The sequence below is a fragment of the Coffea arabica genome, chromosome 6c (genome assembly GCF_036785885.1).
Source record: "Coffea arabica cultivar ET-39 chromosome 6c, Coffea Arabica ET-39 HiFi, whole genome shotgun sequence".
NCBI classification, from domain to species: domain Eukaryota; kingdom Viridiplantae; phylum Streptophyta; class Magnoliopsida; order Gentianales; family Rubiaceae; genus Coffea; species Coffea arabica.
In genome coordinates, this window is record NC_092320.1 from 19,347,608 (window position 1) to 19,418,999 (window position 71,392).

Consider the following 71,392-nt stretch of genomic DNA (forward strand, 5'->3'; position numbering starts at 1 on the left):
CAAAAATGTCAGCTAACACAGTTGGTACTATAGAGGCTTGTCGATCCTTAATTCCAAAAAACAAGTCAGACAGGAGTTTAGTGATTTTGAAACCAATTTTCTTATCTTTTCTAGGAAACAAATAAATCCCCGCCATCACAAGTCCGTACACCAGCGGCCTCTTACATTCCCATGTTACCTTAGATGTAAATGAAAAATCCTTCGAATACTTATCAAACCCGTCTTTCATTGCGAATCTGTCAAACAAAAATTTTACATCTATGCTCTGATCTGATCCTCGCACTACAGACTCTTTTAGTCCAGTAAAATGACAGAATTCAACCTTGCCAGAAGCAATCGGAAATATCACTGCTGTACCCTTTACTGACAAATTCAGAAGACCGGCTACCTCTTCAATGGTCGGAGTCAACTCCTTGCTTCCTATCCGAAATGTTGAACCATCGGGATCCCACAATTGAATTAAAGCTTTTACCAAATATCCATCTGACTCAATGTCTTTGAAATCCCCAATTGGTCCAAGGTAGGAGGCGACCTGATTGATCTCACTAAATGAAAGAAGCCCTGGCCATCTTCGAACCTCCATTGGAACTGTTAACAGCTGACTGATTTGTTGAGGCCTGTCCATCTAAAGCATGTAATGTAGATTAAATACCTTACCTACAGGCCTCACTTCTCCAGTTTTACAAGGATTTAAACATGAATATCCCACAGAGGGTTAGTTACCCAGGGACAACAAGGTTATTATATTCCTAAAATGGGATTCCCTAAACGGCATTCCCTCTAGGGTTAATGCATGATGCCAATTTATCAAAGCGACTAAATATGCATTATACAAATGAAACATGACCTAAAAGAATCCCCTTTTGTATGCCGGGGTGAGCCTAAAATGAAATGTATTCATGCTGTAAATGCGAAACATTGAATTTAAACGTGTCATATCACATAGGGTAGGCTCTTAGAGAGTACCATGCCAGGACTCTTATTTTCTAGGGCTTATGAATGCAATGGAAACAAAAACCAAGAAAAGTTAGTTCAATCAGACAAATACACAACACATTGTAGCAAAACAATACAAAGAGAGAAAGCAATAAAAGGAAAAAAGGGGTTTGATCCCTCCCCTCGTGAATAGTGTCACTAATAGGGTAAGACAGATTCTACCTTAGGTAAACTATCATGGATGCATGAGGTATCGACTCACTAATGCATCTAGACTCGATAGGTTTTAGGTCCCCGAGCCTTCAGACTTGGAAACCAAAGGTCATCAACCCCGAGGTTCTTTGTCGGTGGCTCGAGCGATTCCCCAGACATTGCTACGCGCACGTCGTGCCACGGCCACATGTCCAAGTGAATCTATCAAAAATCCTCAATCTTCGACTAAAAGCTAAAGGTCATCAACCCAAAGCTTAAAATGGAAGATTGAGTGACCCCTCGGATCATGCTACGCACACGTCGTGTCGCGATCACACGTCCAAGTGGGTCGCCTAATCCTAACAGGGAAGAGTGGCGTGACAAGCCACTAAAAGAAAAATAAATGAGGGACAAAAGATAAAACGTATGCACGTATGCTAGTGCTTGGTTTGGAGGGGAAGGATCGAGAACCAATGCGAGGCTCTAGGGTAATATTCCCCACCCCCCAAATGCAAAGCGCGAAACAAAAGTAAATAAATAAATCATTCATCACATACACGTAAGACGAGGAACAATTACGAGTGTGAAATTCAAAACATCCTAAAAAAGAAAAATGCAACCTAAAACATCCAAATATGATAAATATAAGGGTTAAAGAGAGAAAAGACGACTAAACCAAGTGCTTGGACTCTCTAACGTCCCCAGTGGAGTCGCCAAGTTGTCGCGCCCCGTTTTTCGCGACGGAAAAGAAAAATAAAGTGTGAGATTTATAAAAGATATGATTTTATTTTTAAACAAGTTAAAAGGGACCTAGAATGGGACTTAAAAAGAATGCGACAATTTGGGTCCAAAATTTAGTCTAAAAGGGTTTTTAAGAAAAAAACAGGAGTCGCCACTTGGTATGGAGTTTTGGTGTACCAAGTCACCCAAAAAAATAAAGTAAAACAAAATAAAACCCTTTTTGACAACTCCAGGTCTTTGAAAACAAGAGAAAATGGATTCGGGAGTCACGGTTGAAGAAAGGGAAGGCAAAGATTCGATTAACTCAAATCTAAGGCACCCTTTCAACCTAGTCTAAGCTAGTTGCGAGGTTTAGTCAAAATTTTCCTAATCTAACCCTTAATTTATCACATTTGGATGTTTTCTATATAAATGCAAATCTAAAAAATATCGCAAGGGACAACATGTTCATTCAAGGGTTTAATTGAACCAATCGCATTAATTGCGAAGGTCAAAATAAATCCTCGAAGGTGTCACAAGGATGCAAATGATGAAAAAGAAAAGAAAATAAAAGAAAAGAAATTAAATTATATACACATATATAAGTGATCAAAGAAAAAGGGAATGCAACATAAAGGGTACGGGAGGCAAAAAAAAATTCGTGACATAATTTTCTTATACATGGATTAATAGGGTATTTAAACTAGAAAGTTATAATCACCCATTTCCCATGTTTGAAAAATAATTATCCTAACATGAACAAGCAAATGAACTAGCTTAAATGGGATGCAATTCTAAATGACATGATTAGCACCTATAGCGGGTAGGGGATAATAAAATAGGGAATATCATGCAAATGAGAAAAGATCCTAAAAATGAAAATATGCATGAAAATGTGGTGAATAGCATACAATGATGAATCTAGCGCAAGATGACCTAAAGGGTCTAGCGTTGGACTAGCCCATTTCTAAAAATCCTTGCTAGCGTTGGACTAGCAAGTAAGCGGAGGGAGAAACCACAACTAGCGTTGGACTAGTGTGGTGACGTCATGCATTAACAATTCATAGCGAAACAAATAAAACATAAATTAAAACAAATAAACACATAAGAGCACGTAGCACATAACACGTAAACATAATATCTAGATGCCAAAATCCTAAGAAAAGCGGACAAAACACATAACACATAAGCCACATAAACACGCAACCTATCTATTACATCGGGGGCGCCTAACTACAATCTAGAAGGGAAAAATATAATAAAACAAATCTAATTATCCTATCTATTACATTTTTGAGGTATTTAAATGCCTCTTGAATCATTATAAAAATTAACTAAAACATATATAAGAAAATTTGAATGAATATCTAAATCAAGTAAATAAAGCATATAAAAATATATAAACACATAGGAACAAATAGGAGCACATAAGAGCACGTAATTGACATTGAAATAATAAAATAGGGGTACCTCCCGTTTGAAGTGGTGACTAAATGGAGTCAAATTGTCCTATTTATACTCACAATGAACAAAAGAATCATGGCACCACTTTAATTGAAAATAATAATAATGTTAAAATACTAAATTCACATTAACATGTCAAACGCAAAGAAATTTAAGAACATCTAAAAATTGCAAGTTGAATATGTTCAAAAATAACATAATTAGTTATTAAAGAAAAGAAACAATCATAATAAAGAGAGTCAAAATTCATCAGGGACTGAATTGCAAAAATTGAAAAAAAAACTTTTGGGGACAAAAATTATATTTTTCAAAGTTTAGGGGGTCAAAATTAAATGAAAGATAAAATTCAGGGACCAAAGTGAAATTAATTTAAGGACCAAAGTGAAAGAATTTTAAAATGTTCTGGGCCACAATAAAACTACTCCAAAGATCAAGGGCCAAAGTGCAAATCGTAACCAGATCTGGGCAAGATAAAGGGCATCGGGCCACTCTTTTTATTTTATTTGGGCCAAACCTACCTAAGCCCAACTGAAAACCCAAGCTAAAACACACAGGCCAGCCCGTCTTTTTATCCCTCAAGCCCAGCCAAAAATTCATGGGCTCCAACCTCCGAGCCCAACTGAAACCCAAAAGAAAAATAAACCAAAGCCCATCCTCAAAACCTAACAAAAATAACCATAAGCCCACCTAAAAAAATAAAACACTAGCCCAAACCCCTTTTTTCTTTCTCTTTTCTTTCTTTCCTTTCTTTTCTTTCTTCCCCGATCGTTTCTTTCTCTGCTTCTTCGGCCAGCTGAAGCTTCTTCAGCTGGCGGCCATGGCGGTCGCCAGTGGCGCCGCCGCCACCGGACCGCCGTCGCCGGTGGTCGCCGGCGACCTCTCCGGTCACCGAATTTCCCCAAAATACACTCCCTCACTCGATTTTTCGCGTAGATTCCATTTTCGGAGTTAGTTTTTACAAAAGATGATCTGAAAGTGTCCAAAATGTAAAATAAACAGCCCAGTTTTTATATTTTTAAAACCTCAAATCTTCACCAAAAATCACAAAAATCATGCCAAAACACTCCTTATAGCTTCTGTATGATAACTAAAATCTTAGTTAACAAGAACACAACAACAAAAAACTACATTTAAGGCAAAACAGTCCCTAAAATTCTTTTTTTTTTTTTACTTTGGCATTTTATCAAACATTAATAATGCATACACCAACCGTACTTCCTTTCTCCCTAATCTGGTTATACCATTTCCCTAACAACATAATGATAGCAAATCCAACAAGAGAGAGAAACAAACTAATGTCTAGACATGCTTATGGTACGGGACATAAAGAATTTGGGTAACCAAAGAAAATTTCAGCACCAACTTTGAATTTAAACAAGGAATAGCAAGGAAAAGAAAAAGAAAAAGCGAGAGCCTTACCTTGCCTGGCAGTGGAGGAATTACACAGCGGTAGTGGCAATGGCGATTTTTGATGATCGTATGGTCTTCCACTTGTTCCCTTAACTCCTCCTTTCTATTTTCTTTTTCTTTTCTCCTTGTATCCGAGAGAGAGCAATGGGAATTGTTGTTGGTGTGGGGAGTGTATGTGAAATTTTTGGAAGGGGAGAGTCGAGAGTGGGTTGGGGAGTAGTTTTTTTTTGTTTGTGGCTTCTCTTCTGTGATAGGGAGAGCCGAGTGAAGAGTTTTTTTTTTTCTTCTTGTTCTACCTCTGAGAGAGGCCAGAGAGTCGATATTTGGAGAGAAAAAGATGAGCTTGTGTGTGTGTTTGGTCAAAATGATTATATTTTACCAAATGACAAGAAAGTTGAGTGTAGGAATGGGTTAAGTGTATTTTGTGGGGAAAATGATGAAAATGTGTAAGTTTAGTAATAATTTGATTTTGACTTCATTTTTTTATTTTTTTTATTTTTATTTTATTTTTATTTTTTTTATTTATTTATTTTTTTTAGTTTTATTTTTGTTGTTGTTTTGTCTTCTTTTTTTTTAAACAAACCTGCAAAATTGAGAAAAATGCACATTAAAATGCTAAAAAATAAATAATTCATTAAATAGAAAATTTTGAGAAAATATTAAAAATCGACAGAAATTTGGTGTCTACACTTAGCCACTTGAAGGTGAAGCTCTCCAATTCCTGCTATGCTCTTGCACAATATGATTACAAGTAAAAACTCCAAATACTTCTCCAAGAACTCCTATCTAGAGAGAAACTAGATACCAGAAAGAAAACTAGCTACGTATGGTAATCCCTCTTCTCCCCAGTCTTTCTGCATAAAAATGTGGTAGAAATTTCATTCCTCTCACTTCATAATTTCTTCCACTCAGATTTTGTAAAAAGAGGTCAAAGATATGATGTCTCCTTTTGTCCACATTCATTTGGTCTTCTCTTTTGTTGCAGAAGCATGTGCCACCGATTTCTGTCCCTCAAAATAGCTGGAAAGTTGTGAAAAAGGTAAAGAAAAACGGCTATGGCACTTGCTGAGGAGAGAGACAGATCCGAGCCTCGGATCCGAGGAGTGAAAATTGGATCCGAGCTCGGATATTAGGATCCGAGGGCTTCCATGATGGATCCGAGGTCGGATCATCCTGACCTCGGATACACTCCGCCAGAAGTACAGACTAGGGGTCGGATCCCTCTTGTACACACAGATCCGTGCTCGGATCTGTGTTGAACAATTTTCCAGTTTTTCACTTCTTCCCTTTTTCTACATTTTTGCTCCCAATTTCTTGTGTACTTTGTCTTCTGAATGACCCTGACATTTCTTTCAACTTGTGCATGAATTTCATACATCAATTACCTTCACAATTTCACAAAATTAACGCATTAATCCACTAATTTATCAATTTCTGAACTCTTAAACAATATTTAAGCAATTATCAACAAAAGAGTTCAAATATGGCTTTAATCTTCTCAAAACATACCAAAAATTCATGCCAAATTCGTACAAAATGTACGTTAAATATTCACTTATCAAATTCCCCCACACTTGAATCATAACTATGCCTTAATTTCAATAAATTCAAATCAATTCTCTCATTCTATCCTAATTTCACAAATAAGTAAATCACATTAGTCAATTTTATGGCCTTCCTCATCCCAAAACTTATCAATTTAGAGGGATTTATTCACATTTCATCTTATTTAAATAGTGAAAACGTCTTTTTACGCGAAAATCAACACTTTTAGGTGAAAATTCCCGGTTACTCAACATTTCACTTATTTAAATTGCTAAGCATACTCTTAATTCCAATACCTTTTTACGCGAATGTCGACATTTGTAAATGCCAACCCCCGGTTACTCAGTATGTGAATCATTGGAGTAGAATAATAATATTATTCTTTTTTTTTAATAATTTCTTTTTCCCTCTAAGTATAATTAAAGGAAGAATTTGGCCTTGTTTTTGATTATATCAATCACTTACTTAGAAAATTAAGTAACAATGATAAATATCATTAATTTTGCAAAATTCTAAGCATAATTTTTCTTATTTAACCAAATATACTTTCTAAAATGTAAATATCCTAATTGCATAATAATTCGTTCCAAGCCAATTAAGAACTAAATTTTTCCAAAATACACATAGCATTTTATCCAATGGAAGAATTAGACACTTAAAATTTTAACATTTTGGCCATTTAATTGGAAGAATTGCAATGAAATATTGGAAAATGTTTTAGAAAAATTTCGACAGAGTTTCCCCATAAAAATGGATGAAACTCCCTGCCAAATATCATTAATTTTCACAAAAATTATCCTCATGACTATCTCCACATATAATTCCAACATTTTTAAGCCATAAACAACTAAAATCATGCATTTCAAAACACAATCACCCATAAGATATGCAATGCCTCCCCCACACTTAAAATCTACAATGTCCTCATTGTAGAGGAAGGTAAAAGAACTGAAACTTCCCTCATATAGGTGGTGATGCAATTTGAAGCCCTTACTCATCACGATCATCCAATTTCTGTTCAAAATGAGACAACAAAGGTACCAAACACCATAAGTAGCACAAGATGATTCAAATTAAAGAAAAATAAAAACTACAACATTTATCTTAACAAAAGAAGAGAAAAATAAAGAAATAAAAGGTCGAATCCGCTAAAAAAAACATCATGGCTGCTGGGAACGAGGATCTACTGCCTCCTCGGCTCCATGAGGACCCTGTGAGGTACCAATATGGCCCTCCTCCTGATGAGGTGTCGGAGTAGGGGACCGTCGGATATGGAAATGATCCTCGATCGCACGAAGACGGCGATCATGTCGGTCGAGGCGCTCAATCATCATCCGCTCCGTCTGGTCAATGCGCTCGACGACTCGCGTCTCCATACAGCAAATAGCATTGAGAAGCTCTTGCCACTTGGAGCGCGTTTGAGGAGGTGGTCGTGGAACCGGAGGAGGAAGAGTCTGCTGTGCCTCCGTCTCTTGAGTTTCCGCTTGAGGTTCAGTGTGAGGCGGAGGTTGAGTGGAAGTCGATGCTTCTCCTGTGTCCCGGACCAAAGCAGCTCCAAATTCCGTAGAAATACCCAAGGATTTGAGTATTGAAACATTTACCTCCTCGGCCGACCTAGTTATCACCGATCTCTCGGTTCCAAGAGGAACCTTGAGCTTCTCAAAAATGAGGGATAGCAGTCGAGGGAATCCAAAACAAGTCTCGCCGGCCCTCATGCGAGCTGTGGTCCGCATATAACTGATGATAATGCTGGGTAGAGGAATACCAGTCAACTGTCTACCCACTCCATGTATCATCTTATCCAGAAAATAGAGATCGCTATTTCGGATCTCCCGTTTACCACTCTTTTTCGGCACCACATTGAAGGCAAAAAGATAGAAGATCAGGTGGTAACGATGCTCAAAGGAGTCGGCATATACCGTGAGTTTTTTCGAACTTCCTCGCTCACGGTACTGACCCTTTAGACGTCCCACGGCTTCTCCCACTTGCCAAGGGTCTCGAGCTTTGAATTCCTTGGTCAGTTTGACATCTTCGCCTTCGTCTTTGAGTTGGACGAAGTGTCTCAATGTATCTCGATTGAGAGTCACTCTTTTACCTCGAACCCACGAGACGATGAGGTTGCCACTGTGGCTCTGCTTGTTCTCCACATTGGCATAGAACTCCCTGACCAGGTTGGGGTAGTAGTGCTTGGGCAACTGAAGGATGTTCTCCCATCCAAGCCTCTTGAATGCTGTCGAAATGTGGTAGTGCGCATCCACCTCTGGTGCCAAGTGTTTCTCAATTATGATCTCCTTGTCCAGTCCGGCTTCATACCACTCTTGATTTTCGAGCGATGTGAATCGTGTGGTATCGTAGTCTGGCGGTGGCTCGTCACGGCTAGTGGATGCGGTCTTCCGGCGAGACCGAGGTGGCGACTCAGGTGAAGGAGATTCCTCCTCAGGCGACTCCTCATGCAAAGAAGGTGTATGTTCTTCACTTGACGATGGTGTAGGAGTACGAATACGAGCCCTCCTTGTACGAGCCATAGTACCTATAAACAAGATGAGTATTTATTAGAAACGATAGAAACTCACTCATACATGTTAAATAGGAATTTAAGAAAATTTCGGCAGAGTTTCCCCTGAAAAAGGGCTAAACTCCCTGCCAAAATGTACCCAAATTTAAACAAATAAACTTCCTAACACTTCTCAAATCCAATTCCCACATTTAGAAAGGATATTAGCAGTAAAGAAATCATTTCATGCATATTAAGTGCAAACAATTTTAAATTATATTCATTTGCAAGAATGAACACTCAAACACTTGAGAATATCTTCAATCCAATTCATAACACTCGTTAACACTTAAGTTAACTACACATGAGTCCCAATTCATCCAAATACAATTATTTCAAGTAACAGTGGTTCAATGTGCTTAACTTGATCGGGAACACACACTTTTACCTAATGGGCTATTGCTCTAGTGATAGCATATCATTTTCAATTGGTATAACAGTGATTTATACCTCTCTGAACAAGTTCAGATATTCAATGAAAGCTAAATTCACAAGTTTAAATCACTAAAATGTTCAAGCCCAAAAATTGAGAAGGAAATCTCAAAACTATCACTAAATCCACAATTCTCTCACAAATAAACATGAAAATAATTATAACAACTGATTTGAGCACAATGTAGCACAATTATATCAAGAATTTTCAACAATTAAGCTATTTAGCAAAATATATTGAAAAACTAAAAATATGCAAAAATGAGAGATATACAATGTCACATAAATTCGAAATTTGTTACCTCAAATAGATGGAGTGATGATGGAGGATGATAATGATGCAAAAATGGAGAACAACCAAGCCCAAATTCGACCTCAAAATGCAAGATTTCAATTCGGCCCTATTTTGCGTCTTGAAGATCAAAACCCCTCAATTTGATGTTTTTGATTCCAAATTGTTAAGGGTTAATGCTCAGAAGAGGTTAGTGAAGGTTTTTGTTGTGAAAAATTGGGAATGTTATGGATGAAATGGAAGATTGGAGGAAAGGGAATAGGGTTTCGAAGAGAGAGAAAAGAGAAATCTGGAAATTGAGGAACCGAGGCCTCGTTTCCCTTCTTATCGCGAAAGGATCCGAGGTCGGATCAATTCTGGAAGGCCTCGGATCCGACAGGGCTCGGATCAGTCCCAACAGAAACACAGACGAGCCCTCGGATTTATCTGGGTTGGAATGGATCCGAGGTCGGATCAGTTGATCCGTGGTCGGATCTGTCTGGGCTTTTCAGGATCCGAGCTCGGATCTGTATTTCTCTGCACTAATTGCAGAAACTGCAATTTTTTCAAACTTTTTCTCCCTTTTTCGGCCAATTCCAAATTACACATTGGACATACCTTTTCTCAATTCCAACCTCCCACGCACATGTAATATACCATAAACATAATATCCAACCTCTCAAAACACAACAAACACATCTACATTGAAAATCGAGGGGTGGGGTTCTTTGATCATTTTTGCATTTTTACACTAAAATGGCATTTTTGAGCATTAAATGTACATCAAATGAGTCCATAAGCCTTTATAACCATGATATCACCAAAACTCATTTGAAATGCACAATGTATGTATATGCATGGGAATTTTAAGCACTTAAAACACAATTTGGTAAGAAAAACTCCCTTTTACACATATTCTTCAAGTGCACCTCCGAGATGGATGATAAAACTCCCGTACCTCCTACAAACAAGTGAAATACATCTAATTAGTCAATTAAATCACACCAAAATGTAAGAAACACCTAAAAACACACAAATACACTATTATCATTGGGTTACCTCCCAACAAGCGCTTTTGTTTATAGTCGTTGGCTCGACAATCCTATAACTTCTTTAATTCTCCTTTGCATTTCCTAAGGAGTAAATTACCCCTTTAGGAACTTTTTCTCCTGGCAAATAGGGCTTCAATCTTTGTCCATTTACTTTAAATGGAGAACCATTTTCTCCTTTTATTTCCACTGCTCCATGCGGAAATACTTGAGTTACTTCAAATGGTCCCGACCATCTTGACTTCAATTTTCCTGGAAATAACCTCAAGCGTGAGTTGAACAAAAGTACATTTTGCCCTACTTGAAATTTTTTAGGAATAATATGCTTGTCATGCCAATATTTGATCTTTTCTTTATAAATTTTGGCATTTTCATAAGCATGTAGTCGGTGTTCCTCCAATTCACTTAGCTCAAGTAATCGCTTTTCTCCTGCAAAATTAAAATCCATGTTAATAGATTTAATTGCCCAATAAGCTTTGTGCTCAATCTCTACATGTAGGTGACAAGCTTTCCCATAGACTAAACGATACGGCGACATCCCTAGGGGTGTCTTAAATGCCGTTCGATAAGCCCATAGTGTATCATCTAGCTTTGTAGCCCAATCCTTGCGTGATTTATTCACAGTTTTCTCCAAAATGAGCTTTATCTCTCTATTAGCCAGCTCTGCTTGTCCATTGGCTTGAGGATGATATGGAAGTGATGTCTTGTGCCTACAACCATATTTAAACAATAAGGAATCCAATTGTTTGTTACAAAAATGTTTCCCTTCATCACTTACTATGGCCTTGGGTATACCAAATCTACTGAAAATATTCTTTTTAAGGAATCTAAGTACAATCTTAGAGTCATTAGTAGATGAAGCGATTGCTTCTACCCATTTAGAAACATAATCCACTGCTACTAAGATGTACTTATTATTAAAAGAACTAGGAAATGGTCCCATAAAATCAATACCCCATACATCAAATAACTCAACTTCCAAGAATGTAGTCAGGGGCATTTCATTTTTTCGAGATATATTTCCAGTTCTTTGGCATGCATCACAATTTTTAACATATTCCCTAGCATCTCGGTACATAGTTGGCCAATAAAATCCTGATTGCCATACCTTTGCCACAGTCTTTGAAGTACTGAAATGACCACCTGTTTCAAGGTTATGACAATGATATAAAACATTATGTACCTCATCTTCAGGAATACATCTACGTATCATACCATCGGCACAATGTCTGTATAGCAATGGTTCCTCCCAAAAGTAACTTTTGACGTCATGTAAGAATTTCTTCTTTTGATGATAATTGAACTCCTTTTGAATCTCTCCACTGACCAAGTAGTTAGCAAAATCTGCATACCATGGAGAATTTCTAAGTGCTAGGACAAACTCATCCGGAAAATTCTCTTGAATTGGAACCTGATCTTTGATTGGGATATATTCCAAACGTGATAAATGATCTGCAACTAGATTCTCCGATCCCTTTTTGTCTTTTATCTCCACATCAAATTCCTGCAATAAAAGAATCCACCGAATTAGTCTAGGTTTTGCATCCTTCTTATGCAGCAAATATTTAAGAGCTGAATGGTCCGTATATATAATAACTTTAGATCCTACTAAATAGGATCTAAATTTGTCCAAAGCAAATATCACTGCCAATAGCTCTTTTTCTGTTGTTGCATAATTGAGTTGTGCCTCATTTAGCAACTTGCTAGCATAGTAAATGACGTGCAATCGTCCTTCCTTCTTTTGTCCCAAAACTGCTCCAACCGCATAATCACTTGCATCACACATCAATTCAAATGGTAGTGACCAATCGGGTGAAGTTATAATTGGGGCCGAAATCAATTCCTTTTTCAACCTTTCAAATGCAACCAAACAATTGTCATTAAATTGAAAAGGAGTATCTTTGCATAATAAATCACATAATGGCTTTACTATTTTAGAAAAATCTTTAATAAAACGTCTATAAAAGCCAGCATGTCCTAAAAAACTCCTTATCCCCTTGACATTGCTTGGGGGTGGCAATTTTTCGATAACTTCTATTTTGGCTTTATCCACCTCAATTCCCTTGGAGGAAATCTTGTGCCCTAAGACAATTCCTTCTTTTACCATAAAATGGCATTTCTCCCAATTCAGTACAAGATTTATTTCCTCGCATCTCTGCAAAATCAATTCCAAATTATGAAGACAATGGTCAAAAGATGAACCGTACACAGAAAAATCATCCATAAATATCTCCATAATTTTCTCAATATAATCAGAAAAAATAGCCATCATGCATCGTTGAAAAGTTGCAGGAGCATTGCATAAACCAAATGGCATCCTTCTAAAGGCAAAAGTGCCATAAGGACATGTAAATGTGGTCTTCTCTTGATCCTCTGGAGCTATAGCTATTTGATTATATCCTGAAAAACCATCAAGAAAACAGTAAAATTCATATCCGGCTATTCGCTCCAATAATTGATCAAGAAATGGCAGGAAAAAATGATCTTTTCTTGTTACCGTATTCAACTTACGATAATCAATACACACTCTCCACCCTACCACAAGTCTAGATGGAATTAATTCATCATTTTTACCTATGATTGTAGTTATTCCACCTTTCTTTGGTACCACATGAATTGGACTAATCCAAACACTATCTGAGATAGGAAAGACTATACCTGCATCAAGCCACTTAAGAATTTCATTTCTTACCACCTCTTTCATGTTTGGATTGAGTCTTCTTTGTGTTTCTACCACTGGTTTGTAATTGTCCTCCAATAAAATGCGATGCATGCATATTGAAGGACTTATACCTTTAATGTCAGCAATTGTCCATCCCATTGCCTTCTTATGCTTCCTTAAAACTCTTAGCAACTTTGTACACTGCTCATCATCAAGGTCAGCACTAACAATTACACGTAAAGTACTATTTTCTCCAAGAAATTCATACCTTAGATGAGTTGGAAGTGGCTTAAGCTCTAACCTTGGAGGTTCAATTTCTGAAGGTTGTGAAAACCCTTTTCCTTGGCCAAGATTTTCATACAAATTACCCCTTTTATAAGGTGCTTGAAAATCCAAGTACTTGGCCAATTCTTCAATTTCTTCAAAAACATCTTCTTGCTTACCTAAACTCATTAAACAATACTCAAGAGGATCTAAATCAAGGTTGACTTGACTCATCTCTTGGGTTAGTTTATCAATTGTGCCAATAGAATAAGCATGATCAGTAAAAGAAGGGTATTTTTCCATTTCATTCAAATTAAATTCTACTTCTTCTTCACCTACTTGAAACTTAAGCTTGCCATTTTTTACATCAATAATAGTACCTGCAGTAGCTAAAAATGGTCTACCTAGAATAATTGGCATAGATATATCTTCTTCCATATCTAATACCACAAAATCCACTGGAATGATAAATTTTTGAACTTTTATCAATACATTCTCCAACACTCCCAATGGATATCGAATAGACCGATCCGCTAGTTGCAAAGTAATATTTGTGCGTTTAAGTTCATGCAAACCCAATTGTCTAGCCACTGTTAAAGGTATTAATGATACACTAGCACCAAAATCACACAATGCTTTAGAAAAATCAACATTACCTATGGTGCAAGGTATAGAAAAACTCCCTGGATCCTTCAACTTTGGTGGTAGCTTATTTTGAATAATTGCACTACATTCCTCCGTTAGTGCTATTGTTTCGCAGTCTTCCAACTTTCTTTTTCTAGTCATGATTTCCTTGAGAAATTTCGCATAAGACGGAATCTGCAAAATAGCATCGGCAAAAGGAATGTTAATGTGCAATTGTTTGAAAAGTTTAACAAAATTTTCAAAATCTTTATCAAACTTATTTTGCTTTAATCTTTGTGGAAATGGAACCGCAGGGGGTATTGGAATGGTAGCGGAAGATGATGGTCGATTTTTTCTTGATTCCTCCCGGCTACTTTCCTCCACTATCGCCTCTTGGTTCCTATGCTTTTCTTCTTGTTTTTCATTCTCATCTTTCTTAACTTCCACCACTGGAGGATCTTTTAATTGCTTACCACTACGAAGAGTAATGGCTTTGACATGCTTCTTAGGATTTACCTCCGTTTTGCTAGGTAATTCTCCTTGATTACGATTATTCAAAGAACTAGCAATTTGACCAATTTGGACCTCTACATTCCTGTACATTGTAGTGAGTTGGTCCAATCTTCCTTCTACTCGCTCAAATCTGTCTGAAGTAACTTTTGCGAGCTTTTCCACTGCCATCTCCCAACCAGGTTTAGTTTCAACTTGTTGTTGCCTTGATTGAAATCCCGGTGGATTGGCTGGCCTTGGTTGATTTCCTTGATCCTTCCATCCAAAGTTTGGATGATTTCTCCACCCCGGATTGTAAGTATTCGAGTAGGGGTTATTTTGAGCATTACGATTGTAATTATTAACGAATTGTACCTGCTCAGAATCAACACACTCATTAGTATCATGTTCACCTCCACATATAGAACAACATGCTACATGTGCATTAGATGAACTTGGACCAACTCCACTTTGTCTACTTAGCAACTTCATCACATTATTCATTTGAGTACTCAGCATATTGAGAGTGTCCATTTCTATCATACCTGCGTGACGTCTTGTATTACCTCTCTCATTGGCCCATTGGTAGTTGTTTGCAGCCATTTCTTCTATCAAATTCTGAGCTTCTTGGGGTTATTTACCCATTAAAGCTCCACCTGCAGCTGCATCGATCATAGTTTTAGTAGAAAAAACTAAACCATTATAGAAGGTTTGTATGATTAACCACTCCGGCAGTCCATGATGTGGACATTTCCGAAGCAAATCTCTAAACCTTTCCCATGCCTCATATAATGATTCACTTTCTAATTGGCTAAAACTAGTGATATCCATTCTAAGTTTAGCAGTCTTACCTGGTGGAAAATACTTATTTAAGAATGCTCTTGATAACTCATCCCATCCAGTGAAAGTATTAGGAGCATGAGAGTGTAACCAAAGTTTGGCCTTATCTCTCAATGAAAATGGGAACAATCTTAGCCTTATAGCATCATCACTAACTCCATTCATTTTAATTGTATCACAAATTTCCAAGAATGTAGCTAAGTGTGTATTAGGGTCTTCTACTGCATTACCTCCAAATTGAGATTGTTGAACCATTTGGATAAGTGCTGGTTTAATCTCAAAATTGTTAGCATTTACCGTAGGCCTTGCTATACTCGTTTGAGATCCTTGTGTTCCCGGTAGAGCAAAATCTCGTAGAACTCGCCTATGTGCTTCGTTTTCTGCCATGTCTTCTTCAAATGGAAGCTCTATTAAGATATCTTCTATTGGCTGCCAAACCTCTTGTTTCTCTTGATGTGATGTACTCCTCCTTTGTCTGTGTAATGTTCTTTCAATTTCAGGATCGAAATGTGCAACTTCTCGATTTGATCGGTGCATACACTACAGACAAAAACAAGAGAAATTTTGCAGTTTAAATTCAACAACTTGAAATAATAAAAAAAAATGAAAATATCTAAAGTAATAGAGATGATTAGGCCCTAATATTGCCGCTCCCCGGCAACGGCGCCAAAAACTTGACGGGATATTTGTATCTATACAAGTTTAATTCCGATTTTACACCCGTTGGACTGCAAGTATACAGGTCGCAATTGTAGTACAAGATGTGTATCGGGTCGATCCCACGAGGAGCAATTTAAACAATTACTAAGCCCTTGTTCTCTCTATTATTTAGACTTACAATTAATTTGAGCAGAGAAAGTCTAATGCTGTAATCTACAAATCTGATATACAAATCTAGTTTAACAAATACTGAATACAAATAGAGAAATTTTACTTAAGGAAGATTCTAGGGATGTAGATTCCACTTATGGCATAAACTACACAAATGAATGGATTTACTCCTTGCTATTATTCTTGCTTAACCAGAGATTTATTTCCAAGAATACCAAGTCTCATTTTCATGATGAAATGGCTTAGAGCAATATAGATTTCCCTATTTTCATGGTGAAATATTCTACTACTCCGTTTTATTTCATGAAATGCTCAATAAATCCACCTAAGTGTATCTCTATTTTCATGAACATACAACGCAAGCTCTACTCATGTGTTTCAATTGTTATTACCAATTCTCATTGAATAATAACACTATAAACATGCTATTGGTGATCAATCAACAACACGTAATCACAGCTACACAAGTAGACAAGTTACTACAAGATATAACAAGTGTAAATCACATTCCATTCATATTATTTAACCATAAGCTTCATCTACTCCCTAGATTAAGGGGTTTAGCTACTCATGAATGATTTAACAATCAAACTCACAAGTTTATTAATGCCAAACATCATGAAGTACAAGTACAAGAAAGATAAAAGAAAGCTTAGCCACTTGAAGGTGAAACTCTCCAATTCCTGCTATGCTCTTACACAATATGATTACAAGTAAAAACTCCAAGTACTTCTCCAAGAACTCCTATCTAGAGAGAAACTAGATACCAGAAAGAAAACTAGCTACGTATGGTAATCCCTCTTCTCCCCAGTCTTTCTGCATAAAAATGTGGTAGAAATTCCATTCCTCTCACTTCATAATTTCTTCCACTCAGATTTTGTAAAAAGAGGTCAAAGATATGATGTCTCCTTTTGTCCACATTCATTTGGTCTTCTCTTTTGTTGCAGAAGCATGTGCCACCGATTTCTGTCCCTCAAAATAGCTGGAAAGTTGTGAAAAAGGTAAAGAAAAATGGCTATGGCACTTGCTGAGGAGAGAGACAGATCCGAGCCTCGGATCCGAGGAGTGAAAATTGGATCCGAGCTCGGATATTAGGATCCGAGGGCTTCCATGATGGATCCGAGGTCGGATCGTCCTGACCTCGGATACACTCCGCCAGAAGTACAGACTAGGGGTCGGATCCCTCTTGTACACACAGATCCGTGCTCGGATCTGTGTTGAACAATTTTCCAGTTTTTCACTTCTTCCCTTTTTCTACATTTTTGCTCCCAATTTCTTGTGTACTTTGTCTTCTGAATGACCCTGACATTTCTTTCAACTTGTGCATGAATTTCATACATCAATTACCTTCACAATTTCACAAAATTAACGCATTAATCCACTCATTTATCAATTTCTGAACTCTTAAACAATATTTAAGCAATTATCACCAAAAGAGTTCAAATATGGCTTTAATCTTCTCAAAACATATCAAAAATTCATGCCAAATTCGTACAAAATGTACGTTAAATATTCACTTATCAAATTCCCCCACACTTGAATCATTGCTTGTCCTCAAGCAATTTTACACAAAACTTATTTCAAATATTCAATAGAGATAGAGAAAACAATATGCGTACTATTGTCAAATTTAATTCCTCAAAAACCTAGAAATCAATCATTATGCCATTTCTCAGATTACACTAAATACTCATAATATTCAATTAAATAAAAATAACTATGCCTTAATTTCAACAAATTCAAATCAATTCTCTCATTCTATCCTAATTTCACAAATAAGTAAATCACATTAGTCAATTTTATGGCCTTCCTCATTCCAAAACTTATCAATTTAGAGGGATTTATTCACATTTCATCTTATTTAAATAGTGAAAACGTCTTTTTACGCGAAAATCAACACTTTTAGGTGAAAATTCCCGGTTACTCAACATTTCACTTATTTAAATTGCTAAGCATACTCTTAATTCCAATACCTTTTTACGCGAATGTCGACATTTGTAAATGCCAACCCCCGGTTACTCAGTATGTGAATCATTGGAGTAGAATAATAATATTATTCTTTTTTTTTAATAATTTCTTTTTCCCTCTAAGTATAATTAAAGGAAGAATTTGGCCTTGTCTTTGACTATATCAATCACTTACTTATAAAATTAAGTAACAATGATAAATATCATTAATTTTGCAAAATTCTAAGCATAATTTTTCTTATTTAACCAAATATACTTTCTAAAATGTAAATATCCTAATTGCATAATAATTCGTTCCAAGCCAATTAAGAACTAAACTTTTCCAAAATACACATAGCATTTTATCCAATGGAAGAATTAGACACTTAAAATTTTAACATTTTGGCCATTTAATTGGAAGAATTGCAATGAAATATTGGAAAATGTTTTAGAAAAATTTCGACAGAGTTTCCCCATAAAAATGGATGAAACTCCCTGCCAAATATCATTAATTTTCACAAAAATTATCCTCATGACTATCTCCACATATAATTCCAACATTTTTAAGCCATAAACAACTAAAATCATGCATTTCAAAACACAATCACCCATAAGATATGCAATGCCTCCCCCACACTTAAAATCTACAATGTCCTCATTGTAGAGGAAGGTAAAAGAACTGAAACTTCCCTCATATAGGTGGTGATGCAATTTGAAGCCCTTACTCATCACGATCATCCAATTTCTGTTCAAAATGAGACAACAAAGGTACCAAACACCATAAGTAGCACAAGATGATTCAAATTAAAGAAAAATAAAAACTACAACATTTATCTTAACAAAAGAAGAGAAAAATAAAGAAATAAAAGGTCGAATCCGCTAAAAAAAACATCATGGCTGCTGGGAACGAGGATCTACTGCCTCCTCGACTCCATGAGGACCCTGTGAGGTACCAATATGGCCCTCCTCCTGATGAGGTGTCGGAGTAGGGGACCGTCGGATATGGAAATGATCCTCGATCGCACGAAGACGGCGATCATGTCGGTCGAGGCGCTCAATCATCATCCGCTCCGTCTGGTCAATGCGCTCGACGACTCGCGTCTCCATACAGCAAATAGCATTGAGAAGCTCTTGCCACTTGGAGCGCGTTTGAGGAGGTGGTCGTGGAACCGGAGGAGGAAGAGTCTGCTGTGCCTCCGTCTCTTGAGTTTCCGCTTGAGGTTCAGTGTGAGGCGGAGGTTGAGTGGAAGTCGATGCTTCTCCTGTGTCCCGGACCAAAGCAGCTCCAAATTCCGTAGAAATACCCAAGGATTTGAGTATTGAAACATTTACCTCCTCGGCCGACCTAGTTATCACCGATCTCTCGGTTCCAAGAGGAACCTTGAGCTTCTCAAAAATGAGGGATAGCAGTCGAGGGAATCCAAAACAAGTCTCGCCGGCCCTCATGCGAGCTGTGGTCCGCATATAACTGATGATAATGCTGGGTAGAGGAATACCAGTCAACTGTCTACCCACTCCATGTATCATCTTATCCAGAAAATAGAGATCGCTATTTCGGATCTCCCGTTTACCACTCTTTTTCGGCACCACATTGAAGGCAAAAAGATAGAAGATCAGGTGGTAACGATGCTCAAAGGAGTCGGCATATACCGTGAGTTTTTTCGAACTTCCTCGCTCACGGTACTGACCCTTTAGACGTCCCACGGCTTCTCCCACTTGCCAAGGGTCTCGAGCTTTGAATTCCTTGGTCAGTTTGACATCTTCGCCTTCGTCTTTGAGTTGGACGAAGTGTCTCAATGTATCTCGATTGAGAGTCACTCTTTTACCTCGAACCCACGAGACGATGAGGTTGCCACTGTGGCTCTGCTTGTTCTCCACATTGGCATAGAACTCCCTGACCAGGTTGGGGTAGTAGTGCTTGGGCAACTGAAGGATGTTCTCCCATCCAAGCCTCTTGAATGCTGTCGAAATGTGGTAGTGCGCATCCACCTCTGGTGCCAAGTGTTTCTCAATTATGATCTCCTTGTCCAGTCCGGCTTCATACCACTCTTGATTTTCGAGCGATGTGAATCGTGTGGTATCGTAGTCTGGCGGTGGCTCGTCACGGCTAGTGGATGCGGTCTTCCGGCGAGACCGAGGTGGCGACTCAGGTGAAGGAGATTCCTCCTCAGGCGACTCCTCATGCAAAGAAGGTGTATGTTCTTCACTTGACGATGGTGTAGGAGTACGAATACGAGCCCTCCTTGTACGAGCCATAGTACCTATAAACAAGATGAGTATTTATTAGAAACGATAGAAACTCACTCATACATGTTAAATAGGAATTTAAGAAAATTTCGGCAGAGTTTCCCCTGAAAAAGGGCTAAACTCCCTGCCAAAATGTACCCAAATTTAAACAAATAAACTTCCTAACACTTCTCAAATCCAATTCCCACATTTAGAAAGGATATTAGCAGTAAAGAAATCATTTCATGCATATTAAGTGCAAACAATTTTAAATTATATTCATTTGCAAGAATGAACACTCAAACACTTGAGAATATCTTCAATCCAATTCATAACACTCGTTAACACTTAAGTTAACTACACATGAGTCCCAATTCATCCAAATACAATTATTTCAAGTAACAGTGGTTCAATGTGCTTAACTTGATCGGGAACACACACTTTTACCTAATGGGCTATTGCTCTAGTGATAGCATATCATTTTCAATTGGTATAACAGTGATTTATACATCTCTGAACAAGTTCAGATATTCAATGAAAGCTAAATTCACAAGTTTAAATCACTAAAATGTTCAAGCCCAAAAATTGAGAAGGAAATCTCAAAACTATCACTAAATCCACAATTCTCTCACAAATAAACATGAAAATAATTATAACAACTGATTTGAGCACAATGTAGCACAATTATATCAAGAATTTTCAACAATTAAGCTATTTAGCAAAATATATTGAAAAACTAAAAATATGCAAAAATGAGAGATATACAATGTCACATAAATTCGAAATTTGTTACCTCAAATAGATGGAGTGATGATGGAGGATGATAATGATGCAAAAATGGAGAACAACCAAGCCCAAATTCGACCTCAAAATGCAAGATTTCAATTCGGCCCTATTTTGCGTCTTGAAGATCAAAACCCCTCAATTTGATGTTTTTGATTCCAAATTGTTAAGGGTTAATGCTCAGAAGAGGTTAGTGAAGGTTTTTGTTGTGAAAAATTGGGAATGTTATGGATGAAATGGAAGATTGGAGGAAAGGGAATAGGGTTTCGAAGAGAGAGAAAAGAGAAATCTGGAAATTGAGGAACCGAGGCCTCGTTTCCCTTCTTATCGCGAAAGGATCCGAGGTCGGATCAATTCTGGAAGGCCTCGGATCCGACAGGGCTCGGATCAGTCCCAACAGAAACACAGACGAGCCCTCGGATTTATCTGGGTTGGAATGGATCCGAGGTCGGATCAGTTGATCCGTGGTCGGATCTGTCTGGGCTTTTCAGGATCCGAGCTCGGATCTGTATTTCTCTGCACTAATTGCAGAAACTGCAATTTTTTCAAACTTTTTCTCCCTTTTTCGGCCAATTCCAAATTACACATTGGACATACCTTTTCTCAATTCCAACCTCCCACGCACATGTAATATACCATAAACATAATATCCAACCTCTCAAAACACAACAAACACATCTACATTGAAAATCGAGGGGTGGGGTTCTTTGATCATTTTTGCATTTTTACACTAAAATGGCATTTTTGAGCATTAAATGTACATCAAATGAGTCCATAAGCCTTTATAACCATGATATCACCAAAACTCATTTGAAATGCACAATGTATGTATATGCATGGGAATTTTAAGCACTTAAAACACAATTTGGTAAGAAAAACTCCCTTTTACACATATTCTTCAAGTGCACCTCCGAGATGGATGATAAAACTCCCGTACCTCCTACAAACAAGTGAAATACATCTAATTAGTCAATTAAATCACACCAAAATGTAAGAAACACCTAAAAACACACAAATACACTATTATCATTGGGTTACCTCCCAACAAGCGCTTTTGTTTATAGTCGTTGGCTCGACAATCCTATAACTTCTTTAATTCTCCTTTGCATTTCCTAAGGAGTAAATTACCCCTTTAGGAACTTTTTCTCCTGGCAAATAGGGCTTCAATCTTTGTCCATTTACTTTAAATGGAGAACCATTTTCTCCTTTTATTTCCACTGCTCCATGCGGAAATACTTGAGTTACTTCAAATGGTCCCGACCATCTTGACTTCAATTTTCCTGGAAATAACCTCAAGCGTGAGTTGAACAAAAGTACATTTTGCCCTACTTGAAATTTTTTAGGAATAATATGCTTGTCATGCCAATATTTGATCTTTTCTTTATAAATTTTGGCATTTTCATAAGCATGTAGTCGGTGTTCCTCCAATTCACTTAGCTCAAGTAATCGCTTTTCTCCTGCAAAATTAAAATCCATGTTAATAGATTTAATTGCCCAATAAGCTTTGTGCTCAATCTCTACATGTAGGTGACAAGCTTTCCCATAGACTAAACGATACGGCGACATCCCTAGGGGTGTCTTAAATGCCGTTCGATAAGCCCATAGTGTATCATCTAGCTTTGTAGCCCAATCCTTGCGTGATTTATTCACAGTTTTCTCCAAAATGAGCTTTATCTCTCTATTAGCCAGCTCTGCTTGTCCATTGGCTTGAGGATGATATGGAAGTGATGTCTTGTGCCTACAACCATATTTAAACAATAAGGAATCCAATTGTTTGTTACAAAAATGTTTCCCTTCATCACTTACTATGGCCTTGGGTATACCAAATCTACTGAAAATATTCTTTTTAAGGAATCTAAGTACAATCTTAGAGTCATTAGTAGATGAAGCGATTGCTTCTACCCATTTAGAAACATAATCCACTGCTACTAAGATGTACTTATTATTAAAAGAACTAGGAAATGGTCCCATAAAATCAATACCCCATACATCAAATAACTCAACTTCCAAGAATGTAGTCAGGGGCATTTCATTTTTTCGAGATATATTTCCAGTTCTTTGGCATGCATCACAATTTTTAACATATTCCCTAGCATCTCGGTACATAGTTGGCCAATAAAATCCTGATTGCCATACCTTTGCCACAGTCTTTGAAGTACTGAAATGACCACCTGTTTCAAGGTTATGACAATGATATAAAACATTATGTACCTCATCTTCAGGAATACATCTACGTATCATACCATCGGCACAATGTCTGTATAGCAATGGTTCCTCCCAAAAGTAACTTTTGACGTCATGTAAGAATTTCTTCTTTTGATGATAATTGAACTCCTTTTGAATCTCTCCACTGACCAAGTAGTTAGCAAAATCTGCATACCATGGAGAATTTCTAAGTGCTAGGACAAACTCATCCGGAAAATTCTCTTGAATTGGAACCTGATCTTTGATTGGGATATATTCCAAACGTGATAAATGATCTGCAACTAGATTCTCCGATCCCTTTTTGTCTTTTATCTCCACATCAAATTCCTGCAATAAAAGAATCCACCGAATTAGTCTAGGTTTTGCATCCTTCTTATGCAGCAAATATTTAAGAGCTGAATGGTCCGTATATATAATAACTTTAGATCCTACTAAATAGGATCTAAATTTGTCCAAAGCAAATATCACTGCCAATAGCTCTTTTTCTGTTGTTGCATAATTGAGTTGTGCCTCATTTAGCAACTTGCTAGCATAGTAAATGACGTGCAATCGTCCTTCCTTCTTTTGTCCCAAAACTGCTCCAACCGCATAATCACTTGCATCACACATCAATTCAAATGGTAGTGACCAATCGGGTGAAGTTATAATTGGGGCCGAAATCAATTCCTTTTTCAACCTTTCAAATGCAACCAAACAATTGTCATTAAATTGAAAAGGAGTATCTTTGCATAATAAATCACATAATGGCTTTACTATTTTAGAAAAATCTTTAATAAAACGTCTATAAAAGCCAGCATGTCCTAAAAAACTCCTTATCCCCTTGACATTGCTTGGGGGTGGCAATTTTTCGATAACTTCTATTTTGGCTTTATCCACCTCAATTCCCTTGGAGGAAATCTTGTGCCCTAAGACAATTCCTTCTTTTACCATAAAATGGCATTTCTCCCAATTCAGTACAAGATTTATTTCCTCGCATCTCTGCAAAATCAATTCCAAATTATGAAGACAATGGTCAAAAGATGAACCGTACACAGAAAAATCATCCATAAATATCTCCATAATTTTCTCAATATAATCAGAAAAAATAGCCATCATGCATCGTTGAAAAGTTGCAGGAGCATTGCATAAACCAAATGGCATCCTTCTAAAGGCAAAAGTGCCATAAGGACATGTAAATGTGGTCTTCTCTTGATCCTCTGGAGCTATAGCTATTTGATTATATCCTGAAAAACCATCAAGAAAACAGTAAAATTCATATCCGGCTATTCGCTCCAATAATTGATCAAGAAATGGCAGGGAAAAAATGATCTTTTCTTGTTACCGTATTCAACTTACGATAATCAATACACACTCTCCACCCTACCACAAGTCTAGATGGAATTAATTCATCATTTTTACCTATGATTGTAGTTATTCCACCTTTCTTTGGTACCACATGAATTGGACTAATCCAAACACTATCTGAGATAGGAAAGACTATACCTGCATCAAGCCACTTAAGAATTTCATTTCTTACCACCTCTTTCATGTTTGGATTGAGTTTTCTTTGTGTTTCTACCACTGGTTTGTAATTGTCCTCCAATAAAATGCGATGCATGCATATTGAAGGACTTATACCTTTAATGTCAGCAATTGTCCATCCCATTGCCTTCTTATGCTTCCTTAAAACTCTTAGCAACTTTGTACACTGCTCATCATCAAGGTCAGCACTAACAATTACACGTAAAGTACTATTTTCTCCAAGAAATTCATACCTTAGATGAGTTGGAAGTGGCTTAAGCTCTAACCTTGGAGGTTCAATTTCTGAAGGTTGTGAAAACCCTTTTCCTTGGCCAAGATTTTCATACAAATTACCCCTTTTATAAGGTGCTTGAAAATCCAAGTACTTGGCCAATTCTTCAATTTCTTCAAAAACATTTTCTTGCTTACCTAAACTCATTAAACAATACTCAAGAGGATCTAAATCAAGGTTGACTTGACTCATCTCTTGGGTTAGTTTATCAATTGTGCCAATAGAATAAGCATGATCAGTAAAAGAAGGGTATTTTTCCATTTCATTCAAATTAAATTCTACTTCTTCTTCACCTACTTGAAACTTAAGCTTGCCATTTTTTACATCAATAATAGTACCTGCAGTAGCTAAAAATGGTCTACCTAGAATAATTGGCATAGATATATCTTCTTCCATATCTAATACCACAAAATCCACTGGAATGATAAATTTTTGAACTTTTATCAATACATTCTCCAACACTCCCAATGGATATCGAATAGACCGATCCGCTAGTTGCAAAGTAATATTTGTGCGTTTAAGTTCATGCAAACCCAATTGTCTAGCCACTGTTAAAGGTATTAATGATACACTAGCACCAAAATCACACAATGCTTTAGAAAAATCAACATTACCTATGGTGCAAGGTATAGAAAAACTCCCTGGATCCTTCAACTTTGGTGGTAGCTTATTTTGAATAATTGCACTACATTCCTCCGTTAGTGCTATTGTTTCGCAGTCTTCCAACTTTCTTTTTCTAGTCATGATTTCCTTGAGAAATTTCGCATAAGACGGAATCTGCAAAATAGCATCGGCAAAAGGAATGTTAATGTGCAATTGTTTGAAAAGTTTAACAAAATTTTCAAAATCTTTATCAAACTTATTTTGCTTTAATCTTTGTGGAAATGGAACCGCAGGGGGTATTGGAATGGTAGCGGAAGATGATGGTCGATTTTTTCTTGATTCCTCCCGGCTACTTTCCTCCACTATCGCCTCTTGGTTCCTATGCTTTTCTTCTTGTTTTTCATTCTCATCTTTCTTAACTTCCACCACTGGAGGATCTTTTAATTGCTTACCACTACGAAGAGTAATGGCTTTGACATGCTTCTTAGGATTTACCTCCGTTTTGCTAGGTAATTCTCCTTGATTACGATTATTCAAAGAACTAGCAATTTGACCAATTTGGACCTCTACATTCCTGTACATTGTAGTGAGTTGGTCCAATCTTCCTTCTACTCGCTCAAATCTGTCTGAAGTAACTTTTGCGAGCTTTTCCACTGCCATCTCCCAACCAGGTTTAGTTTCAACTTGTTGTTGCCTTGATTGAAATCCCGGTGGATTGGCTGGCCTTGGTTGATTTCCTTGATCCTTCCATCCAAAGTTTGGATGATTTCTCCACCCCGGATTGTAAGTATTCGAGTAGGGGTTATTTTGAGCATTACGATTGTAATTATTAACGAATTGTACCTGCTCAGAATCAACACACTCATTAGTATCATGTTCACCTCCACATATAGAACAACATGCTACATGTGCATTAGATGAACTTGGACCAACTCCACTTTGTCTACTTAGCAACTTCATCACATTATTCATTTGAGTACTCAGCATATTGAGAGTGTCCATTTCTATCATACCTGCGTGACGTCTTGTATTACCTCTCTCATTGGCCCATTGGTAGTTGTTTGCAGCCATTTCTTCTATCAAATTCTGAGCTTCTTGGGGTTATTTACCCATTAAAGCTCCACCTGCAGCTGCATCGATCATAGTTTTAGTAGAAAAAACTAAACCATTATAGAAGGTTTGTATGATTAACCACTCCGGCAGTCCATGATGTGGACATTTCCGAAGCAAATCTCTAAACCTTTCCCATGCCTCATATAATGATTCACTTTCTAATTGGCTAAAACTAGTGATATCCATTCTAAGTTTAGCAGTCTTACCTGGTGGAAAATACTTATTTAAGAATGCTCTTGATAACTCATCCCATCCAGTGAAAGTATTAGGAGCATGAGAGTGTAACCAAAGTTTGGCCTTATCTCTCAATGAAAATGGGAACAATCTTAGCCTTATAGCATCATCACTAACTCCATTCATTTTAATTGTATCACAAATTTCCAAGAATGTAGCTAAGTGTGTATTAGGGTCTTCTACTGCATTACCTCCAAATTGAGATTGTTGAACCATTTGGATAAGTGCTGGTTTAATCTCAAAATTGTTAGCATTTACCGTAGGCCTTGCTATACTCGTTTGAGATCCTTGTGTTCCCGGTAGAGCAAAATCTCGTAGAACTCGCCTATGTGCTTCGTTTTCTGCCATGTCTTCTTCAAATGGAAGCTCTATTAAGATATCTTCTATTGGCTGCCAAACCTCTTGTTTCTCTTGATGTGATGTACTCCTCCTTTGTCTGTGTAATGTTCTTTCAATTTCAGGATCGAAATGTGCAACTTCTCGATTTGATCGGTGCATACACTACAGACAAAAACAAGAGAAATTTTGCAGTTTAAATTCAACAACTTGAAATAATAAAAAAAAATGAAAATATCTAAAGTAATAGAGATGATTAGGCCCTAATATTGCCGCTCCCCGGCAACGGCGCCAAAAACTTGACGGGATATTTGTATCTATACAAGTTTAATTCCGATTTTACACCCGTTGGACTGCAAGTATACAGGTCGCAATTGTAGTACAAGATGTGTATCGGGTCGATCCCACGAGAAGCAATTTAAACAATTACTAAGCCCTTGTTCTCTCTATTATTTAGACTTACAATTAATTTGAGCAGAGAAAGTCTAATGCTGTAATCTACAAATCTGATATACAAATCTAGTTTAACAAATACTGAATACAAATAGAGAAATTTTACTTAAGGAAGATTCTAGGGATGTAGATTCCACTTATGGCATAAACTACACAAATGAATGGATTTACTCCTTGCTATTATTCTTGCTTAACCAGAGATTTATTTCCAAGAATACCAAGTCTCATTTTCATGATGAAATGGCTTAGAGCAATATAGATTTCCCTATTTTCATGGTGAAATATTCTACTACTCCGTTTTATTTCATGAAATGCTCAATAAATCCACCTAAGTGTATCTCTATTTTCATGAACATACAACGCAAGCTCTACTCATGTGTTTCAATTGTTATTACCAATTCTCATTGAATAATAACACTATAAACATGCTATTGGTGATCAATCAACAACACGTAATCACAGCTACACAAGTAGACAAGTTACTACAAGATATAACAAGTGTAAATCACATTCCATTCATATTATTTAACCATAAGCTTCATCTACTCCCTAGATTAAGGGGTTTAGCTACTCATGAATGATTTAACAATCAAACTCACAAGTTTATTAATGCCAAACATCATGAAGTACAAGTACAAGAAAGATAAAAGAAAGCTTAGCCACTTGAAGGTGAAGCTCTCCAATTCCTGCTATGCTCTTGCACAATATGATTACAAGTAAAAACTCCAAGTACTTCTCCAAGAACTCCTATCTAGAGAGAAACTAGATACCAGAAAGAAAACTAGCTACGTATGGTAATCCCTCTTCTCCCCAGTCTTTCTGCATAAAAATGTGGTAGAAATTCCATTCCTCTCACTTCATAATTTCTTCCACTCAGATTTTGTAAAAAGAGGTCAAAGATATGATGTCTCCTTTTGTCCACATTCATTTGGTCTTCTCTTTTGTTGCAGAAGCATGTGCCACCGATTTCTGTCCCTCAAAATAGCTGGAAAGTTGTGAAAAAGGTAAAGAAAAACGGCTATGGCACTTGCTGAGGAGAGAGACAGATCCGAGCCTCGGATCCGAGGAGTGAAAATTGGATCCGAGCTCGGATATTAGGATCCGAGGGCTTCCATGATGGATCCGAGGTCGGATCGTCCTGACCTCGGATACACTCCGCCAGAAGTACAGACTAGGGGTCGGATCCCTCTTGTACACACAGATCCGTGCTCGGATCTGTGTTGAACAATTTTCCAGTTTTTCACTTCTTCCCTTTTTCTACATTTTTGCTCCCAATTTCTTGTGTACTTTGTCTTCTGAATGACCCTGACATTTCTTTCAACTTGTGCATGAATTTCATACATCAATTACCTTCACAATTTCACAAAATTAACGCATTAATCCACTCATTTATCAATTTCTGAACTCTTAAACAATATTTAAGCAATTATCACCAAAAGAGTTCAAATATGGCTTTAATCTTCTCAAAACATACCAAAAATTCATGCCAAATTCGTACAAAATGTACGTTAAATATTCACTTATCAAATTCCCCCACACTTGAATCATTGCTTGTCCTCAAGCAATTTTACACAAAACTTATTTCAAATATTCAATAGAGATAGAGAAAACAATATGCGTACTATTGTCAAATTTAATTCCTCAAAAACCTAGAAATCAATCATTATGCCATTTCTCAGATTACACTAAATACTCATAATATTCAATTAAATAAAAATAACTATGCCTTAATTTCAACAAATTCAAATCAATTCTCTCATTCTATCCTAATTTCACAAATAAGTAAATCACATTAGTCAATTTTATGGCCTTCCTCATTCCAAAACTTATCAATTTAGAGGGATTTATTCACATTTCATCTTATTTAAATAGTGAAAACGTCTTTTTACGCGAAAATCAACACTTTTAGGTGAAAATTCCCGGTTACTCAACATTTCACTTATTTAAATTGCTAAGCATACTCTTAATTCCAATACCTTTTTACGCGAATGTCGACATTTGTAAATGCCAACCCCCGGTTACTCAGTATGTGAATCATTGGAGTAGAATAATAATATTATTCTTTTTTTTTAATAATTTCTTTTTCCCTCTAAGTATAATTAAAGGAAGAATTTGGCCTTGTCTTTGACTATATCAATCACTTACTTATAAAATTAAGTAACAATGATAAATATCATTAATTTTGCAAAATTCTAAGCATAATTTTTCTTATTTAACCAAATATACTTTCTAAAATGTAAATATCCTAATTGCATAATAATTCGTTCCAAGCCAATTAAGAACTAAACTTTTCCAAAATACACATAGCATTTTATCCAATGGAAGAATTAGACACTTAAAATTTTAACATTTTGGCCATTTAATTGGAAGAATTGCAATGAAATATTGGAAAATGTTTTAGAAAAATTTCGACAGAGTTTCCCCATAAAAATGGATGAAACTCCCTGCCAAATATCATTAATTTTCACAAAAATTATCCTCATGACTATCTCCACATATAATTCCAACATTTTTAAGCCATAAACAACTAAAATCATGCATTTCAAAACACAATCACCCATAAGATATGCAATGCCTCCCCCACACTTAAAATCTACAATGTCCTCATTGTAGAGGAAGGTAAAAGAACTGAAACTTCCCTCATATAGGTGGTGATGCAATTTGAAGCCCTTACTCATCACGATCATCCAATTTCTGTTCAAAATGAGACAACAAAGGTACCAAACACCATAAGTAGCACAAGATGATTCAAATTAAAGAAAAATAAAAACTACAACATTTATCTTAACAAAAGAAGAGAAAAATAAAGAAATAAAAGGTCGAATCCGCTAAAAAAAACATCATGGCTGCTGGGAACGAGGATCTACTGCCTCCTCGACTCCATGAGGACCCTGTGAGGTACCAATATGGCCCTCCTCCTGATGAGGTGTCGGAGTAGGGGACCGTCGGATATGGAAATGATCCTCGATCGCACGAAGACGGCGATCATGTCGGTCGAGGCGCTCAATCATCATCCGCTCCGTCTGGTCAATGCGCTCGACGACTCGCGTCTCCATACAGCAAATAGCATTGAGAAGCTCTTGCCACTTGGAGCGCGTTTGAGGAGGTGGTCGTGGAACCGGAGGAGGAAGAGTCTGCTGTGCCTCCGTCTCTTGAGTTTCCGCTTGAGGTTCAGTGTGAGGCGGAGGTTGAGTGGAAGTCGATGCTTCTCCTGTGTCCCGGACCAAAGCAGCTCCAAATTCCGTAGAAATACCCAAGGATTTGAGTATTGAAACATTTACCTCCTCGGCCGACCTAGTTATCACCGATCTCTCGGTTCCAAGAGGAACCTTGAGCTTCTCAAAAATGAGGGATAGCAGTCGAGGGAATCCAAAACAAGTCTCGCCGGCCCTCATGCGAGCTGTGGTCCGCATATAACTGATGATAATGCTGGGTAGAGGAATACCAGTCAACTGTCTACCCACTCCATGTATCATCTTATCCAGAAAATAGAGATCGCTATTTCGGATCTCCCGTTTACCACTCTTTTTCGGCACCACATTGAAGGCAAAAAGATAGAAGATCAGGTGGTAACGATGCTCAAAGGAGTCGGCATATACCGTGAGTTTTTTCGAACTTCCTCGCTCACGGTACTGACCCTTTAGACGTCCCACGGCTTCTCCCACTTGCCAAGGGTCTCGAGCTTTGAATTCCTTGGTCAGTTTGACATCTTCGCCTTCGTCTTTGAGTTGGACGAAGTGTCTCAATGTATCTCGATTGAGAGTCACTCTTTTACCTCGAACCCACGAGACGATGAGGTTGCCACTGTGGCTCTGCTTGTTCTCCACATTGGCATAGAACTCCCTGACCAGGTTGGGGTAGTAGTGCTTGGGCAACTGAAGGATGTTCTCCCATCCAAGCCTCTTGAATGCTGTCGAAATGTGGTAGTGCGCATCCACCTCTGGTGCCAAGTGTTTCTCAATTATGATCTCCTTGTCCAGTCCGGCTTCATACCACTCTTGATTTTCGAGCGATGTGAATCGTGTGGTATCGTAGTCTGGCGGTGGCTCGTCACGGCTAGTGGATGCGGTCTTCCGGCGAGACCGAGGTGGCGACTCAGGTGAAGGAGATTCCTCCTCAGGCGACTCCTCATGCAAAGAAGGTGTATGTTCTTCACTTGACGATGGTGTAGGAGTACGAATACGAGCCCTCCTTGTACGAGCCATAGTACCTATAAACAAGATGAGTATTTATTAGAAACGATAGAAACTCACTCATACATGTTAAATAGGAATTTAAGAAAATTTCGGCAGAGTTTCCCCTGAAAAAGGGCTAAACTCCCTGCCAAAATGTACCCAAATTTAAACAAATAAACTTCCTAACACTTCTCAAATCCAATTCCCACATTTAGAAAGGATATTAGCAGTAAAGAAATCATTTCATGCATATTAAGTGCAAACAATTTTAAATTATATTCATTTGCAAGAATGAACACTCAAACACTTGAGAATATCTTCAATCCAATTCATAACACTCGTTAACACTTAAGTTAACTACACATGAGTCCCAATTCATCCAAATACAATTATTTCAAGTAACAGTGGTTCAATGTGCTTAACTTGATCGGGAACACACACTTTTACCTAATGGGCTATTGCTCTAGTGATAGCATATCATTTTCAATTGGTATAACAGTGATTTATACATCTCTGAACAAGTTCAGATATTCAATGAAAGCTAAATTCACAAGTTTAAATCACTAAAATGTTCAAGCCCAAAAATTGAGAAGGAAATCTCAAAACTATCACTAAATCCACAATTCTCTCACAAATAAACATGAAAATAATTATAACAACTGATTTGAGCACAATGTAGCACAATTATATCAAGAATTTTCAACAATTAAGCTATTTAGCAAAATATATTGAAAAACTAAAAATATGCAAAAATGAGAGATATACAATGTCACATAAATTCGAAATTTGTTACCTCAAATAGATGGAGTGATGATGGAGGATGATAATGATGCAAAAATGGAGAACAACCAAGCCCAAATTCGACCTCAAAATGCAAGATTTCAATTCGGCCCTATTTTGCGTCTTGAAGATCAAAACCCCTCAATTTGATGTTTTTGATTCCAAATTGTTAAGGGTTAATGCTCAGAAGAGGTTAGTGAAGGTTTTTGTTGTGAAAAATTGGGAATGTTATGGATGAAATGGAAGATTGGAGGAAAGGGAATAGGGTTTCGAAGAGAGAGAAAAGAGAAATCTGGAAATTGAGGAACCGAGGCCTCGTTTCCCTTCTTATCGCGAAAGGATCCGAGGTCGGATCAATTCTGGAAGGCCTCGGATCCGACAGGGCTCGGATCAGTCCCAACAGAAACACAGACGAGCCCTCGGATTTATCTGGGTTGGAATGGATCCGAGGTCGGATCAGTTGATCCGTGGTCGGATCTGTCTGGGCTTTTCAGGATCCGAGCTCGGATCTGTATTTCTCTGCACTAATTGCAGAAACTGCAATTTTTTCAAACTTTTTCTCCCTTTTTCGGCCAATTCCAAATTACACATTGGACATACCTTTTCTCAATTCCAACCTCCCACGCACATGTAATATACCATAAACATAATATCCAACCTCTCAAAACACAACAAACACATCTACATTGAAAATCGAGGGGTGGGGTTCTTTGATCATTTTTGCATTTTTACACTAAAATGGCATTTTTGAGCATTAAATGTACATCAAATGAGTCCATAAGCCTTTATAACCATGATATCACCAAAACTCATTTGAAATGCACAATGTATGTATATGCATGGGAATTTTAAGCACTTAAAACACAATTTGGTAAGAAAAACTCCCTTTTACACATATTCTTCAAGTGCACCTCCGAGATGGATGATAAAACTCCCGTACCTCCTACAAACAAGTGAAATACATCTAATTAGTCAATTAAATCACACCAAAATGTAAGAAACACCTAAAAACACACAAATACACTATTATCATTGGGTTACCTCCCAACAAGCGCTTTTGTTTATAGTCGTTGGCTCGACAATCCTATAACTTCTTTAATTCTCCTTTGCATTTCCTAAGGAGTAAATTACCCCTTTAGGAACTTTTTCTCCTGGCAAATAGGGCTTCAATCTTTGTCCATTTACTTTAAATGGAGAACCATTTTCTCCTTTTATTTCCACTGCTCCATGCGGAAATACTTGAGTTACTTCAAATGGTCCCGACCATCTTGACTTCAATTTTCCTGGAAATAACCTCAAGCGTGAGTTGAACAAAAGTACATTTTGCCCTACTTGAAATTTTTTAGGAATAATATGCTTGTCATGCCAATATTTGATCTTTTCTTTATAAATTTTGGCATTTTCATAAGCATGTAGTCGGTGTTCCTCCAATTCACTTAGCTCAAGTAATCGCTTTTCTCCTGCAAAATTAAAATCCATGTTAATAGATTTAATTGCCCAATAAGCTTTGTGCTCAATCTCTACATGTAGGTGACAAGCTTTCCCATAGACTAAACGATACGGCGACATCCCTAGGGGTGTCTTAAATGCCGTTCGATAAGCCCATAGTGTATCATCTAGCTTTGTAGCCCAATCCTTGCGTGATTTATTCACAGTTTTCTCCAAAATGAGCTTTATCTCTCTATTAGCCAGCTCTGCTTGTCCATTGGCTTGAGGATGATATGGAAGTGATGTCTTGTGCCTACAACCATATTTAAACAATAAGGAATCCAATTGTTTGTTACAAAAATGTTTCCCTTCATCACTTACTATGGCCTTGGGTATACCAAATCTACTGAAAATATTCTTTTTAAGGAATCTAAGTACAATCTTAGAGTCATTAGTAGATGAAGCGATTGCTTCTACCCATTTAGAAACATAATCCACTGCTACTAAGATGTACTTATTATTAAAAGAACTAGGAAATGGTCCCATAAAATCAATACCCCATACATCAAATAACTCAACTTCCAAGAATGTAGTCAGGGGCATTTCATTTTTTCGAGATATATTTCCAGTTCTTTGGCATGCATCACAATTTTTAACATATTCCCTAGCATCTCGGTACATAGTTGGCCAATAAAATCCTGATTGCCATACCTTTGCCACAGTCTTTGAAGTACTGAAATGACCACCTGTTTCAAGGTTATGACAATGATATAAAACATTATGTACCTCATCTTCAGGAATACATCTACGTATCATACCATCGGCACAATGTCTGTATAGCAATGGTTCCTCCCAAAAGTAACTTTTGACGTCATGTAAGAATTTCTTCTTTTGATGATAATTGAACTCCTTTTGAATCTCTCCACTGACCAAGTAGTTAGCAAAATCTGCATACCATGGAGAATTTCTAAGTGCTAGGACAAACTCATCCGGAAAATTCTCTTGAATTGGAACCTGATCTTTGATTGGGATATATTCCAAAAGTGATAAATGATCTGCAACTAGATTCTCCGATCCCTTTTTGTCTTTTATCTCCACATCAAATTCCTGCAATAAAAGAATCCACCGAATTAGTCTAGGTTTTGCATCCTTCTTATGCAGCAAATATTTAAGAGCTGAATGGTCCGTATATATAATAACTTTAGATCCTACTAAATAGGATCTAAATTTGTCCAAAGCAAATATCACTGCCAATAGCTCTTTTTCTGTTGTTGCATAATTGAGTTGTGCCTCATTTAGCAACTTGCTAGCATAGTAAATGACGTGCAATCGTCCTTCCTTCTTTTGTCCCAAAACTGCTCCAACCGCATAATCACTTGCATCACACATCAATTCAAATGGTAGTGACCAATCGGGTGAAGTTATAATTGGGGCCGAAATCAATTCCTTTTTCAACCTTTCAAATGCAACCAAACAATTGTCATTAAATTGAAAAGGAGTATCTTTGCATAATAAATCACATAATGGCTTTACTATTTTAGAAAAATCTTTAATAAAACGTCTATAAAAGCCAGCATGTCCTAAAAAACTCCTTATCCCCTTGACATTGCTTGGGGGTGGCAATTTTTCGATAACTTCTATTTTGGCTTTATCCACCTCAATTCCCTTGGAGGAAATCTTGTGCCCTAAGACAATTCCTTCTTTTACCATAAAATGGCATTTCTCCCAATTCAGTACAAGATTTATTTCCTCGCATCTCTGCAAAATCAATTCCAAATTATGAAGACAATGGTCAAAAGATGAACCGTACACAGAAAAATCATCCATAAATATCTCCATAATTTTCTCAATATAATCAGAAAAAATAGCCATCATGCATCGTTGAAAAGTTGCAGGAGCATTGCATAAACCAAATGGCATCCTTCTAAAGGCAAAAGTGCCATAAGGACATGTAAATGTGGTCTTCTCTTGATCCTCTGGAGCTATAGCTATTTGATTATATCCTGAAAAACCATCAAGAAAACAGTAAAATTCATATCCGGCTATTCGCTCCAATAATTGATCAAGAAATGGCAGGAAAAAATGATCTTTTCTTGTTACCGTATTCAACTTACGATAATCAATACACACTCTCCACCCTACCACAAGTCTAGATGGAATTAATTCATCATTTTTACCTATGATTGTAGTTATTCCACCTTTCTTTGGTACCACATGAATTGGACTAATCCAAACACTATCTGAGATAGGAAAGACTATACCTGCATCAAGCCACTTAAGAATTTCATTTCTTACCACCTCTTTCATGTTTGGATTGAGTTTTCTTTGTGTTTCTACCACTGGTTTGTAATTGTCCTCCAATAAAATGCGATGCATGCATATTGAAGGACTTATACCTTTAATGTCAGCAATTGTCCATCCCATTGCCTTCTTATGCTTCCTTAAAACTCTTAGCAACTTTGTACACTGCTCATCATCAAGGTCAGCACTAACAATTACACGTAAAGTACTATTTTCTCCAAGAAATTCATACCTTAGATGAGTTGGAAGTGGCTTAAGCTCTAACCTTGGAGGTTCAATTTCTGAAGGTTGTGAAAACCCTTTTCCTTGGCCAAGATTTTCATACAAATTACCCCTTTTATAAGGTGCTTGAAAATCCAAGTACTTGGCCAATTCTTCAATTTCTTCAAAAACATTTTCTTGCTTACCTAAACTCATTAAACAATACTCAAGAGGATCTAAATCAAGGTTGACTTGACTCATCTCTTGGGTTAGTTTATCAATTGTGCCAATAGAATAAGCATGATCAGTAAAAGAAGGGTATTTTTCCATTTCATTCAAATTAAATTCTACTTCTTCTTCACCTACTTGAAACTTAAGCTTGCCATTTTTTACATCAATAATAGTACCTGCAGTAGCTAAAAATGGTCTACCTAGAATAATTGGCATAGATATATCTTCTTCCATATCTAATACCACAAAATCCACTGGAATGATAAATTTTTGAACTTTTATCAATACATTCTCCAACACTCCCAATGGATATCGAATAGACCGATCCGCTAGTTGCAAAGTAATATTTGTGCGTTTAAGTTCATGCAAACCCAATTGTCTAGCCACTGTTAAAGGTATTAATGATACACTAGCACCAAAATCACACAATGCTTTAGAAAAATCAACATTACCTATGGTGCAAGGTATAGAAAAACTCCCTGGATCCTTCAACTTTGGTGGTAGCTTATTTTGAATAATTGCACTACATTCCTCCGTTAGTGCTATTGTTTCGCAGTCTTCCAACTTTCTTTTTCTAGTCATGATTTCCTTGAGAAATTTCGCATAAGACGGAATCTGCAAAATAGCATCGGCAAAAGGAATGTTAATGTGCAATTGTTTGAAAAGTTTAACAAAATTTTCAAAATCTTTATCAAACTTATTTTGCTTTAATCTTTGTGGAAATGGAACCGCAGGGGGTATTGGAATGGTAGCGGAAGATGATGGTCGATTTTTTCTTGATTCCTCCCGGCTACTTTCCTCCACTATCGCCTCTTGGTTCCTATGCTTTTCTTCTTGTTTTTCATTCTCATCTTTCTTAACTTCCACCACTGGAGGATCTTTTAATTGCTTACCACTACGAAGAGTAATGGCTTTGACATGCTTCTTAGGATTTACCTCCGTTTTGCTAGGTAATTCTCCTTGATTACGATTATTCAAAGAACTAGCAATTTGACCAATTTGGACCTCTACATTCCTGTACATTGTAGTGAGTTGGTCCAATCTTCCTTCTACTCGCTCAAATCTGTCTGAAGTAACTTTTGCGAGCTTTTCCACTGCCATCTCCCAACCAGGTTTAGTTTCAACTTGTTGTTGCCTTGATTGAAATCCCGGTGGATTGGCTGGCCTTGGTTGATTTCCTTGATCCTTCCATCCAAAGTTTGGATGATTTCTCCACCCCGGATTGTAAGTATTCGAGTAGGGGTTATTTTGAGCATTACGATTGTAATTATTAACGAATTGTACCTGCTCAGAATCAACACACTCATTAGTATCATGTTCACCTCCACATATAGAACAACATGCTACATGTGCATTAGATGAACTTGGACCAACTCCACTTTGTCTACTTAGCAACTTCATCACATTATTCATTTGAGTACTCAGCATATTGAGAGTGTCCATTTCTATCATACCTGCGTGACGTCTTGTATTACCTCTCTCATTGGCCCATTGGTAGTTGTTTGCAGCCATTTCTTCTATCAAATTCTGAGCTTCTTGGGGTTATTTACCCATTAAAGCTCCACCTGCAGCTGCATCGATCATAGTTTTAGTAGAAAAAACTAAACCATTATAGAAGGTTTGTATGATTAACCACTCCGGCAGTCCATGATGTGGACATTTCCGAAGCAAATCTCTAAACCTTTCCCATGCCTCATATAATGATTCACTTTCTAATTGGCTAAAACTAGTGATATCCATTCTAAGTTTAGCAGTCTTACCTGGTGGAAAATACTTATTTAAGAATACTCTTGATAACTCATCCCATCCAGTGAAAGTATTAGGAGCATGAGAGTGTAACCAAAGTTTGGCCTTATCTCTCAATGAAAATGGGAACAATCTTAGCCTTATAGCATCATCACTAACTCCATTCATTTTAATTGTATCACAAATTTCCAAGAATGTAGCTAAGTGTGTATTAGGGTCTTCTACTGCATTACCTCCAAATTGAGATTGTTGAACCATTTGGATAAGTGCTGGTTTAATCTCAAAATTGTTAGCATTTACCGTAGGCCTTACTATACTCGTTTGAGATCCTTGTGTTCCCGGTAGAGCAAAATCTCGTAGAACTCGCCTATGTGCTTCGTTTTCTGCCATGTCTTCTTCAAATGGAAGCTCTATTAAGATATCTTCTATTGGCTGCCAAACCTCTTGTTTCTCTTGATGTGATGTACTCCTCCTTTGTCTGTGTAATGTTCTTTCAATTTCAGGATCGAAATGTGCAACTTCTCGATTTGATCGGTGCATACACTACAGACAAAAACAAGAGAAATTTTGCAGTTTAAATTCAACAACTTGAAATAATAAAAAAAAATGAAAATATCTAAAGTAATAGAGATGATTAGGCCCTAATATTGCCGCTCCCCGGCAACGGCGCCAAAAACTTGACGGGATATTTGTATCTATACAAGTTTAATTCCGATTTTACACCCGTTGGACTGCAAGTATACAGGTCGCAATTGTAGTACAAGATGTGTATCGGGTCGATCCCACGAGAAGCAATTTAAACAATTACTAAGCCCTTGTTCTCTCTATTATTTAGACTTACAATTAATTTGAGCAGAGAAAGTCTAATGCTGTAATCTACAAATCTGATATACAAATCTAGTTTAACAAATACTGAGTACAAATAGAGAAATTTTACTTAAGGAAGATTCTAGGGATGTAGATTCCACTTATGGCATAAACTACACAAATGAATGGATTTACTCCTTGCTATTATTCTTGCTTAACCAGAGATTTATTTCCAAGAATACCAAGTCTCATTTTCATGATGAAATGGCTTAGAGCAATATAGATTTCCCTATTTTCATGGTGAAATATTCTACTACTCCGTTTTATTTCATGAAATGCTCAATAATCCACCTAAGTGTATCTCTATTTTCATGAACATACAACTCAAGCTCTACTCATGTGTTTCAATTGTTATTACCAATTCTCATTGAATAATAACACTATAAACATGCTATTGGTGATCAATCAACAACACGTAATCACAGCTACACAAGTAGACAAGTTACTACAAGATATAACAAGTGTAAATCACATTCCATTCATATTATTTAACCATAAGCTTCATCTACTCCCTAGATTAAGGGGTTTAGCTACTCATGAATGATTTAACAATCAAACTCACAAGTTTATTAATGCCAAACATCATGAAGTACAAGTACAAGAAAGATAAAAGAAAGCTTAGCCACTTGAAGGTGAAGCTCTCCAATTCCTGCTATGCTCTTGCACAATATGATTACAAGTAAAAACTCCAAGTACTTCTCCAAGAACTCCTATCTAGAGAGAAACTAGATACCAGAAAGAAAACTAGTTACGTATGGTAATCCCTCTTCTCCCCAATCTTTCTGCATAAAAATGTGGTAGAAATTCCATTCCTCTCACTTCATAATTTCTTCCACTCAGATTTTGTAAAAAGAGGTCAAAGATATGATGTCTCCTTTTGTCCACATTCATTTGGTCTTCTCTTTTGTTGCAGAAGCATGTGCCACCGATTTCTGTCCCTCAAAATAGCTGGAAAGTTGTGAAAAAGGTAAAGAAAAACGGCTATGGCACTTGCTGAGGAGAGAGACAGATCCGAGCCTCGGATCCGAGGAGTGAAAATTGGATCCGAGCTCGGATATTAGGATCTGAGGGCTTCCATGATGGATCCGAGGTCGGATCGTCCTGACCTCGGATACACTCCGCCAGAAGTACAGACTAGGGGTCGGATCCCTCTTGTACACACAGATCCGTGCTCGGATCTGTGTTGAACAATTTTCCAGTTTTTCACTTCTTCCCTTTTTCTACATTTTTGCTCCCAATTTCTTGTGTACTTTGTCTTCTGAATGACCCTGACATTTCTTTCAACTTGTGCATGAATTTCATACATCAATTACCTTCACAATTTCACAAAATTAACGCATTAATCCACTCATTTATTAATTTCTGAACTCTTAAACAATATTTAAGCAATTATCACCAAAAGAGTTCAAATATGGCTTTAATCTTCTCAAAACATACCAAAAATTCATGCCAAATTCGTACAAAATGTACGTTAAATATTCACTTATCAAATTTAGCAAACTCTTCGGAACCAGGATGAATCTAGTAACCCATTGCACATCTAGAGTCCCTGCTCCAGTACCAGAATTGACACGAAGTTGCTTCCGTTGGCAATTAGGATTATTAATATTATTATTACACAGACTCGATACCTGTCAATACTCACCTAACAAACCTCCACCCGAGGAAATTTTTTTTAAAAAAAATCTACATTAGGGTATACATTAGCAGAAAATGAAAAAAAAAAAAAACTTTAGACTGCAATCTAGTAACATGTGTCCCAGGTGCACAAAGAAATTGAAACATATAGAGCTTTGATTGTCAAAAGTAGCACTAGTACTCCTCGGAGTTTAATTCAAATACAGATGATCAAATATGAGTGACGCCTTGCGCATAGCGGCAATAGAAAACTATGAAAGGATATGCCACGGTGTGTCAGCCAACCGTCTTTAGAGTTGAAATTCTTTCAGGAGCTTCTGTGATTGTATGGTTTTGTAATCTAGCAGCATCAGATTTTGTGAGGCGATGCGTTGATGAAACTTGGGTATTGGTATTCAATCCCAAGATCTTTCATGTAAAATGACTCGGATGCGGCAAAAGCCTTGGATTCTCTGCTCCGGTCAACTTGAAATTGGACTAGTCCCAGCACTTTAGGAAGTTGGTTATTAGCACATTTAAATTTTTATACTAATTGTAGTAAGTAATATTTGGAGGGACCATAAGTTCAGGTTGAAAAGAGGCATGGTGAAAATCTTTCCAAATACATACCCTACTACTTATACAAATAAAAGAGAGAACAAAAATATATAACCCATTAACACATACTAAAAGTTTTTACAGCAATTACATGGTGAATTCATTAAATTAGGCATTTGGTTGACTTTGACATGTGTGTCAAGTCAAAACATTGTCAAAAATTGCAACTTATTGTATACTGATTTACTCGGCAAAAATAAATTTAGTTAATTATTTATTGATAGGAAAAAACTTTTAAAATTTTGTTTTTCTTAATAGATACATCGAATGCCATTGTTAATCTCCACGTACTTTGAGGCACCATTATTGCCAACCTTGCGTCTAAGCATTTATCCATACAAAAATAGGTGATTTTAAAAGCTAAAGACATTTTTCAACCTTTAAATGTATTTTAATATGCATAAACAACACGCTTAACCGCATGTATTTATAAACTTTGCCACTGGATAATGCCTAATTGGCCGTAACAAATGAAGTTTCGGTACTTGAGGTGACGCACTAGTGAAACCATGCATTCCAGGGATAAGAATTAAACTTGGAAATCTGAAAGATAACTAAAGAATAAATATTAGAATCAATAATATAAAAAAAAAAAGTTTCCAAATCAAATCAAAATTATTGAAAATTGACCAAAGCTCAAATCCAAATCAAATAAATCCTTACACGTTAAACCCACGAGAAACCTGTTATCAAGAGGTGCAATTACCACTTGATAAAACTCCAATGTAGCTATCACCTCGTGGATCACACATATGTTGGGTCCTCTTAATTATTTTCAGTTGGTACGAAATCATTCAGATATGATTTCCGTGACAAATTCTGAGTGTAACGCAATATTCACCTCAACCAGTTGAGACATTGTCTGATAACCATGAAATTTGACTCTCCAATTCTTGGGTTTTGCCTCTCTCTTTATAAGGTGTAGAATGTGGGTTTTCTTTCGAATGAACCTGGTTCTAAAGAATGCTAACTGGCTGACAATTGCGGAAGTTTTTGTGCATATCTCTACCATGAAGCCAATCAAAATGTGAATGGACTAGACATAAAGGGCAGTAGTTTAAAATTTGTAGTGAAATTAACTTAATTACCTCAATGGGATTGAACTAAAAAATGCAATCTTCTATTCAGACAAAATTCATAAGTTCTAAGTTCATTAAGAAAGATCAATGCCTGTCATATTAATGCAAAATTATTGATAACAACAAGAAGGATACTTTTAGAGGTGACATAGTCTAGAGTCCATGCATCTAACCCACTCTCTTGACATAGATCGGAGTTCAGTGAGCGTTAAACTCAAGTCCATTGGCCAAAAAAAAAGAAAAAAAAAAAAAGACTCAAGTCTATTCAAAAAACCAAACATTGGACTCCAAACCAGTGATGTCGAATTGATTATCCATGGACGCTAAAACCGCCAGAAACAAGTCATCAAGAGGTGAAACTACCACATACGACAATACCCAATTATTTAGCAAATCAAGGATAAGGATTAGGACTGTCAATGGGGCTGAGCCAGCCCGAGCTCGGCTCGTTCGGCCCGACAGAAAACCCGATGAGCCCTATCATTTAGTGAGTCGGTCTGAGCTTGAGCCTAAAAATTAGGCCCGAATTAAATGTGAGCCGAGCTTGGGCCTTATTAGGCTCAAACCCGATATAGGCCCGACCCTTTAATTACCTATATATATAATATTTATATTTTGATATTATGTATAATTATATATCCAAATATATTTTTACTAAATACTAAATATATATATAAATTACAAAACACAAAAATACATCTAAAGACTCTTTCATGAGCTTTCTTGAGAGCCAATATTAGTAATGCATAACTAAATCTCTAATTTTTCTTATTGGTTGAGTAAATTTTTGTATTGGCATATTATTGGTTGATTTTTTTTTGGTCTACAAACACAAAAATCATCAAGCATGTTCGGATTTAAATCACAAGATTATAAAAAAAAAGTTTCAACTTTTAAAGATGCATTGGCTTATGATCGCATGTTTTATTACTATTTTTCATGCATTTTAAAAGGATTAAATATAAATATTGTTGAAAATTTTTTTGGTTTATATACTTTTTAAGAACTATTATTTGTTCATGTTTAGTTTTAATATTATAGTCTTGTATATGTTAAATTAGTTTTACAACTTAATAGTTATAGTAATTATATTAAGAAAATTAAGGAGTAATAAGTGAGCATGGGCTAAACCCGATTAAGGCTCACAACCCAAATATTATATGAGCTAAGTATGAGTTTCACATTTACGAACCCGAAACTCATAGCCCGAAGCCCAAAAATGTTTCAAATTAAATGAGTTAAACTTGAACTCATCAAAGCCCGGCTCATTAGGCCTGTAGGCCCGATTGACAGGCCTAATAAGGATCAGACAAGTATCAGGGTATTAATAGTCCTCTATATTATTTATTTGCAGCTGGTACGAAGTCAATTAATCAGAGATACCCACCAAATGACACAACTTAAGACTTGAAGGAAAAATATGATTGCTGAAGAATCGTTATCAGAATCAAATCATTGCACCTTAAATACAACTTTTTTGGATTCAGTTAGGTTTGCATCGAGGTGGAGAAGATCTCAATTACATACAAGCAATTAACAGCAGAAGAAACATAGCTTTAATATCTGATTCTAGTAATGGTTTCTGGCAAAGAATACGTTGTCCTTCACGAGTAATGTTTCTAGAAACAATCTTTATATTTTTTGTGTTTAAAATAACTTGAAGAATACGGCAAAAGTAAACTTTGGTTTGTGGACTGATGAGTAAACACTATGAAATGATGAGTAAACATCAACACTATATGTCTGGAAAGAGAGGAATTACATTATTTTTAGCAACAAGGTTACTAAAATTGGGGGTTATTATAACTTTATCCCTTTAAACTATAGTGCTAATATCAATTTACCTTTTTAACATTATTTTGCAGGCATTTGACCTCGCAGTTATTCTCCTTTTTCATTCTAAGAGGACCAAGAAAAAATGTAAAAGGGTTCCCTTTTCTTTTTCATTCTCAACTATTAAGAAAAAAAAAAAGAAATTGAATAGAGGTTGACAGAAAACTCAATTTCAGAAAAAAGGAAAATAAAGAAGAATCCAATATTATAATTAATTTAAAATAAGTTAGAGTGGGCGGTAGGGGTGAAGAGTAAGTAGTAATTTTAAAATAATAAGCACATTGGATTCTGTATTATTTTTATTTTCTTTTTTAAAATTGAGTTATCTCTCTATTTTCTTATTTTAAGTATTGATAAGTACACGAGGAAAAAAAGAAGAAGACATTTTTTTGACTTTTTTCCCCTTGTTATTAAAGAGGGTGGAAAAAAGGGAGAAGACACTTTTTTATTTTTTTTCTTGGTATTAAAAGGGTGAAAAAGGGGGAAAAAACCATTCCAATTTTTTTAAAATTTTTAATCATACAGGAGAGGGATGTATTTCTTCTAAAATATTAGGTAAATTATATATAATTTCCTGTGTTTTCATCTATTGCCACATGATTCCCAAAACATTTTAGGGTTTTATGCGGCTGATGTAAGGGAAAAAATTCATATTAATACCTCAAATTTCCCTTAAGGAGTTTTTATATTTAAATCAAATTATTCAATGAATATATTTTTGTTTTTCTCCTAGTCTCAAAGAGTCTTGCCTCAGGCCTAAATCATTTCCGCTATATTCCTTTGGCCAAATTTACAATCGTATATTTGTGTTTGTAGCCGTTGATTGAACTTTAGTCTTAGGAAAAATGATAACAAATGGAAAGAGTGAGATACAAGTCAATTAAAAAACATGATTAACACTAGAATTTGTGAGACATGGAGACTTGGATTATAAAAAGGATAAGAAAACTTGAATAGGTGAAAAAAGGTGCATTAAAACTATACGAAAGAAGTAGCATAACAGTGATATAGTATTTGGTGATGAGCAGATTCTTGGTGATATGTTTTTTAAGTTTGATAGGCATTTTATTACTTTTGGGAAGATTATTATAATCATTTTGAGTCCTTAAGAAAAGCATGGAAGTATAATATTTGAATATAGAGGTGGGCAACGTGAGATTATCAGAAATCTTAGAAGAAGTTTTTGAAATTATCCTTTGCTGTAATACTATTCTTTTTTTTTTCTACTTTGTGATTATTGATTTCCACATTCACACTCGAAATGCTAAGGCAAAAAGCAAAATTCAAGTAGTGGGTTGGTGGCTCAGCTCATATGATTCTGAAATACAACGATTTATTGGGCACATTCTACCCAGTATTGTCTGTTGGCAGATTTGGAAAGCAAGGAATAAAGCAATGTTTGAGGATATTCAGATGAGGCCGCTTGCCATTTGTCGTGCCATTTTCTCGGAAATCCAGACCATTGTGGGAATTTATTTCAAACAAGTGTTCAGAGTACAGTCATTTCATCATTTGTATGATTGGTCGTATTCTTCTCATACTGAGGTTACATACAAACTTGTTCGTTGGGAAGCAAAGGAATCCGATCGGTTCATATTAAATACGGATGGCTGTTCTAAGGGCAATCCAGGGAGTGAGTGGAGGCGGTGGGGTTCTTCGGGATTCAAATGGCATACCTTTGATTGGCTTTTCGGCATATCTTGGGGAAACTACAAGTCTATGTGCAGAGGTTCGGGCACTCCTTATTGGGCTTCAAACTTGTGTACATAGGGGTTTTCAAAATCTCTATGTTCAATCGGATTCTTTATTATTAGTTGGAATTCTTCAGAATCGCATTCAATGCCCCTGGAAGATTCGACGAGAGATTAGGCAGATTTGGCAGTTGGTGAAAGATCCTGATCGTTTTTCGCATTGCTATAGGGAAGCTAACAAAGTTGCTGATGCGCTGTCCAATGTGGGCGTATTTCATCCAGAGCATCAAGTCAAGCTTTACGAGGCCTTTAATTCGTTCCCAACTATGGCTCGTGGGGCCATTCGACTTGATAGATTAGGAATGCCTTCAATTCGGAAAAGTAAGCGTATGAAGGGCTGAGAACAAAGGACAACTGGAGCTAATATGCGGTTGCGGTTGCGGTTGAATGAGACATGGAGGTTTTGTGTGCTTTATTACCTTTTCAGTCGATTGCTGTACTTCGAATTGGTCTTTCTCAATGTGTAAAATTTGCTCCTATCAATAAAATAAACTAATATTTAATTAAAAAAAAAAGCAAAATTCAAGGATGAAAATGAAAAAAAAAAAAAAAGACAAGGTTATAAACATAGGGAAAGACTCTATATTTGATTAATGCTAAAATATTATAAAATGATTATAGAATTTCTTTTTCATTTTTTATGAGTGACATTTTTATTAAGAAAATTTAGTAGGGGAATGATGGGATTTAAAAAGTGAAAAAAGAACAAAGAGATCAAAATTCAGGATCTCTAATTCTTGGGAGTAACATGATAATATTATTTCTAAAAATCCAATATCAAATCCTATTGGTGTAATATAAAGGAATTTGGATGATTGAAGTGTTTAAAATATAAAATACTTCTAAATTATAATATCTTATTCATTAGTCGAATGTGGAATCTTATGTTTGTTGCCCCTTTCTTTTTTGCTTTGGATTTGGGTTTTGAACTTTGAGTATGAATTGAGTAAGATTATAGCATGAGAAGGTTCATCATGTTCATTTAATTAAGGTCTTCCTGCATTTAAAATGGGAGCTTACATGACAAAAAAAAAAAGATTAAAATGGTAATAATTTACAAAAGAGCATCATAGTGGGAACATTTTTCCTAAAAAAGGTCATTTCAGAACTAAATTCCGTGAATCCATGGTTTCATGTGGGGTTTCTTTTCATGGACGTGATTAACATCATGTCTCTTATCATTTCGATGAGGATTATTAACATCCAAGTCCTAGAGCCTGATTGCATTAGTACTATCCTTGGCCTTGGGTATAATATCACAAGTTCCTCCCTGTAAAGGTTGCAATGCGTTTTAAGAGAGTGAGAATTAAGTATATCACGGGAAAAAAAAAATTAATGGCAAAGTAACTTACCAGAACAACCAACAGATGGAGGAGGATAATCCAACAAGCAAGTCCTTTGGAATCCATCAATTGGTAGGTTTTATATCCCTTGCAACTCCTCCTTTGAAGGATTAGGCAACAGCAGAAGCAAATGCCAAATATTACATATCGATGAAAAGTGTGCTTGATTAGAAGGTTCTTTTTCAAATAGTCGATTAAAATATGACCCCTTGACAGATAGTGTTTCTTATTGAGGTTGAAAAATGAACCAAATTATTTGATACTCAAATCAAATTTGGCTAAAGAAAAGTTTGTTTGAACTTAGTTTGCCAACTAATCAATTTAAAATTTAAGAAGTATTATTATGTGTTAGATTAACTATCAAATTTGGCATTAACTTGGCTTGATTAACATAAAATTAGAATTTACAAGTAAAAAATTCAAGTTACTCAAGTTCGACTCATGCTCGATTCTATAAAAAAACTCATTTGAGTTTGGCTTAATTAATAAACAAGTCAAATTTGAAGACCTTCCTCTTAAAAAAATTTTTAAAAAATCAAGTTTGAGTACAGTTTTAAGTTTATTAAATAATCTAACAAGTTTGAATACTAGAACATTGAATCTAGTAGACCTACACAAAATCACTAAATTTATTTTAGACCATAACTGTAGATTGTTTAGAAAAAAAAGGACCAAAATGTAGACCTACCCACGTGATGCAAACCAACCAGCCACGTGATCCATGCTGTAACCTTGCTAGCTTCACTTAGCTATCGCCTTGTATAAATAGCCGTATAGCCCCCAAGAGTCTTTTCACCACCAAAGTTACATTTTGAGGCTTGTCATAGGCAAGGCATGGCTTCATCTATCACTCTGATCGCAGTCTTTTCAATTGCCCTGGTAAGGTTTCTCAACCATCAATACTGTACTTGAAGTAGTAGTTCATACGAGATAATTGCTAGACTGTATAGGAATACTGATGAAACCCGTGAATTAAAGCTACCTGAGAAAACACATTCTTCTTCCTTTTTGCACATTCATCTGCAGCTCTAACCATCGCCACTGAAGGAATGGAAGCTCTTCAGATGGCTCTGTAGTTCTATTCTGATAAAATCTTGACTTCCAAACATTACCAATGCTGGTACCATACTTAAACGTCAATGTAACTTGAGTAATGGCATATGACACTATTTACCATTTTTTAGTTGGAGGATTCATCCGGGAAAGCTTGAAGGTCAAATCAATACCTTAAAATCAACAAATGAATATTCCTGTTGCCAGTTGAGCTCGTATTTGGACATAACTATCCTTCCCTACAAGGGGTCATCTTTTACAGTGCTACCATCAACGTACCTATATGGCTATATTGACGTTAGTTTCTTTTATGGTGATATTTGCACTAATGTGCAGTTTGGATGCATCACGGAAGCAAGGAAGAATCCTACGGACTTTTTGCAATCTGCTGTCATTAATGAGCATACTGAGGACAATCACCATGCAGAGCCGTCCCCTTCCAATCAGAAGAAGACAACTAATGGTAACACATTGAAAGACTTTGAGTCGAAGCGTGGCTCCCATCTCTTCTATCATGGCGACGACGCTTCTCCTCTGGTGAAAGACTTTGAGTCGAAGCTTGGCTCCCTTCTCTTATATCATTATGGCGCCGAGGAGAAACCTCTGAGGAAAGACTCATTATTTGGCGCTCCTCTGAGGAAAGACTTTGAGTCGAAGCTTGGCTCCCTTCTCTTATATCATTATGGCGCCGAGGAGAAACCTCTGAGGAAAGACTTTGAGTCGAAGCTTGGCTCCCTTCTCTTATATCATTATGGCGCCGAGGAGAAAACGCTGATGAAAGACTTTGAGTCGAAACGTGGCTCCCATCTCTTCTATCATGGCGACGACGCTAAGCCAATGAAAGATAATTAATGTCCAGGGAAGCCGCAACTTTACCTCTGTACGGACTACGGACCTGTGTCTCTTCTAGCTGGTCCGTTTTTATCCATTGTCTTCTTTCAACCAAGCGTTCCGTAATAAATGTCAGTACAGTTGAGTGCATTTTCTGTTTCTTTGTTTGTTGTTCTTTTTGCCATTTACCATATACAGGAAGTGCACAAAAAATGAGCACTATTCAAGCATTATAAGAATCGTAGAGTGAGCGAACCGCTTTACCTTGATAATCTAAAAAGAGTTCTGCAAACTCGTACTCTTGTACGAAACCAGGACCAAATATATATATATATATATATCGATTCAATTTTCTAACTATGTGTGTGGTACGAATGCACATTAGAAGTACAGAAAATTCTCGAGTAAACTTTCACAAAAGAAGGGAAAGAATGGAGAACTCTTGAAGCGTGATTGATCGCTACTCTTAGGAATTTAATTATCCATACTACACTAAGTATTTGCTGTAGAGATATGGTAATTTAACTTTAAGATACAACAAGAGAAGAAGCAGTTGATAGCAAATATCAAGTTTCTCAAACTAAGAAATGATCAAATAATTCTAGCTAGTTTTGACATTAAAAGGCTTGTTTATTTACAGGTAACCTTGTTTTCTTTTTGTCCCAATTATTTGACTTTAAACTTGGTTCTGTGACATGGATTCTACGTGTTAGTATACACAACACTAATCCTAAACATTAAGTGAAAATCATATTATGGGTAACTGAGTACCGCATAACTTGCAATTATCCACTTACGCACTCAATATTATTGGGAAATTACATGGATTTTTGTTTCGGTAACTCTAATTATAGTCTCAAGATCCATCTTAATTGAAGGGGCCATTATGAATTAGATGAACATGAAATTGTATTTCGATTCTCAAGCTAATCCCTTCCTCTTTCTCCATTGTAAGGATTAGTCTCTCTTTTTTTTTTTTAAGTGCTCTAATTATACAGGATTAAAGCAAGTAGCAATGGTCTATAAAAGGATAAAAAGTAAGCAGGGGCATATTTATTAAAACATGAAAATAATATGAAATTTTATAATACGCATGATATGAATAATGAATTGTACGTCAATAATGCCAATATATTTGAAAAGTACAAAGCTGAAAATACAGCTTCACTTACTATGTGCATAATAAATATTTTAGCGAAGATTTTTTATTTTTAGTGTAAGTGAGAAATTTGAACTCCAAACCTTTCACTTACACTCTTTTTTCATACCATCCAATCCATCCCTACATTTTTATGAAGATGAGCACATAATGTGAGTTTTTATTTTTTGAGGTGAATAACTTGTTCACAAAAAAGTTTACTCGATTTATGTAAAGTTTAAACTTTGGGCTGTCTAAACAACGCAAGTAGATGGCACTAGGACACAATTCATTATGATGACTTCATCCAAGGTAACGAAAAAAAAGTTGTACAATTGCACTTAAAATTTGTGAAATTTATAGTACTATTTCATGGTTTATCCTCTCAAAGTTAACAACAAATAATGCTTTAAACTCCGTTTAAACAACTTATGAGTGTAATTCAAATTTATTGCTCCATTATGTATGTACAATGTATCAAAACAGAAGAGTAGCAAATTGTGTTTTATTGCACTTTCTGTTTAGCTAGCTTCATGCAAATTAACCTTCGTAGATTATAGGTAAAGAATTGGTTTGCCATTCAATGTATCCAAGAAATATGTGTTAGTACATAATGTTTATTTCAATGGATGCACAGGTGTAAAACAAAATTACAAATTATTAAGTTTTAAACTTTACAAGTACTTAAAGCACAATAATTTTTATTAAATTAAAATTTTCCCTCCTGTGATTTGGTAGTTTATCATATAACCCCTCTATAGTTTAAAAATCTAACACAACGTCCTCATAATCTAGGTTAACATATCATCATTAATTTTTCTATTAAAACTAACAATCAATAGTTCAAAGTTTAAGTCAAATTAATATATTGAAAAATTTACCCTTTCACTAATCTAATTCTTTGAGGTAGTTACAAAACTATTACAATTATTATACACCTTAAACTATGTATTTGTTTTCAAGTAAACACAAAAGATGCAGCAGACCATTTTTAGCCAAGTTAATAAAATTGCAAATGTAACAATATAAAGCACCCTATCAAAAGTTACTCTATATGATTAAGAAAATAATTTATATTTATTCGAATGGAAAAAAGTTGCCAGAAGAGGGAGACACCATAGGAAAAATAGTTTAGAGTGAACTGCATCAATCATGCCTTCCATCGGGGGGGAAAAAATGATAGATGTGCGTGTATATAGATACATACACGCGCATTTATGTATGTGCATGTACACGGACGTGAGGTTGTTCCTTTGAAAAGTAGCTTCTCCTGCAATAATCCAAATTCTAGGACAGTGGCAGAAATGGAAAAGTAGTATAGGCTGCACCGAAATCTACTAAAATACAAGCTTGAAATTCAGATAGAAATCGAAATACATAAAAAGATCAGAGCTTTTTTTTTTTTTTTTTTTTTGAGGAGATAAAACGTTCAAAGCTGAAAGCAGAACCAGTCTTTGAGTCGTAGTGTTATTTAGATTCAAGTGAAAGACGGGGCACACGACCAATACAGCAGCCAAATAGAGATGGAAACTTGAGCTCTTGGACTCTATGGCCGAATGATAGAGCCCTAGATTGGAACCAGTGCAAAGCTTTCTGCCGCACTAACATGGCAAATAGGGGAGGTCCCGGAAGGCAATGTGACCATGGCTCCAGCGAGGGGTATCCATGTGACAAACAACTTCGATCTTTTCACCATCCTCTCCGCTTAGCAAAATCCTATACACGCCCGATCGTGGCCTCTTGAGCATGGTGTTAGGAAATTAGTTTAATTTCTTTTAGATAGATTTCTTGTTTTGTGTGGAAGTAACTAGTTTTTTAATTGATTTTGGTTACTTAAAATAGTAGTCAAGAAATTTCCTATTTTATTTAGGATTAGAAATTATTTCCTATTCTGGACAAGTCTAGGAATTAGAATTGGTTTCCTGTTGTTATTTGGGTTTTTGATCAGATAATATTTTCCATAAATATGTGGATTAGCATACTATACAAGAGACACACAAGGGGCACACAAGAGGCGACATGTAGCCCAATACATGGGTGGAGAGAGAGAGTTCTTGAAAGATGAGAGATGGTATATAAAGATTAGATTTTGGTTTAAGTTGTATTCTTGTATAGGATTTTTTTCTCTCATAATAAAGAATGAGTTTCTCTCCGTGGACGTAGGCTCAATAGTGGAACCAAACCACATTAAATAAATATTGTGTCGTTTATCTTTCATACTTGTGACTTATTTATTATTAATTATTGTATACTTGATATCTTAATAGTTATTTGTTCTGCGCTTGAATCCTAACAAATAGTAATAAAAGATTTAAGGATAAGCTATGGTACGACATGTCATCTTTGGAGTTAAAATCATTTCAGGAACTTACAAGATTGTGTTGTTTTGCAATCTATCTGGAGTTGATCTCGTGGGCTGTTATGTCAAAAAGACTCCAATATTGCTCTCCGACCCTTGATTTTTCTGGCAAATTCACCCAATGACTCATAGGATGTGACACAAGTACTCGTCTCTCTCCGTTGATTGGCATCCTCTCACACTCTCAAAGTGTATTTTCCATCATCTGGGCTTTTCGAGATCCTTGAGGAATCGAAAAGTGTTCAAGAATGTAAGGGAGTTGCTCTAGCTGTAGCAACTGACAAAATTATCCTTGATTGCTTATTCTGTCTACAGGGCTGAATGCACATGCATGTGGCAACAGTATAGCGCCTGTTAATGGAGTCTTGGTGCTATATATGGCCCATTCTTAAGCCATGTTTTGTTTGATTGGTTTCTAAAAGCCAGTGATCATACTGAGACCGGATTGCCCCTGACGAATTTGAATTATGGAGGCGAGTCCATTATTTGATCAAGAACCACCCAGATTTACTAGATGGCAAGCCAAGATTTCAATCTCATCGAGCTCTTTTGCATTCATTGTATTGCATGTACAAGACCATTAGTTTCGTTATGTTAACAATAGTTATAGATGCACATGCATTAACAAAAAAAGTAATTTTAGTTTATGTACATGACTCAGGAAAAAATATACCAATATATAGTAATTCTTGATATATATATATATATATATATATTGATTGCTAGTTCTTGTACGTAACTCAGGGGAAAAAATTTTAGTTCATGTACATAAATCTTGACGTATGTGTATACCAATTTTTTTGAAAGTTAACTCAACCAAGCACAACTGGACCTGCGCCAATCCCTAATCAAAATTTGATGCACATGCCATAAATTAAAATATAAAAAACTTAACATTGGAGAACTAAATGCGGCAAAAGAATAAATAATATAAGACTATTGTACAACATCAACATATGACACAAGTCTATTGTACAACATCGTCAAATTAAGAAAATAAACACACTCAGAATACATAGATGTTCTGTACAGTCCCTAAAACTTTTTTTTTTCTTTTTACTAATTTGATCCGGCCCACAGAACTCTCGTCTTTACCGTTACTATTTCAACTTCTAATTATCTTTAGGGAATTAAGAAGGCCTTACTGTATAATAGGTCTGAAGAAAAGTTAATACACTGTTAAAATAAGTGTAGAAGAGTTCAGCCAGCCATGTCTTTGCCTTGTTGTTATAGTGTGCTTGAATTTTCTCCTTCACATTATGAAAATGGTGACATTGTGCACCCCGCAAGTGTTTATGTCTTTATAAACCTTCAACAATTCGTCATCACTGCCCAAAGTTGTGAGCAATATCCTTTTTTTCCCTTAGTTCTTTCACATCCTTGGGGTTGTCGATCAGCGATTTCATGAACTCAATATATGCTGTCACTGCTCGGTCAGTGCTGGTACTTGGGCACATTTCATAGGCAATCATATTTAAAAAGAAAACTTTGGTGTCAATCGAAACAAACCAAATTGGAACTTCAAGTGTTGCATAGAAATAACCTGATTTGAACTTGATGCCCTTCGAAGAATCAGCACTGCTGGTCCTAAAGTGAATTCCCTTGGCCTTCAACTCCGTGGCTGAACGAAAGCAATGAACGTATTTTTTCGTGCTAGAATCATTGTCAATATTTGATCTTCTCCACCGCAGAAAACATGGCAAATTATGAATATACTCGTGAAGATTGCTGCATCTGCGAAAATTTTTGAAGTGATTGAGACAGACAGCGTCATTGCTGGCCCTAGATTTTGGAGAAATTGGTTTGTCTTTACAGGATTCAGAGACAAGAACTGGCCAGAAAGCGTCCAGAAGATGATGGGGTAGGTCCTTATCTCTGCTAGCTATTCCACTCCCCTTGTAATTCCCGAACACAGTCCTGTTCAAGAACTCGTTGAGCACCTCTTCACCTTCTTGTTTCCCATATCTCAAACACATCAGAAACTTAAGAAGCTAGAAAGGAATTTGATTTTCAAGTAAAACATGTCACGAAGTACAATCGCCGATACCAAATCACCAAGAAATAGCGTGTGATGTAAAAGTTTGCGGCACTTTTGCATCTAGAAATTATGTCGTTGATAATGAAATAGGCATCAGGAAGCATCATTTGTCACTACAAGAAAATTGATTTTCAATGACAAGCCATTTCTGTCACAAAAAAATGAAAAGTCGTCACTGATAACTTTTATTGACAACTTTCTAGTTGTCACAGAGTCGTCACTGAAGGCCCGTCGGTAAAAGTACATAGTGACGACCTTAAAAGTCGTCAGTGAATGGGACTGTTTTGCGACAACTGATGTCGTCAATAATTGTTGTACTTTTTAGTGATGACATAGTATCTTGTCAATGATATACAAAGTATTGTTGTCACTAAAACTAATTCATAGTTGTCATTGGTATAGACTAATTACTGACAACAGGTTGTTATCAATGGAGAATTCTATGACAACAGGTTGTTATCAATGGAGAATTCTAATTCAGTGACAACACTTTATCACCATGAAATTTGAAGATTTTCCTACTACAATTATATCTAAAAATGAAAAATAATATATCTTACATGCCATTAAAAAACAAATAAAAGTTGTAACTGCATTAGAAGCTGCATGCCAATATACCACAAATTATCTCCAAATGTCATATAAGTTCTAGATCGTAAAATAAATGTTTCAATAAGGGGTCTAGGAGTCCCAAATTTTACATCAAATTAAGGTCGTTTTACAAAAGACTACTGAAATAAAGAAATAGAAAACTCGTGAGTGAGCTGCATGAACAAAAGACATATTCAACTCCAATGTCGGTCAATCAAACGCATGGACTCTAGTGTTGGAAATTTTAGTAATATTCATTGATCTTCCAAAAAGGTTGAATGAACTGCCATTTTCTACATTAAGGAAGGAAAATAAGTAGTGAATACAAAGACGAGCAAAACATCAAAGTAAAAGCAACTTTGGTTAGCTTATCCACCCAAAAATGCAGTTGATTCACATGAACATAACAAATTAAGTATGCAGAGGCCCCGTCCTGGGCCGGGACACGTGGTAGCCCAGGTGCGGTCAAACTGGGCCTGAGCCCCAGGCCCTGGCAGCCGTCCGGGGCTGCGTTGCTAGGGCTCCTGGAGGGGCTGAGAATCCATCCCGAAGAGGTCGGAGACAATCCCCCCAAGTGCGGGATAAGGGCTATTCTGGGCAGGTCCCGAAACGTACGGAGGTCGGACTTCCGCACAGGTATAAATGGTAGAACACATCAACTGTACAAGGTACGCTCACTATTGGCAAATTGCTCCCGGCTGTTTATACTTCCCGTGAATTCTTCTCATCGGAAAACTAACTTGGTCGTCGGAGCGCCCTCGAGGACCGACCTCGGGCCCCCCGTTGTTAGCTCATTCTTATCTGTTTTGCAGGCTTGGAGCCAGCTCTTCCATCAGCATCCCGAGCTCATCAGTTCAGCTCGGTCCGGGGAAGCTCAGCGCTTCTTCAGTTGGCGCCGTCTGTGGGAACCGGAAGAGGTAAGTGCAGTTGTGCTGATGGCGAGGACGCGATCCAAGCGAGCGGTAGAGAGCACCGGCCCTGGAGGCGGTGAAGGGTCCCAACGAAGAGAGGCTGAGGCATCCCGGGGCGCCGGGGGCTCAGCCCTTTTAGGAGAAAGGATGCAGCAGATCCTCCAGTTCGTGACGGAGAACCTCCCCATGCTGGAAGACATCATCCGGCAGGCGAAGGAGGGGGAGGAGGCTGGAGGCGCGCAGACCTCCAAGGCGAAGGGGAAGGAGAAGGAGCCGCTCCCCGAACCCTCGAAGGATGAGTCGCACGACCAACCCCCCAGGAGGAAACGGCCACGGACGCCGCCTCGCCCGCGAGCCTCGGAAGTCGGAGACAGCGAAAGGTACTCCCGCTACAGGTCCACTGGGGGCAGGCCGAGGGGCCCCTCGCCGAGGAGGCCTGCGAGGAATGGTCTTGCCCGCTCCCCAGCCCGCTCTGCCAAGAGCCGACCGCGCAATCCCCTTCACTTGAAGCCTGTCCAAGACGAGCTCGAGCAGATCTTGCGGCCGCAGCTGTACGCGGACAACTACTCCACCTCGCCTTTCCCCCGGGAGATAGAGGATTATCCCCTGCCCCGGAGGTTCAAGATCCCAATCATCGAGATGTATGATGCTTCCACTGACCCGGAAGACCACCTCTCGGTTTTTCTGACGCACATGCGTCTGCAAACCGCAGCGGATGAGATCCGTTGAAAGACCTTCCCTATGTTCCTGAAGGGGAAAGCTCGGCTCTGGTTCCAGGGCTTGGCACCAGGATCTATTCGGAGTTTCCCCGAGCTGGCTAGACAGTTCGTCGCCCAGTTCGTCTCCTCGAAGACCTACGCGAAGAACGCCACCCACCTGATGTCTATCAGGCAGAAGCCCGATGAATCGCTGAGGAACTTCATGACCCGCTTCAACGCGGAGAGCTTGCAGGTCAGGGACAAAGATGAAAAAGTGGTAATGGCCGCCTTCACGAACGGGCTCAGGGTAGAGGAGCTCTTCTACGAGTTGGCCAAAAAGCCTCCCATAAACCTGGAGGAGCTCCTAACCCGGGCGCACGCGGCCGCCAACGCAGAGGAGGCAGGTCGCCTGAAGACGGAGTCAGATCGGGAGCTCGGAGATCGGAAGGGTCGGGCGAACCCCCAAGAGGGCAAGGACATCCCGGCCAAGAAGAATGTGTTTGATCGGCTCTCGAAGGAGAAGGCGCCTGCTCCGCCGCCACTCCCAGAGAAGAGCTACACCCCTCTGACACGGCCTAGAGCTCAGATCTTGGCTGTTATGGAGGCGGAAGGGCTGGGAGATCGGCCGCCTAAGATGGGGACACCTCGGAACAAGAGGAACCAGGACCGGTACTGTGCCTTTCACCGTGACGTGGGACATGACACGGAGGGATGCTGGGCCCTACGGAAGGAGATCGAGGATCTGATCCAGCGTGGTTTTCTGGGACGGTTCGTACGCCATGGCAGGTCGGGCCAGGAGTCCGGGCGCCATTATTATGGAGACCGGCGTGAGGGACAGCGCCGCGACCGCCCTGAGCGGCGTGACGCTCCTCGGGGCCACTCTCCCGACCAGGACATCCAGAACTTGGCGGGGGTGATCAACACCATCGCCGGAGGCCCCACGGGGGGGACAGCCATACATCTCGGAAGAGCAAGCGACCGCCCCCCGAAGGGGACGACTCCTTGAAACGCTTGCGCATGGACGAGGAGATTACCTTCGGACCAAGGGATGCGGTCCCCCTGATTTCCGAGAACCACGAGGCCATTGTGATAGACATCGTCACCAACAACTATCGGGTGAAGAAGGTGTATGTCGACCAAGGTAGCGCGGTTGACATTATGTTCTATTGGGTGTTCAAGGAGTTCGGACTGAAGGATGACCAGCTGACCCCGGTTCGGACACCTCTGGTGGGCTTCACTGGACCACCCATCAGCTCGGAGGGGATGATCACCCTGATGGTCACGGTAGGACAGGCTCCCAAATGCCGGACCGTTCCCGTTAACTTTGTGGTGGTCAAGCAGTCGTCCCCGTACAATATGTTCCTTGGGAGACCTGCTTTGAACGCCCTCCGAGATATTTCCTCCACTTTCCATCTCAGCGTCAAGTTCCCCACCCCTGGAGGGATAGCCGAGGTGCACGGCGATCCAGAAGTAGCCAGAGCTTGCTACCTGGCCACGCTCCGCGGGCAGGAAAAGATGGTCGCCCAGACAACCTGTTTGGAGCCCTACATCCCGGGGGATGAGGCCCATCGGCTGGGCACCCAGGATGAGGTTGAGGAGTTCCCCCTAAGGGAGGATCGGCCCGACCAGGTTCTCCGCATTGGAACCTTGTTGCCCGCCAAAGAGAAGGAGGGCTTGAAGGCCCTGTTAAGGGAATACTCCCAAGTCTTCGCTTGATCGGTGGATGACATGCCCGGGATTCCGACAGATCTGGCAGTCCACCATCTCAATGTGGATCATCACTTCAAACCAGTGAAGCAGAAGAAGAGGAGATTCGCCCCCGAAAGGAATGAGGTGATCAGGGCGGAGGTCGGCAAATTGCTGGAGTCCAAGATCATTATGGAGGTCTACTACCCGACCTGGCTGGCCAATCCCGTCCTGGTGAAAAAGGAGGACCAGACCTGGAGGATGTGCGTTGACTTCACGAACCTCAACAAGGTCTGCCCGAAGGACTGCTTCCCCCTGCCAAGGATCGACAGGTTAGTGGACTCTACTGTGGATTTTGATGTCTTGTGTTTTCTCGATACTTTTAAGGGGTACCACCAGATCGAGATGGCGGAGGAGGATAGGGAGAAGACCTCCTTCATCATAGAGGAAGGAACTTATTGCTACCGGACCATGCCATTCGGGCTGAAGAACGCTGGAGCTACCTACCAGCGCCTGGTAAACAAGCTATTCCAAAATCAGATCGGGCGGAGTATGGAGGTGTACGTGGATGACATGATCGTTAAAAGCCGAACTGATCAGCAGCTCGTCCCCAACCTGAGGGAAATCCTGGATATCCTTCGAGAGAGCAGGATGCGGTTGAACCCGAAGAAGTGCACCTTCGGGGTCAGGTCCGGAAGGTTTTTGAGGTTCTTGGTGTCCCGAGAAGGGATCCGGGCAAACCCGAACAAGCTCCAAGCTATAATGGACATGGCCCCTCCGAGGAATGTGAAGGAGGTTCAGCGGCTCACCGGGAGGATGGCCGCATTGAGCAGGTTCCTCTCGCGTTCCGCGGTTCGGGGGCTACCCTTCTTCCGGGTCTTGAAAGCGCCGAAAGATTTTCACTGGACTGAGGAATGCCAGAAAGCTTTCGCCGACCTGAAGGCTTATTTGGCTGAGCTGCCCACTCTGACCGTCCCAGAGCTGGGGGAGACCCTATTCCTGTACCTGTCCGCCTGCAACGAGACCGTCAGTTCGGTCTTGGTACGGGAAGACGGGAGGGCTCAAAGACCGGTGTACTACGTCAACCGAGCTTTACAAGGGCCAGAGACGCGATACACGCTGGCCGAGAAGTTGGTTCTTGCCTTGGTGCATGCTGCTCGCAATCTCCGCCCTTACTTCCAGACTCACAGCATTGTAGTCCTGACTGACCAGCCCTTGCGTCAGATACTCACCAAGTCCGAGGTCTCGGGCAGAATGACCAAGTGGGCCATCGAGCTGGCTGAGCACGATCTTAGTTATCAGTCTCGTACAGCGATCAAGGCTCAAGCCTTGGCGGACTTCCTTGCCGAGGGGGCTAGCTTGACCCTGACCGACCTAATCCCCACACCCACGGACACCCCGACGGAGGAGCCGTGGGTGCTGTTCGTGGACGGCGCCTCGAGCAAGGAGAGGAGCGGAGCTGGCCTGTTCCTCACCTCGTCCACCGGGGAAGAGCTGACCTACGCCCTTAGGTTCGACTTCCCGACATCCAACAACGAAGCGGAATATGAGGCCCTGTTGACAGGGTTGCGGATAGCCCACCAAATGGGCATCACCGCGATCCGGATTCGGAGCGACTCTCAGCTCGTCGTCCTCCGGATCCGTGGGGAGTATGAGGCCAAGGACGATGTAATGAAAAAGTACCTGGTTAAGGTACGGGAGGCAGTAGCCCTGTTCGGGACTTTTGAAATCGAGCGGGTGCCAAGGTCCCAGAACAAGCGCGCGGATGCCCTGTCAAAGCTGGCATCCTCCTCGTTTGCCCACCTGAGCAAGGAGGTCTTGGTAGACGTGGTGAAGCAGAAAAGTATCGACCAGGTCCAGGTCCTGGCGATAGACGGCTCGGCCACCTGGATGGCTCCCCTCATTGACTTCCTCAGCTCGGGTGCCCTCCCTGAGAACAAAACCGAGACTCGCCGAATCCAGTTCCGAGCTGCCAAATACGCCTACGCCGGGGGAACCCTCTACAAGAGGTCGTACTTGTCCCCCTGGCTAAAGTGCGTGACTCCCGAGGAAGGTGACTACGTTCTGCGCGAAATTCATGAAGGTATATGTGCGGCACATGTGGGGTCCCGGGTGTTGGCCAAAAAGTGCCTCATCTTGGGCTACTACTGGCCCTCCGTCTTCCGAGATGCCGCAAACTTGGTACAGAAATGCCGAGCTTGCCAGGTGCACGCCTCGCTGCGCCATCAGCCAACTCGGGAGATGATCCCCATCCATAGTCCTTGGCCCTTCGCTCAATGGGGGATAGATCTCCTGGGTCCCTTCCCCCGAGCCCCGGGGAGGTATGAGCACCTCGTGGTGGCCATAGACTACTTCACAAAGTGGGTGGAAGCGGAGCCCCTGGTCTCTATCTCCGGGAGGGCAATTCAGAAGTTCTTCTGGAGGAACATAGTTTGTCGCTTTGGGATTCCGCACGTCCTGATATCTGACAACGGGCGCCAATTCGCAGAGAACCCATTCAAGAGCTGGTGCGCTGAGATCGGGATCGACCAGCACTTTACGTCAGTCGGCCATCCCCAGGCCAACGGCCAGGTGCAGAATGCCAACCGAACCATCCTCCAAGGACTGAAAACCAGGCTGGAGCTGGCCCAATCCAACTGGCTGGAAGAGCTCCCTAGTGTCCTCTGGGCTTACCGCACCACGCCCAGGACGGCCACCCACGAGACCCCGTTCTCCCTCACTTACGGGGTAGAAGCAGTGGTCCCCGCAGAGATCGGCCTCCCCTCGCTCAGAACACAGAACTTCGTGGCGACATCCAATGACGAAGAGCTGCGGTGCAACTTAGACATGCTCGAGGTTAAGCGTGAAGAAGCGGCAGTTCGAATGGCTAGGTACAAAAGCCAGCTCGTCCGCTATCATAACGCCAAAGTGAGGACTATACGGTACCAACCGGGTGACCTCGTTCTAAGGAAGAACTCGATTAGCCGAGCTCACGGATCCAACAAGCTCGACCCAAACTGGGAGGGCCCATACCAGGTCCTTGAGGTGAGCCGAGCTGGCTACTGCAAGCTCGCTGACATGAATGGATCTGAGGTACCCCGTACTTGGCACTTCTCCAATCTACGACTGTTTGTAGCGTAGGGTAGACCAGGGTGTTCAAGTGTCTGTTCTCTGGAATCTGAATTTTTATTTTTGTCATTCAATAAAAGTTCGACTTTAAAATTTACATTTCCCTTGTTTCTGTCTACTTTCAAAGTTTTTCAAGTTTGCACCTTGCACTAGCACACTTAGCGTTCCCTCGCTAAGTGTCCTAGTGGGGGGCTAAGGGTAGTGAAGGGGATCAAGGTGAAAAGAGATCAAGGTGAAATGTTTGGCCCAGGAGGTCGGCACAGAGGTGAAAAGTTCGGCCCAGGAGGTCTGCACGGCCTGAAAAAACTTGGAAACTGGGAAGGGTTCTGAAAACTCCGTGCTCGGCCCAGGAGGTCGGCGGGAAGGAATTCGAAACCTGATACTCGACCCCGAGAGGTCGGCATGGGTTAAAGTCTCCAAAGCTTCCAAGTTAGTGCTCGACCCTGGAGGTCGGCACGATCGGGAGCTTGGATGGAAAGTGATGCTCGACCCCGAGATGTCGGCATGGGTTGAAGTCTCCAAACCTTCCTGTGCTCGATCCAGGAGGTCGGCTCGATCGAGAGCTCGGATGACAGGTGATGCTCGACCCCGAGAGGTCGGCACGACAGAGTTGGGAGCAAGCAAGAAATGCGAAATAAGTCTCTTCGAGTTTTATATATGCATTCAAAACCTATCTATTACAAAGCTTACAAAATCTCTGAGCGGCCTATCTATTACAAAGCTTCCGAGTTACCTATCTGCTACAAAATGTGCTGAGCCATGAGGAGAATACAGCTCGAACCCCCTTCTTCTTGCTGGTAGTTCGTCTGGAGCAGGAGCTGAAGGTACACCTTAAACATGCTGAGAGGCGTATGGTGAAGGCTTTCCAGACGGGGGAACCTTTCCGTCTCAGATGGACCTCCAAAAGCATTTTCAACTGGAGCATGGTCACATCCTTATAAGAAAACGGAAAGGGTTTCTGGGGTGGCCGCCGCCCTAAACCACCGGATCCTTCCCGGCAGCCCTGCCGGGAGACTTGCTCTCCTCCAAGGGGACCTCCGCCAGCTCGGCCCCAACGTTGGTTCGGCCTACCAACTCCTTCAGGGCATGCCCCTTGCGGTACCCATCGAAGAGCCAGTCCAGCCTCTCCTCGGCCGCGGGATTGTAGTCCTTGAAGTCCGCCAAGTTGAAGCCAGGAGGGTTGAGGCTCTTCACCTTGTCCAGGGCCCGCGTAGCGCCGACCTGGAGGATGGGCAGGTTAAGGAGGGCGATGTCCTCCTCAAACTGCTCAGAAGAAAGGAACTCCCGAACAGCCTTCTTCCGCTCCCGGCTGACGGTGCCGGAGAGCTCGATGGCGTGCTCCTCCTTCAGCTTGGCCACGCCGGTCTTCTCCTGGTCGATCTCCGACCTGGTGGAGGCGAGCTGGACCTGAGCGGTGTCCAGCTCCTTCTCGGCCTTGTCCAGTTTTGCCTTGAGGGAGCTTGCCTCCTTAAGGGCCTGGGAGAGTTTCTTCTCCGTCTCCAGATTCTTCTTCCGCAATTTCTCCAGGTCGGGAGACAGTTCGGAGAAGCGGGTCGCCAGGGCGGCACCAGCGGCGTTGGCCTGAAGGGGAAAGAGGACAGGTCAGCACGTCACACTACTTAACCGAGACACGGAGGCAAAACTATCCCACGGGCTAGACTTACTTGAGTTTGGGCGGTGTAATACGCGCCCAAGAGCTCGGAAGGGTCGGCCGGCTCCATCCACCTCCTGTCGTGGGGGAGGACCGAGCCCACCATCAGCTCGCGAGCCACCTATGGAAACTGGGCTCGGTCGTTGATGGAGAGCTCTCAGGACGGGCAGAAGTGGCGGGGGTCATGCATCGTGGGGGCTTGGCCCGGTTTCAAGGGAGCAACGTGGCGGAAGTGCCACAAGTTCGGAGGAGTTGACTCCTGGGCATGCTCCTCGGCGGAGCCCACGCCCAGGTGGACTGGCCCCCCCGAGGCCAGCGGGAGCGGAGGGGCCTGAGCTGGAACCAGCGTGAGTTTCTTCCCGGGCTGGGAGGGCTCGTCCCTTCTACCCCTCTTCTGCCCGACCGCCTTCTTCTTGCTGGTGGCCTGCTTGGAGGGGGACGGCTGCGGCGCCTCTTTCTGGGGGGCTGAGCCGCCCCCCGGGGTGGGAGCCCCCCTTGGGGCCCCCTGGGTAGTCCCGGGCTGGGGGGCGGAGGTGACCTCCTCAATAGGTGCGCCCAGCAACTTGGAGAGGTTCCTCACTGCAACGAACACAACCAGATAAGCAAAAGGCAGGGCAGTTTAGAAAACCACAATATACTATAAACGCAACAGGGGCAAAGCCAGCGTTACAGGTGTCGAGTTTGGGCTCGGGGGTTACCACTTCCCCAGAGGATCCGGACAACGTCCCTATCAGCCCGGCTGCGGAGATCTGCTTAGTGGAGAACCTGGTGGCATCGAGCTTCACCTTGGAGCCCAACAGCTGGCTGAGGGTATCGTAGTCCAGGTCCTCCGGGTAGGAATCGGCCTTGACCCCCCAACCTTCCACACATTGGGGGGAAAATGTGTGGATTTGACGAAGAAGAAATCCTCCTTTCAATCCTTCACGGAGGAGGGGAGTCCGTGGAACAACTCCTGGGCACCTTTCCCTCCCTTGGTTTGGGAACCCCGGCGGGAGAAGTAGTACCATCCAGGGAGGGCGGTCTTAAGGATGAAGGCGGCTCGGAAGAGGGAGAGAGAGTAAGGGATATCGCAGAAAAGGCAGTAGATCAGGAATCCAGTGATGATCCTGATAGAGGTGGGGTGAAGTTGGGTGATTATGAGTCTCCAGTAGTTCAAAATCTCGGTAAGAGCTGAAGGAATGGGGAGACGGAGCCCTGCGAAGAGCTGCTCCCTATAGATGGCTACGAAACCGGGGGGAGCTCTGCAGGCTCGGTCGTCGGGCCCGGCCGCCCTTGGCTCGTATGCCGGAGGAATGGAGTAAGACTTGGCCAGCTCGGCCACGGCCTTGGGGGATAGGGTAGCCTCTTGCAGGTCTGCATACCCATAGGAGAACTCGGGATCATCCCCCTGCTCAGAAGCAGGGGTCCCCTCAGAGGGATCCCTATCCTCCCCAGCTCCACCCTGGGCTCCGCCGGGGGAGTCATGTGGAGACCTGGGGGGAGAGGCGGAGGTAGCCTGCCGTTCGATGAGGGCATCAAGCTCGGCTGCCTCCTCAACGGCTCGGGCTGAAGGAGAGTGGGCAGAAGGAGAACTCATAATGACTATGGGGTCAAGCAGGTCAGGGTTAGAAGCGGAGGAAGAGGAAGGAGGAGGAGGGGAAGGCGACGGCGAGGATGAGGACGAAGATGAGGAAGAAATGAAGATTCTAGTGGCTCTGCGACGGGCCGGAGACGGGGATGCGGTGGAAGTAACGTCGGAGTGACCCGACATAAAAGTCAGGAGATGGCAGAAGGAAGAAGGAACACTGAAGGAAAGGAAAAGGAAAAAGGAATCACAAAGGGACTTACTGATGACGGTCAAGGCAGAGAGAGGATGGAGGACTCGCCGGAGTCTGGGCGCGGGACACCGGAGGTTGCTGAAAAATGGAAATACGAATGCGCAAGGAGAGTGGTAATGCAAAATGCGCAAGGGGAGGAGAAAATGGCAAATGGAGTCGGTTGAAATCCGATTACCCCTATTTATAAGGGGAGAAATGGGGGGAAGACGGTTGCGTGGATTTGAACCGACTCCCATGTGAACGCCTTTAATGCGGGTACGAAAACCGAAGAGGCGTGACAACTGAAAGGACGCGGGCGCAGCGTCCCTATGACAGCACTGTACCAGAGGTGACCTTGGCAGGGTAGTGCGCGGCCTTGGCCTCCCACGTGGAAGAGGTAGATTAGGTCTGCCTGACAGCCTTACCTAATCTAGGGGGCTAGTGCAGAGGCCCCGTCCTGGGCCGGGACACGTGGTAGCCCAGGTGCTGTCGAACTGGGCCTGAGCCCCAGGCCCTGGCAGCCGTCCAGGGCTGCATTGCTAGGGCTCCTGGAGGGGCTGAGAATCCATCCCGAAGAGGTCAGAGACAATCCCCCCAAGTGCGGGATAGGGGCTATTCTGGGCAGGTCCCGAAACGTACGGAGGTCGGACTTCCGCACAGGTATAAATGGTAGAACACATCAACTGTACAAGGTACGCTCACTATTGGCAAATTGCTCCCGGCTGTTTGTACTTCCCGTGAATTCTTCTCACCGGAAAACTAACTTGGTCGTCGGAGCGCCCTCGGGGACCAACCTTGGGCCCCCCGTTGTTAGCTCATTCTTATCTGTTTTGCAGGCTTGGAGCCAGCTCTTCCATCAGCATCCCGAGCTCATCAGTTCAGCTCGGTCCGGGGAAGCTCAGCGCTTCTTCAAAGTACATAATAAATCATTGTTAATCAATTGGCCGTGTACATAACTTCAATTCAAGTAAAGTTCATTGCAAAAGGCAATTGAAACAATATAGTTTTGGCAAAAGCCATCTTTTACTATCTCCCTATAAGAGGCTTCCAGGCAAGTTGCTTGCAACATAGTACAAGTGATTAGCCGCATATTAAGTAGATATAAGCAATGAGAGAAACCGTCAATTTTCCCATCCACTTTCCCACAAATAAGCACATAAATATTTGTCTTATATCTGACTGCTGTTTCTAAGTGAAGAGTACACAATTAGCAATCAAGGTTTACAATAGGTAATCAATACTCTTGACCAATATTAGTCTAGCATCACTTACAGCAAAAGGTTAGTGTATACGGGCCACATAGAACAGTACATTTTCATCTAGAACAACACATTTTCAGAATTGATTTGGAAGAGCAAATTATAATTGGCCACGACAAAAAACCAAAGGAAGAAAAGAATCAAAATTAAAGAAGAAAGACATTTTCATGTATGAAAACAGAGCCAATAGATGACATCAGCTTTCATCTATTTATCTACAGAATTTGATCAACATAGTAAACCACCAGGATGCTTTACATCGAAGTAGACAGTGTTGGAAAATTTTCACAGCAAGTTTAACAAAGGAAATTTGAATCAAGAACAATCTGGACATATAGTCTGGTCATATGTTTATGGACATCCATCACATTTCAAGGCCTTCATTCATCAGACATATCCCAAATGGTATTTTTCTTACTGAGTTTTGAGCTGATGTGTCATCAACCATTGCAGTCTTCTTCCTACTAAAATGAGTCATGTCATTTAGCTCGATCGGTCCAATTAACCTTCCCTCTTTTGCTTCCAATAGCACAGCAATAGTTAATGAACCAAACTTGCAATATAAAAGACCAGCTAGTATATTTAATTTCCCGTTCAGCTTTATGCCGTAGAAAAGATTTTGTTCCAGCTGTTTGAGCAGTTTTTTGTTTTGATCTATTTATCTTATTTTGCTCACTTATCACCTACACTTGTGATTTCAAACCTTCATCAAAATAACAAAGACATATCGAGATTGAAGTATGTTAAATGATCGAATATGTGCCAGTACCTTAAATTTTGGACTACAAAAGTAGTCGCACAAGTACAGCCAATCAGATTCTTCAACATATTCAGGACAATTAGGATATGGAAGCTTACAAATAGGATCCTTATCTTAAAAAGCAAACCTAATAAATTCATTGACTCCATCTAAATATTTAGGATCTAGGTAATTCTTAATTGACATCCAGCTCCTATCCATATTTATGCAGCCCTTTATCCTAACATCAAGAATAAGAACATATAATATTTTATTGAAGACAGAGCACTATGTATGGAAACTTAAATTTGCCAAATACCAACAATGAAAACCCAATCAAATAAAACAAATTTTCACTAAAGTCCATGTCAGGTACAAATAACAACAATTCATTAAAAACAAGATAGATTATGTACCATTACAAAAGATGCAAAAGAAAGCTCCAATTAATTTAAGCCATTCCTAAAATTATACATCTCAAACTATACAACATCAACTCCTAAGTCTGAAAAAAATAACCGAAGCAGATTTCTAGTCATGAACACCTCTCCATATGACACATACCCAGCCTACTCAATCATATTTAATTTGAGGAGGAAAAAAACTGGGTCAAATCAAGCACATAACATCCCATCTGTTCCTGTTCTGCGTACCCATACAAAAGCCCCAATTAGCTTGTTAGATAAACTAAACCTACCCCAAAAACTAGTGGCAAAACACATCTAATTTAATGTGTTCTAAGTCTGTTGGATAGGTTTGTCTAATGAGGGAAAGAAGCAGAAAGTGTGATCAACATTTTACACTACCAACGACAACAACCAGAAATTTCGAACCGCTAGTGAATTTTTGTTCAATTCTCCCCCTACCAAGTCCAGCCGTAGCTGGGTTTTGTACAAAAAATAGTTGGCAAATAGCAAGTCCTTCCCAAGTGGGCCAAGAAGTAGAGGATACAATTAATTTAGGGGATTCATGATAACTAGGCAAAAATTTTTCCCTAAGTTAAAATTTAGGGCAATAAAATTTCAGGGGATGAAAAGATTAATCATGTAAATAACCATAAAATTACACCCTCAATGCAGATTCAACAAGAATGTGAGTAGAAATTTTCAGAAAATAAAAAAAAAACAAGTGTAGGGCCAAAATATTTGCAAATTATCTTCGAGACAAGGAAGAGAGGGAACACGCTGAAAACTCACAGAGATCTAATCGGCATCAACCAAACCGAATACCTGAATGGCACTAGAGTGGGTGGTGCTAGGCTACGTTGCTGGAGCTGAAGCAATCATGCTTCAGCACAATGGCATCAAAAAGGCAGTTATTAATCTACGAAACAATTATTAAATTGTAAAAATTGAAAGGCACAAGAAAGACATAATCTGAAATAATCAAAACTATTGGAAAAATATTGGAGTCCAAATCGAAGAGATCGACAGCTAGAATCATGTGATCAAGAGGAGCCACTACCACTTAAGAGCACTGAATTCTTTATCAATCTAAGAATCAAAATCCAATCTAAGAAACAATGGTGTAATATAATATGAAATTACTAAACACCTGAAATCGAGCAGAAATACAATTTGTCAGGCCTAGAATCCATATATATCAGGGGCCTCTCCAGAACTAAACAAGTAAATCCAATCTAAGAAACAATTATTAAATTTCAAAGATTGAACTGTACAATAAAGACATAATCTAAAAGAATCAAAATCCAATCTAAGAAACAATGGTGTAATAAAATATGAAATTACAAAACACACGAAATCGAGTAGAAATACAACTTGTTAGGCCTCGAATCCAGATCAGGGGCTCTCCAGAGCTAAACATGTAAATCCAATCTAAGAAACAATTATTAAATTGCCAAGACTGAAATGCACAAGAAAGACATAATCTGAAAGAATAAAAAAATTATATTTGAATAAGATTGGAATCCGAATCAAAGAGATCGATAACCAGAATTGTGTGATGATGAGGTGCGGCCACAACACAAGAAAAACTCTATTGTTCATCAATTAGGAAACACTCAATTCTTTTATTCACTCATTAACCACCACACGATTATATTTTCTATAAAACTTTCCAAAAATTACAATCTAAACCGGCTCATAGTCTCACAAAATATGTAGTTCAAAACTCAATTTTCTTTATTCAAACCCAATTTCTGAGCAGGTCTAGTCAATGTCTGTTCAACTCAATTGATTAACTCGGACGGATTGCCCACCGGATCCTCGGTTCAATGTTTGGAATCTGTTGGTCCCGTATGGTTTAAAAACGGTGTTATATGTTGATAGATAATTGGGAGACAAGGTGGATAAGGAAAACTCTCGTGAAACCAATGCGTTCTGATTTTCAACTACATATCTTTATGGGATAAGACTCAGAGAGCTGGTTTTTTTTTTTTTTTTTTTTTTTGTCGATACGATAGCTTTTTACACTATTGGGGAGGGGGAGGATCTGAAAAGGTCCAAGGATAATTTGAAGAGGATTGAATCACCACCAGACCAAACGAATGCACTATATACCTACCTGGATTTTTTTTTAAAATAATGCCACATTTAATTGAGGCACCCCATCAAGTTTTAATACTTTGATGGTGGTCACCAATGCAAAGGCTGGTGGTTGACTCAGAGAGCTGGCGTCTGCACATTTCTGGACCAATCTTTCATGGGAACAGTAAGGACGGTCCCAGATGTAGAATAAAGGGGTAATTTCAGAAACCTCTGCTAAGGTTTCTGATAGTCTCGCTATCCTTCCCTAAGATTTTCAAAATATCAAAAACCTCCCCTAAAACTAATTAGCTAGTAACAAATCAGCCCAATTCAAATACAAAAACAATCTAAAATTAGTGTTAGGAGAGAGAAAACAATTTAATTCCATAACTACCCTCAAGTTTTGCATTAGAGAGTTAATTTACTAAGAACAATATACATTTCTTTTAACTTTATCAATTGCTGATCCATGAATTTTAATGTTGAGATTTTGCTTAATAGTCGAACCATTTGCTTATGGATGCTGGTTGAATATTTTATATTCTTAGATTAGTTAGTCATAAATTGAAAAAGTTCTTGATCTTGAAAGCTTACTGGAGAGATATTTCTTGAAAATTGCCACTAATACTTAACATATGTTTTTATTTGTATCTTGGCAATAGATGATTCGAATAGTAGCCATTGTTTGAATTTGATTGCTTGATTTGTGTTCTCATGCTTGAGAACAAGCATTGTTTAGGTGTAGAGGAAATTGATAGGTCATAATTTGTTACTAAATTTATAATTATTTTTCCCTTGATTTTACCAAATATTATTTTAATTGATAGATTCTACTTATATTTGGTTAACGGTGCCAATTGTAGGAAAATGAGCAAAATATGATAAAAGGGGTAATTTTCCAAGAATTACTGTCAAGTCTAGAGAAGTTCGGGATTCAAAGTCGGAAAGTCGGGATTGATATTGGGCAGTTTCCCAATCCAAGTCAAATTCCAAAACTTGACAGCTACTGAAGTTTCCTATTTCTTTGCATTCCACGTCAATCTCGAGCAATTGGGAGAGTTTTTAGGAAATTGAATTGTAATAGGAAACTCTTTAGGAATTTGA

General features: G+C 39.3%; 6 protein-coding genes and 3 non-coding genes across 9 annotated transcripts; 5 read left to right on the forward strand and 4 right to left on the reverse strand.

The window, feature by feature from the left end:
• Positions 1 to 10,637: 10,637 nt before the first annotated feature.
• On the reverse strand, positions 10,638 to 15,146 carry LOC140008661 (uncharacterized). Its single transcript, XM_072053499.1, has 4 exons — positions 14,433 to 15,146; positions 13,232 to 14,318; positions 11,528 to 11,716; positions 10,638 to 11,443 (listed from the first exon to the last, which is right to left on the reverse strand). Exons 1-4 carry the CDS (start codon positions 15,144 to 15,146, stop codon positions 10,638 to 10,640), a joined length of 2,796 nt encoding a protein of 931 aa, XP_071909600.1.
• A 199-nt stretch (positions 15,147 to 15,345) lies between these two features.
• LOC113694434 (small nucleolar RNA R71) lies at positions 15,346 to 15,452 on the forward strand. Its single transcript, XR_003449384.2, has one exon. It is a non-coding gene; the product is annotated as a small nucleolar RNA R71 (small nucleolar RNA).
• A 6,878-nt stretch (positions 15,453 to 22,330) lies between these two features.
• Positions 22,331 to 26,840, reverse strand: LOC140008662 (uncharacterized). The gene is made up of 4 exons (XM_072053500.1): positions 26,127 to 26,840; positions 24,926 to 26,012; positions 23,221 to 23,409; positions 22,331 to 23,136 (listed from the first exon to the last, which is right to left on the reverse strand). The coding sequence occupies exons 1-4, from the start codon at positions 26,838 to 26,840 to the stop codon at positions 22,331 to 22,333; spliced, it is 2,796 nt and encodes a 931-aa protein (XP_071909601.1).
• A 199-nt stretch (positions 26,841 to 27,039) lies between these two features.
• On the forward strand, positions 27,040 to 27,146 carry LOC113694406 (small nucleolar RNA R71). The gene has a single exon (XR_003449357.2). It is a non-coding gene; the product is annotated as a small nucleolar RNA R71 (small nucleolar RNA).
• Positions 27,147 to 34,024: 6,878 nt separating this feature from the next.
• Positions 34,025 to 38,533, reverse strand: LOC113693100 (uncharacterized). Its single transcript, XM_072053501.1, has 4 exons — positions 37,820 to 38,533; positions 36,619 to 37,705; positions 34,915 to 35,103; positions 34,025 to 34,830 (listed from the first exon to the last, which is right to left on the reverse strand). Exons 1-4 carry the CDS (start codon positions 38,531 to 38,533, stop codon positions 34,025 to 34,027), a joined length of 2,796 nt encoding a protein of 931 aa, XP_071909602.1.
• A 199-nt stretch (positions 38,534 to 38,732) lies between these two features.
• LOC113694407 (small nucleolar RNA R71) lies at positions 38,733 to 38,839 on the forward strand. The gene has a single exon (XR_003449358.2). It is a non-coding gene; the product is annotated as a small nucleolar RNA R71 (small nucleolar RNA).
• Positions 38,840 to 48,734: 9,895 nt separating this feature from the next.
• On the forward strand, positions 48,735 to 49,978 carry LOC113691465 (uncharacterized). The gene is made up of 2 exons (XM_027209607.2): positions 48,735 to 48,823; positions 49,334 to 49,978. The coding sequence occupies exons 1-2, from the start codon at positions 48,779 to 48,781 to the stop codon at positions 49,847 to 49,849; spliced, it is 561 nt and encodes a 186-aa protein (XP_027065408.1). The 5' UTR covers positions 48,735 to 48,778; the 3' UTR covers positions 49,850 to 49,978.
• Positions 49,979 to 54,650: 4,672 nt separating this feature from the next.
• LOC140008663 (uncharacterized) lies at positions 54,651 to 55,301 on the reverse strand. The gene has a single exon (XM_072053502.1). It carries the CDS (start codon positions 55,299 to 55,301, stop codon positions 54,651 to 54,653), a length of 651 nt encoding a protein of 216 aa, XP_071909603.1.
• A 2,305-nt stretch (positions 55,302 to 57,606) lies between these two features.
• LOC113693101 (uncharacterized) lies at positions 57,607 to 58,569 on the forward strand. The gene has a single exon (XM_027211681.2). The coding sequence runs from the start codon at positions 57,607 to 57,609 to the stop codon at positions 58,567 to 58,569; it is 963 nt and encodes a 320-aa protein (XP_027067482.2).
• The last annotated feature ends 12,823 nt before the right edge of the window (positions 58,570 to 71,392 follow it).

What these genes read in the sequence shown, in the direction of transcription:
- LOC140008661 (XM_072053499.1), bottom strand. Translation starts at nt 15,146, where the DNA reads ATGGACACTCTCAATATGCTGAGTACTCAAATGAATAATGTGATGAAG. An exon ending in TCTTAAGTGGCTTGATGCAG is followed by an intron (nt 11,717 to 13,231) that starts GTATAGTCTTTC and finishes ACCTTGAAACAG; the next exon opens with GTGGTCATTTCAGTACTTCA. An exon ending in TGAGTTATTTGATGTATGGG is followed by an intron (nt 11,444 to 11,527) that starts GTATTGATTTTA and finishes CTAAATGGGTAG; the next exon opens with AAGCAATCGCTTCATCTACT.
- LOC140008662 (XM_072053500.1), bottom strand. Translation starts at nt 26,840, where the DNA reads ATGGACACTCTCAATATGCTGAGTACTCAAATGAATAATGTGATGAAG. An exon ending in CCATTCCAATACCCCCTGCG is followed by an intron (nt 26,013 to 26,126) that starts GTTCCATTTCCA and finishes GCTATTTTGCAG; the next exon opens with ATTCCGTCTTATGCGAAATT. An exon ending in TGAGTTATTTGATGTATGGG is followed by an intron (nt 23,137 to 23,220) that starts GTATTGATTTTA and finishes CTAAATGGGTAG; the next exon opens with AAGCAATCGCTTCATCTACT.
- LOC113693100 (XM_072053501.1), bottom strand. Translation starts at nt 38,533, where the DNA reads ATGGACACTCTCAATATGCTGAGTACTCAAATGAATAATGTGATGAAG. An exon ending in TCTTAAGTGGCTTGATGCAG is followed by an intron (nt 35,104 to 36,618) that starts GTATAGTCTTTC and finishes ACCTTGAAACAG; the next exon opens with GTGGTCATTTCAGTACTTCA. An exon ending in TGAGTTATTTGATGTATGGG is followed by an intron (nt 34,831 to 34,914) that starts GTATTGATTTTA and finishes CTAAATGGGTAG; the next exon opens with AAGCAATCGCTTCATCTACT.
- LOC113691465 (XM_027209607.2), top strand. Translation starts at nt 48,779, where the DNA reads ATGGCTTCATCTATCACTCTGATCGCAGTCTTTTCAATTGCCCTG. An exon ending in CAGTCTTTTCAATTGCCCTG is followed by an intron (nt 48,824 to 49,333) that starts GTAAGGTTTCTC and finishes ACTAATGTGCAG; the next exon opens with TTTGGATGCATCACGGAAGC.
- LOC140008663 (XM_072053502.1), bottom strand. Translation starts at nt 55,301, where the DNA reads ATGTGTTTGAGATATGGGAAACAAGAAGGTGAAGAGGTGCTCAACGAG.
- LOC113693101 (XM_027211681.2), top strand. Translation starts at nt 57,607, where the DNA reads ATGTTCCTGAAGGGGAAAGCTCGGCTCTGGTTCCAGGGCTTGGCACCA.